Raw genomic sequence first — 70,415 nt, forward strand, 5'->3', positions numbered from 1 at the left:
TAACTCAGGGAAGATGAAGTTTAGTTTACAGCACTTGACATGCTTGAAGCAACCAGTAATGTTAAGCATGTTGGCAAATAGCTCCACACCATATTATGTCATTAGGCCTACCCCATACACAGCACACTTCAGCCAAACATTTTGATTCACAACTAAGAGGTTTGGTCGTGCTTACGCATTCAGCAAGAACATAGGCGGTGTCCAAATCGATGTCCAGGGCAGAATCAAACTGGACAAGTTATTGTAGTACTCAGGATTCCAAGTGAGGCGATCATCTCTCCACGACTTTGACAATGACAAAGAACGTAAGGATATTGTTAGCGAGGTATATACATACATATATCAGATGTCTAGTTTAGGAACAAGGGTGAACTAAACAAAAAACTATCACAAGTTTGAAGTCAAACGGAAAAAAATGTTCTTTATCAAGGCATATGTTTCAAACTGCTCCTTTTCTCGCCTGTTTTTTTTTTTTCATCAAACCTCATGATTAGTGAACCACCACCACAAAACGGCCAATAAGTCGCAAAGGGACTTTTCACGTAAACAGCTGATATAACCGGGTTGGGGTGGAAAAGTCCATTTTTTGTTTTAGGTATTTTCTGAAAGGCCATTTATCGATCTACCACCTGACAAAATTTTAGGGTCTAATGTTTACTAGAAATACTCAAAATAGTTCTTGTCATTGATACACTCCAGCTCATACTTCAAAGTGAACCATTCGAAAAAGGCTTGATTTGATCACACTGAAGCTTTGAAACAACTAAGCATAACTCAAAAAGTATACAATATTAGGTCTTGAGATTTTAGATTATTTGAGAGGTATGTCTTTTTAAAAGCTGTACCAAGTTTAATTCTAATCCGATTAGTTCTTCCTAGTGGTTGCTATTCCATAGGGAGATTTGATCCAATCTTTTGTCCCCCGGACAACAGGACACGGTTCTTCGCTTGTGAATGGTCACAGTTCTCTAGAGCCCGTTTTCCCCACTATTCTGGTAATTATGCTGTCTTACATTCCCACTTTTTCATTGTATTTTCAAAGGGTTCGCTTTGTCCATACAAGGTGTGTTATATATCTTTTGAAAGCTTAGAATCTCAGCTTTTCGATTGTGTTGGAATCTAAGAAACAAAAATTTCCAACTTACTGGTTGTTTTGTCGTGGAGGGTCTATGGTAATGGGCTAAGAATTGTCAGCTCATAATAAGATTTTGGTTGGACATTGCAAATTGATACTACGTGCAGAAGCCATGGCCTAATCATTTAAAAACACCCCATTTCAGGTTTGAAATTGTCATTTGGTATGCAATTCCAAAGTTGAATGACTATTTTATCTTTATGCAACTTCAGAGGTCTATAATAGTTCCGTGAAAAGATGTATGCGCATTCGGCATTTTCAATACATCATTCGCTGTACAAACATACAACTTTGCTTTACATGCATTCATGTGATCCACTTATTCTGTTTGGATGATGCGCCATAATGAACTGTAAAACATTATTTCATTCATCTGTTCAAGCCGAGAGACCGAGGATCTGTGAAAAATTTACCATGAAAAAACCTACAGGTATTAACTATGATCATGATAATTATACTTACAAGACCGACACTGGATAAACCTCGCAAGTTTTGTAGACGTTCACTCTGTAAGAGCACACAAAGTTATGGATAATGCATCAGATATCATGTAGGACATTATGAGCTTGTTTCATTTGACAGATATTTTATAATACAAGAATATCAATGAGATATAATAGCCCCTGAAACCAAGAACACGTCTAACAAATAGAAATACAATGTATTACTAGTCCTTACAGTACAGGGTTTAGTATAAGTAGTGAGTTCGAATGGATTGAGACAACATAATGTGTTACTGTTCCGTATGTTCCGATTATGTCTTTGATGCGGCATTCTTACTTTTATTTATCCTTAATCACCTTGCCAAATACAAAATCTGTTTCATATACCAATAACATTTTTTTGACCTTTATAATGTGTGTGATGGACGAGTTGCATTTATCAAGCATGTGTAAGTATTTGATTGTATCGGAATTCCACCGTTGTATACGGGTCCATCTTACTTGTCCTCAGTCAACGCTGTATGCCTACTATGGGTTAAACAGAGTGTCTACTCAATATTTGCAAGGGGCAGGGAACATATTTGCGTCAAGTCAAACAAGTCAAGTTATACAAGTTTTCATTGATTCTGTTCGACATTGTGCATTGAATCTTTTTGATTATACTATTTGCAAACTACTTTTCGAGCATTAAAATTATGAGATGAAATTAAAAGGTTACAAATCGTTATCCAGAAGATTTCTTCATCTGAAAAGTGATAGGGTTCGTTATTCGAAAGGATTGTCATTCTAGAGTGGGGCTATACAGCCACTCAAGGTGGTGCAAACTTCTTGCCTATGATATAGAGCTACGCCATCGTTTCTCGAGACGAATGGATGCCAAAAACAACGACGAAAACGTTTCTGAGGGTTCGTTAATCCAAAAGAGCGAAATAAGGCTCGTAATTCACTGGTTATTCCTATAATATTCGTGTGTATTATGCATCTTCATTTTGGATTAACAAATCTTTGGGAATTTGTGTGTTGCGGAATATCGAACCTACGGAAAAATGAATGTTCGGAATTTCTAACGTCACGCTCAAAAATAGGTAAGATAATAAAGATGAGTCAAAATCAAAATCTGCGTTTTAAAGCATATTGAAATGGTTATTGAATAGTGTCTTATAGTGTAAGGACCATACAAAGCCCATCTATAGCCGTTGTCTAGTTGGGTGCATCAGATGGTAATAGTCGGACGAAAACGTATAGGCACTTACATGAAAATAAGATGGATTATATAAGTACGAAAGCCACAAAATGTGTATAGGATTACTGAAAAATTAAGGATTTTTTTTTTTGGATACTTTATGACGATAAAGACACCATCATGTTAATTGTAAAGTGCTGAATATGATGGCCATTTGATAACATCATAATACGGTATCAATCGTCTTTCACTTATTATAGCATCAAATTAGCACTCTCATGAATATTGACACACACACACACACACACAATATATATATATATATATATATATATATATATATATATATATGATATATACATTTATGTACAAATTAATCAAGTATACCATCCAAGTAGATACCCTAAAGTTTTGTTGCTATTCTGACATAACACTGTTCTTTCGACATCCCTGTTACAATGTTCTCTTTGGACAGTTTTACCTATGCAGAACCGCGCACCCATCTCTTCATGGCTTACCATTTCCACCACTGCCGAGACGGTAAAGTGAACTGTAACAAGCAGTGGATCTTGGTTAGCTGTGTTCGGTGGTTCGATAGTGTCATATCCGTCATCCAGTAAATCCCTCTTTAGACGACTCCACCAAGTTGGTGTCTGCCGTGCATGTGTCTGGGCTGTTCAGGGTCAAGATCGACGGAATAACAGTTGATTATAGGTAGCCCTATTTGCTTTCGCAAACACCCCCACACATGTACAAAACCACGTCTCCTATACGTCAACTCCACTGGCTGCCTGTCAAGGCAGTTAAGAATATTCTTCAAGCTTCTACTGGTCTACTGATCTACAAATGAAAAAAAAAATGTGTGAACACAAAACAATGCAGAAGCATTAAACAATAGATGCATATAAGCCAGGGTTGTGGATACCTCTATGTTTGTTTTATAAGAAACTTTGGCCCCTCTCTGCCCCAATATCGTCATCCTGTCACCCTATTAAAAAAAAATATCCATTCTATTTCCTTCATTAAATTGATTGCACGAAGTAGGAAATTGATCATCTGAAAATGAAATTGAATGTCCCAAACAATTAAGCTCATCGGGACTATAACGTGAATTTCAACGCAAGAGTAGGAAATGCAGCGCTCGCATTTGGAAATTAACCGCACCTGCGTGAATTTGACTTGACGGAAACGAAATAAAGCTCCCAAACATGAAATTGATCGCTCGGATTCTGAATTTCAATGCCCGAATGTTTTTGCGTGACTGCGATGTGTGAATTTTTATGCACAGTCACAAACAGAAATTAGACACTGTAAGAAATGTATGAAATGGACCGGGAAAAGCTATAATAACGATTCTCTAGGGTAATTTTGGGCCATCCCCCGTCTAGTCAAAGATCAAAGATCAAGAGAAAATGCAAAAATTTCACTTTTTCTCAATATCTCGGAACTGGCTCAAGACATCTTCATGAAGCTTAGTACATAGGTATGAATGTATCGCTTGATATTAATTCTCATGGGGGTCAAGGGTAAGCATTAGAGAGCAGGTTAAATTGCTCAAATTCTACTATTTAATGCTGAGATTGAACTTATTCTCCATACCTTGGAGATTACTCAACACTAAAACAAACATTACTTCACAATGCTTCCGTAGGGAAAGATTTTGGCCATGGGTCAAAGGTCAAGAGAAATGTTCAAATGTCACAATTTTCCCATAATTAGACCTGCTTTTTTAAACAATTTAGTCGTCCATCCAAATGAAACCTATAGTTCAAAGAAAATAAACACTCAACACATTGTGACAAACATGTCATTCTAATTTTTGACCACTTATGTGAAACTATGGTCCCACATTGTCAAGATGTACTGTAGATGTATTGGGAGATTAGCATGTCGGTTGCATGCACGTACCTTGTACCAGTCGCCACAGCGATATTTCTACTTATACATCTTTACAATTTTCTCTCATTTGACTTCCCTTCATCCGTTCCCTTTACATTTTGAAGTAAAGTCGTCTTTTCAATCGCTGAATTGAGTCTGTTAAATTGTTGTATATACAATGTATCTGCAGTTCTCCTGTTTTGCTGCAGTATCTACCAGGAAGTTTTGCTATTTCGCATTGCGCTATTAACGTGTGCGTCAAGACTAGTAACCACTGGAGTGTTGGACTTTTTGATTTGTGTGCCGACTTGTTTAGCTCGAACGATGACCGTGGTGATGAATGCTTGGTAAATAACGCAATGATTATTTTGATTAGGGATAGCATTGATAATTATTAAAATACTTTCAAAGACGTTTCGCTCAACATGCGTTTTCCCCTTTCCTTTTCTCCTTCTGCCTGTCACTCTTTTTAGGGTAAACATGAGGACCTAACATCGTGATGTCACACCTTTCTGGGCAAGCCTTGCGTGCGACTTGCGAAGAACAATTTCTACAACCCGGAGATCCTCGCAGATGACCCGCACATGACAGTACCTAGCACGTAAATAACCCGTAGTCGCCCGGTAGTGCGCAGGCGAAGCATTTTACCCGCAACCATATTTAGGCCCTGTCACACCAATTTCCAGGCAAGCTACGCGGGCTTGTTGGCTGTGAGGATTTTCCAGCACACCGGACAATTTCTGAGGGCGGACAGTATACTGTGTGACCTGTGTGCCAGGTGCGTGGGGGCTGACAACTCAGTGAAGGAATTCCTCTGAAGGAATGGCAGAAGTCCCGAAGAATGTCATCTTGGTCGCATACGGGGACTGCGAAGTAACCGCGTGGGAGTTGCCTGCGATGTGCTGCCGCTAAGGGCCTCCTACTGGCGTTCTGCGTGGACCTCTGCGGGCAATATCCCCCCGAATCACCCGTAAAAAGTTTTGGTCAAGCTCAAAACTTGGCTGCTGGTAAATCGGACTTGCGTGCGCACCTCCGGGCAACTACGGGCGAGATATGCGCTAGGTACTGTCAGGTGCGGAACAACTGTGGAGAGCTCCAAGTTGCAAATTTGTTTCCCAGCAAGTCAACCCGCAAAACTTCCCGAGACACGGTATGACAAGGCCTTGATCATGCTCAAAACTTGTTCCGAGTGAGTCGTTGGGGTTCGCTCGCAGAGGTACACGCAGAACACCAGTAGGAGACCCTTACCGGCAGCACCTCGCAGGCAACTCCAACGCAGGTACTTCGCAGTACCCGTAAGTCGCTCGTAACGGAGAACGGATCGGTTTCAAAGCTCTGACACAGGTCACATTGAATACACGCAAGTAGAAGGTAAGTAGCAGGTCTAGCAGGTAAGACACAAGTGCGAAACTCGCAGTTAACATTCTTGTCCGCCCGCGGAAAATTCTCCTGCGTGCTGGAAAATCCCTACTCACTCTAAGCCCGCGTAGCTTGCCCGGAAAGGTGTGACGTGGCATTTAGCCAGTGTAAAGAGGTCTACCAATTATATTCAGTGTAGGCCTACTTGAGAGTTGAATCGTCAGGAGAGTCGGCGCACTTGGCGGCAGAGCTTAATTAATATGTAGCGTCTCCGAAGGAAATGTCGCGGAGCAAAATTTGGAGGAGCAAACAAGCAATTGCCGATAAATGTCGCGGAGCATTTGTCGTGGAGTATAATAGTCGCGGAGTATTTGTTGCAGTTTTCGAAGTGATTGTTGGCGGAGCATAATACTTTATGTCGTGTCGCCATGTAAACTAATAATACATGTATCATAGAGGTACCCGCACCTTGCCAGGGGATATGAAACCTTAAGCCCCGGTCACACAGCACTCCACGTCAAAATCACGTACAAAAAGTTATGAAAATCTGGTGGACGCGGTCGTAAGTGGTAATTTTTTGGCCAATTTTGGTTTGGCCGTGCTTTGTACGGGGTATGACCGTTGGCGGCTGTTCCACTGCTGAAGCACTGCCCAAGCACGGCTAACCACGTCCAGCCACGTGTATGTACGCGGAAAAATCAATTTATTTTGTCAGTGATAAGCCGCTAAACACACGCTATTTCCCGTGATACCAACGCGTATATGCGTCAGATGACCATGCTCTGCCCGTGGCAGACCGCTAAACTTTCGCGTCTTACCCACGTCTTACCGCGTCTCCCGAAGTTTGAATCACTGCCGGAACACGGATTATCACGTGTGTTTCATGTGTGTTGCACGTCTTTACCACCTGCGTCGCCCGTGATGGTTGTCCGCGGAATAAAATTTTGAGCAGTTCAAAACTTTTTACCGCGTCCGACGCCGTTCCGATTTTTCCCCGCGTCCTGCCACGTCTATAAATCAACATCGTCTGCTTCACGGGAGACCACTTTTTGACGTGTTTTGGCCGTGATTAAGCCGTAAAGCGCTGTGCTTAAAGACAGCCACCCTGACAAGCGCACTGAACAATCATGCAAGTGGGACTGTGTGCAGTATACCAAGGGAGGTGGGACCTCCCTGGTGCAGTATACGCCTGGAACTTGCACATGGTTACCATACACAGCCAAGGAAATTGAGGCGAAAAGAGGCCAGTTTTTCTTGAACATCTTTGATTTATAGACTCTATGAGAAATGTGTTATTGCCTATAGGTGTCATCACGGTCCCAAGCACACATTGTTTACGTTCTGCACACAACTACATGACATCGGTCGCGTTCAAAACGATACCTATACGGAATTAGACTTGTGATTCCGTTGAAATCTTGAGCATTTCCCTCGGCTTGTTCCTTGATGTGAGAAGAATTTCATAGAATTTCAGTGATGTATATCGTGTAGTGTACAAAATATTCAAAAAACATTAACTATGACGATGTGAGGGTCACCTAGATATTATACCTATACACGTACTATGTGCCATTAAAAAAGCAGAATACATTACCTTCAATCTGTTGAGCGCAGGATAAGATTTGACAAGCGAACAGGAGTAAACACAGTCTGGAAGAGAACATGTCGCAATTTTCACTGTTCTATTCGTAATTTCTGATACTACTACGATAGGCTCACGCAAGACTCCACACAAGCGTTGATTGACTGGAATGATGTCCCACGCCAGGACAACACCGCTGCCATAAAACCGTGAAAGTAATTGACTGTAACTGCATTCAAATCGTAGGTTCTCCTAATTGATTTCCGCAGGTAAAGCTGTGGAATCGATAATCCAAACGACAAATGAATAATTCCATTACCGGTACCGCAAAAAGCATCACAACTATATCGAGCCTAATTCATGCAAAGATAATTTAGGCAGAAATCCACTATATCACGTCGGCAGCAGTGGCGTATAACTATGATATTATACGTGCTACCACCCCACCGACCCCCAAATTGGAATCGAAAAAAAACCCGCAATAATAATAATAATAATAAAACAAAACCAAAAGTTTCAACTCGCGATTATTTGGAGTATCTTAAAATTAAGTTCTCTTATTTTTCTTATTATGGACCAGCTTAAAATAACAGAAAAAGACTTTTAAAATTTCAATTTGTATGCATTACAATATCCCCAAACTGAACAATGGGAAATACTACGTCGTTATTATGTTCTATTTGTTTCTCGTTTTTGCTTGTTTGTTTATTTGTTGTTTTTTAATATTTTCTCAAAATCATCGGATCTCTAATGTAGTTTGGTCTTACATTCACATATTCATTATTTTGTGAATTAAATATAAGAAGATAATTTCGAGGATCTTTATGGTGTCTTTTTTAATAATAACAATGATAATGATGATAATAATAATAATAATAATAATAATAATAATAATAATAATAATAATGATACTACTACTACTACTACTACTAATGATAATAATAATAATAGGGCCTTATTCACCCTGGGTAGCCTCTTCAGTGTTACCAGTGCTCTACCAGAGGTCCCTGCCATTGTTATTACCCCCTATCGTTGGAAGGCACCCATTTATACACCTTGGTGGAGTCGAGAGACATTGTGGGTGAAATCGTCTTGTCCAAGGACGTAAACACTGGGCGGGAATCGAACTCATGTCCTCCGTGTCCTCAGTATTAAAGTTTAATTCAAGTATCATGGATGAATTGGAACGAATTGCACAGTGACATAGAAATTAATAATGCATAATAAAAAACATCATGCACTGTAGTTCTCTCGTGCCCGTCTCTCTCCCTCTATGTCCTTCTGTCCCCCAGAATCACAATTTGAAACGGGATGGGAAGATTTAATCATTTTAAGACAAATCTAAAATATAATGTATGACAGGGGCATGGATAACTAAAAAATGGCGAATCCCTGAGTGACAAAATGAAAAAAAAAAATCCGGTAGGATTATCGAATTCAATCAAGTTGCTGCTGTATAATTTTGCTCAGTGTGTATTGCTTCTGTACATACTTTGTAACATGTTCGAAGGAATTAAAGAAATTGAATTTGATTTAGTTGAATTGAACTTAATAATTCAAGCGGTTAAATATTTTCGCTGATAACCAGTATGAGGTAGAGAATATGGTTTTTACCCCAGAAATATTTTCATCTTCAATGTACGTAAACCTACAGGATGACGATTACGGAATAACCATTATTATTATTATTGGCAAACTGAATGAGCCGATTATCATGGCATCACAAGCCTTCTGTTCGATCGCACACAAACCAAGCCAAGACTAAATATTCGTCTCATTTCCATTATCAAATACCTACACATTGCATAGTAATGCATAATGATATTGCATAATAATTATGTTATACTGATACAGCCGATTACAGTGGGGTGCATGTGCTTGGATTGAGAAAAGTGTATTATTATATCGTTGATGTCTATTGATGTAGCTGTCGTATATCGTTCTGCTTTGAGGTTTTCACGTATTCTTGTATACAAACTTTGCACAATTTCATTGTTGCTGTTGCTTGTGATTTGTCATGATATACAGGTAGAAAAATAAAAGATAACAATCTGTCCATTTACGCGACAAACCGACACCAGGGGGCATAAGTGATTTGTCGGATATTTTTTTCTCCTCTGATACTTAAGCTGATTCTGCCACATAATGTAACATATGGCAGAGTCATGTGTGTGTTTGTACAAACTGTTGCTGGTGATGACTTGTGAGCTTGTATTGGCTGGTCTGTGTATGTGTATGTTCTGCTAATGTGTGTGGCTGGATTGTCAACATGTAGGCAATTAGTTCAATTATTATAATGACATGCTTTTGCTGTGGAGTGGCATCAATAATATGTATGTACTCTCAGCTGCATACTTTATGGTTAAATGGATAATAATTCACGGCCGGCGCCACGTTTTAAAAAAAAAAGGGGGGGGGGGGAGTTTATATTTGTTTTCTTGTGCCACTTCAGGATTTCATCAGCTGACAAGGAAAAAAAAGTTAGTGGATGCGCTTAATTGATTGTGATTTTTTTTTCAAGGTAATTTATTATAGATTATAATTTTGATATTTTATATGTAAATGCTGGAAGCTTAAATAAAAAATCATGACGAGCTTGTTTCTGTATTGTCCTACTTCAAACAAACTTTTCAGTAATTGGTAACTCTGAAACCTTGTTAAAACCCACACCTGACGTTACTTCATCCCAAATATGGGATATCAGGATACTCTTTTGTTCATGCACGTCGGTCTGACAAGGCTCTCGGGGAGGTTGCCTTGTATGTCAAGTAAGAATCGGACTGTATAATTTGGGATTTGTCTGGTACAAAACTTTATCTAGATAGGTTTCGAATCTTTTCTTTTCTTTTTTTTTAATAGCTGGTCATCATCATCTCGTGGCATCACACAACCATTTCCCAATGTCTAGCGCATGCAAGAGCCACGTCATTCGCCACTGCCAGGTCCCTCTCGGTACAAGGTTGTAACATTGCATTGCAGCTCAGAAGATGAGGCATAGTCTGGCTGCCCTGCCCACACTCACACTCTGCAGAGCTATCAGTGTACCCCCACTTCAGCATGTTTGCCTTGCACTTCCCCATGCGCGATCTTAATCTGTTCAAACTACGCCAGGTGATCCATGACTGTTTGGAACCTGCAGGGAGTGACTCGGTTGGATTGATTTGCATGTGATTGTCGTATCCAGATTCCCTTAATCTGTCATCCCACAGTTTCATACGTTCTGTTGATACATTGCTTTCTAAGGGGGAGACAGTGGCCAGGAAGCTTCTGCGTGATTTCAAGCGTTGTGGTATCACAGCATGGCCAAAAAGGGGATGTCTTTCGTCTTCCATCTGCCTGAGGCGTTCCTTTTTGCTTGCAACCGCCCTTCTTACATCAGGGGGGGCGATTCCGGAGAGAATGTAGATGTCGTCAGTCTTGGTAGGCTTCATGCAGCCAGTGATACAGCGGCAGCTTGTGTTCAGCACTGGGTCGATCTTCTTCGCATGAGCTGAACGCTCCCACACTGCGCAAGCATACTCAGCAGCAGAGAAGCAGAGAGCCAAAGCTGTTGACCTGATGGTTGTTGGATTTGCTCCCCACAATGATGTGCTCAGCTTGCGAAGTAGGGTATTCCTGGCGCTCACCTTCCCTTTCAACTTCATGACATGCGATTTGAAGGTTAGGGAACGATCAAGGGTGACGCCAAGATACACTGGGTTGTCACAGTGTTCTAGGACTGTACCATTCCATGAGATCTTTAGTTTCCGGTTTGAGTGCATGTTCTTCAGATGGAAGGCGCACACCTGTGTCTTAGATGGATTTGCTCTCAGGTGATTTGCGTTATAATAGGAGGACAGGTTGTCAAGTGCCTCAGTCAAAGTAGTTTCCGCTTCAGGAAAGTCCACAGTCTGGGTGGTGATGCACAAATCGTCTGCGTAGATAAAGCTCCTGGTGTTGTTGTGAATAGGCTGGTCATTCACGTAGATGTTGAACAAGATGGGTGCCAAGACACTCCCTTGAGGTAGCCCATTCTTCTGCTTACGCCAGCGACTTCTCTTTCCTGACAGCTCAACATGAAAGCGTCGGTTTTGGATCAAACACTCCACCATTCTGGTTAGGTGTGAGTTCCGAGTCATGGCAAGTACTTTATGTAGGAGTCGACGGTGGTTTACAGTGTCGTAAGCTGCTGACAGATCAACAAATACAGCTCCTGTAATGATGCCTTTTTGGAAGCCATCCTCGATGTGTTGGGTAAGATTCAGGAGTTGTCCCACACACGACTTTCCAGGTCTAAACCCTGCCTGCTCCTTGATGAGAGATGGTTCTACTACATCTACGAGGCGGGTCAAGATGAGGCGCTCAAATAGCTTGTACGTATGGCAAAGAAGTGATATCGGCCTGTAGCTCTTTGCTGCAGCGGCATCTTTCCCAGGCTTCAGAAGGGCGATGACACGGGCACGGCGCCAAATCTTTGGTATATAGCACCTCTCCATGCAGTTGTTATACATAGACAGCAACCAATGTTTTGAGGCTGGACCCAGGTTCTTGATCTGCTCGGTCATGATGTCATCCAGGCCAGCAGCTTTCCCAGCTTTGGCTGTGCAGATAGCGGCATCAAGTTCTCCCATCGTAAATGGTCTACAGAGCTCCTCATTGGCTTCAGGATATTCAGCAGGTTTGTGTCGCTTTTCTCTTGTTCCTGTCTTGCCATTGAGAAGGAGTTGGTGGGCTACTTGATCAGCCGTCGGTTGCGTTGTATGAAGTGTTGCGGCTCTCTTTGGATCCTTGTTGATACGTTTGAGAGTGGACCAGGCCTTCTTGCTGTTGTGCGTCATGTCAACAGATTCAATCAGGTCTTGCCATGACTTTCGCCGGTCCGCTGAGATGGCAGCAGAAAGCCCTTCCCCCGCAGCGATGGTTTCAGCTGAGAAAGGGTCCGTTTCGAACTTCTCCCTGTATGACGCATAGAGGGCAGCAGAATCTTGGGAAAGACCAGGGACGTATTCTGTGCGGCATCCACGAGGAATGTGTCTTCTCGACGACGCCTTTACCTTGTCAACAAACTGTTCGTACATCTCAGGTATGGGCTCCAAATCCCCGATGGACTTGTCGAGGTCCTCAGCAAAGCCTTTCCAATCAGCTTTCTTGAAGTTGAAGCGCCTTCTCATGGGTGTTATCTCGGGTTGAACTACTGCTTGGAGTAGCAGCCCTACAGGGCGGTGCTGAGACTTGGGAATTGGGTCTAGGACTAGTTTGGTGCTCATAGGTGCAAGGTTGGAGCTGACAAGGATGAGATCTGGGTTGTATCCTCTTCTCCATCGGCCGCTGTTAAAGGAAGGAGGGAGCTTGGAATCATGGATGAGATGGAGGTTGTTCAGGTCCATCCAGTCTTCTAAGAGTTCACCATTCTCATCTGTGTCTTGGTAGCCCCAACGTGAGCTGTGGCAGTTAAAGTCTCCGATTAAGATTTCATTTCTGTGTTGGCCAACCAACCCAGGGGGAAGCTGGAACACCTGCATGGGTGGTTTATACACTGAAGTGACAGAAACATCATCAAGGATGAGTGTAATGACTTCGATATTGTTCTCTGCATATACAGCAGTAGAGCGGATATGGGTGCCTGTCTTAACGAAGATAGCACTCCCATATTTATCATGGGGCCTTTCGGCAACCAGTTTCATCCCAGGAACTCGAGGCCGGTTGTCATCTTGGCCGCGGTGGGTCTCTTGTAAACAGAGTACTTGGCACTGCTTCTGGACACATATATCACCAAGAAGTTCCTGCTTGACTGTTGAAGTTCCCTCAACGTTGAAGGACAGGACTGACATCACGGGTCCTGAAAAGGACCTCCTGTCTTGCATTTCTATAGAGTCTTCGTTTAATGACATGACTTCTAATTGAAAGTTCAAGTAGCAATTGTTAATGAAATGGTGAAATGGTGTGCAATGTGGTAGCAGGATTCGCAGGGACTTAGAAGAACCTGACAGGGACCGCGACGTGAACGCTCCTACTATGGCCCCCAATAGCTGGTTGCATAATAAGAAAGCAGTGATGCAAATGATTAACAAATTGCCCTACATCGACGTAAATAGGCGCTGAGAGAATTGATCTGTGTTTTAGTAGTATTCTTGACAAAAGAAATCATGGGCATACTCAGCATACGTACATACATTGATACTCAGCATACGTACATGAATTGAATTGAATTGAATTGAATTGAATACATACATAATATGTATGTGCGTATGCACGATTCATGCGATTGTGTCATTCAGGTTTTCACTGAGCTATATAATCAATTATTTTCCCCTGTTTTTCCAAGTGACAAGTATAAGGAATAGTCCAAGATACCTCGGATTACTTTTGGTATATTGAAGTCAATAAATCGTAAACACAAGCTTTATAGCAATTTGTCAAAACGCATATTGATACTTAAAAAAAAAGAAGTATGCAGTCTAGAAAAATATTTATTACCATGGGTTGTAAAGAGTTCTATATTAAAACAACATGGTTACACATCAGTGATCTCTTATATGGGGAGGGGTAAGAAGTGTTCAATCCCTTCTTAGGTGTTTCATGGGAGATCATTTTTGGTGTCAAGCAAACAGGCTGAAGCTTTCAACAAGTATTTTATAGGCTATATACCCGGTAAAATAAGTAGTGAAATTCCGCCATTTCCACAATCTTTTCATGAATACTTAAAGCAAAGTGATACGTCGTCTTCGTTTTTTTTAGTTCATCTGTACTCTGTAATTGAAATCACAAAATGTGTACCTTAAATCGCTTCAGTTGTCACAATCAATTGGTTAAGAAAATATTACCCCTCGGGTTGTCAAGGAATGTATTCATTTTTTTTTTTTTGATGAGCCCTGAATATGTCTTAATTTCAATAATTCGTTGTCAAAAGGAATTGTGCCTGACAAGTTCAAAGAAGTCAAGGTAGTTCCTGTGTATGATAAAAGAGATGATAATAAAAATCTTATTAATTACAGAACCGATAGCTTTTTGGATTTCATCAGTCTTTCCTGAAGATCAATAGGAAAACTAGTCTACAAACGTTACAAGATTTTATGGAGGTTTTCTGATCTCGCAGCAGTTTGGTTTCCCGAATAATTGTTCTACTAGCATGGGTGTTTTTAACTGGTTAAATTCTATAACAAAATAATTTCATGATGAAAAGTTTTGCTTTGGAATTTTCCTAATTTACTGTGTCTGCTTCAAAGCACTGGAACAATTTACCACTTACCGTTAGACAGTCTCCATCAGTCAGTGTGTTCAAAAAAGCCTTGAAAACACATCTTTTCAGTAGCAACTAGTTCGTAGCTGTATATATAACATTTATCCAATTATACATACTGTCGTATATGTTTTGAATTGATTGTAAGCGCTTTGGGCCTTGTGGGAAAAGCGCACTATAAATAATAGTAATAGTAATAATAATAATAATAATAATAATAATAATAATAATAATAATAATTGTAGATATGAAAAAGACATTTGAGAGCATAAACTCTACTATTAACGTTATTATGGTTTAAAAGCTATACTTAATATAAAACGTTCACAACATTACTGAACATAATTTTGCTGTAATAAACTATTGTTAAATGTTCCAAAGACGAATTTATGTACTTTTTTAAAAACCTATAGAGGTAAAATTACTCAGAACGATATTGTTATCATGTTCGTAGCGATAAGTTATATTCAATTTCCTTGGATTTATTGTTAATGAGCTATTGACTTAATTGGAAACCTCCTTCAGAATCTGTTCGCACCATCAAATTCTCGAAGCATGAATAATGGATAAAGATGTATTTTGCTTGTGAGAATTTCAAAAACTCTGTGAACCAGCATTGTTTTTCCGTACCTGACTTATTGTAATGTTGCCTGGGACAATACGTACTTTGAGACTCATATTGATGAATTGAAGGTATTCAAAAGAAAATGATTAAGTTTATCACTAAGTCAGACTTCAGACAGCCGAGTAAACCACAATTTCTTCAGTTAGGGTTGCTACAGTACCATGCATGCGGGGAATTAGTACCATTTGGCAGTTCGATTTTAATGTTTAAACTCCAATCCTCTCCACAATCTTGCCAATTAAATTTCACTTTCTCTCATAGATTCATACCATGATATTATTATACGTCAAAGAAAGCTCCTCCATCGAGTAATCAATTGATATGTTAGCAAATATATTAGGGGCCTCAGGACACCACTCACATGCCTGGCTTCTTAAGAGGCCCCATATGGAACGCCATTCATTATTTGGGCCTAACTTGTGTAGGCCTATCTTTAAGTACTGTATTCATGATTTATGTAATTGCAGATGCATAGGTTTTTGGTGTTAAGTAAACTTCACTTCACAAACTGTTATACGGAACTGGAATTCTTGCATCTGATTGGCTGAGAGTGAATTTGTCAGACAAAACGCGTCATGAAATGCCCTCCTGCTGGACTCCAAAGTCCAGTAAGAGTGGTATAGCATTTCTGGTCGATTACTTCAGTCAACACGACCCGGCTCGTAGGCCGCTAAAAAAGGTCGACTAACTTCAACTTAGTCTAGTCACACACAACACAAGCAGGCGAAATGGCTTCCCCAGCGAAAACTGCTGCTACTCTGAAGAAAGATAAGAAGGAGGAGTCCTTTCTCGACAAAGTGACTACATTAGGAAGAAAGAAGAAGGGTAAAGAGGGTAAGTTGCCTGGCAGCCATATTTGTGGTGTATTTAAGATTTTGTGGCGTAAAAGGGATGGAAGTATTGAGATTTTACTGACTAATACTCGGTGTGTCCCACACACATTCTTCGCATATATTTAGCATGCCTCAGCAACAGTCAGTGCAGTGATCGGGCACCGACGAGTGCACACCGTCCCGCTCTACCAGCCCAATCGTGTCAATACGTGCATTACGTGTGAGTAGCCATTGGCACTGGCATTGCCATGATAGGTAGGTCCTAGAAATCTATTACCAAGTACAACGAGTTATAACTTATATGCTTGGCATTCCGTACTCGAGACACAGTGATACAAACTGACCCTTATTACCATCAAATTAGAATTCTGGTTGTTCGGTATACAATTGTACCAACACTTTGGTTCGGGGGAATAAATCTAGACTAATGATCTGTGACCTGTGTCAGAACATAGATCTAGATAGAACTGCCCATAGAACTTTAGAGCCAAAGTATTTAAAACCTGTTTTGTTGTTAGTTGGTCATGGAATTTGGGTCATTCCAGATCTCCCAACCATTTTGAGTTGGAAGAAAGAATCTGACTTTTGACCATTTCATTTCATTTCATTTCATTTCATTTCATTTCATTTATTTCCACAGCACAGGGTAGATAAAAAGACATACAAACATTACATGAGCGCAACTTACATCATGCAAGATGCAATGCAATAAATATATAACACGTGGGGGAATCAACAATAGGCCATAAAGGCCTTTCAAAGGCTGATCCCTGACAATTAAAAATGGTACAATTATTAATTACTATCAGTAGTATCACAGAACAAAACATTACAGAGTACATTGGACTATACAGATGACAAAACATTACAATAAACAAGTGATTAGACAAACAATATATTATCTAAGTCATTCATGCGTGTGTCAAACGAGATTACTGAATCAAAAGAAATTATTTTCTTGGGCTTGGCTCTTGTTTCAGTTCTAACTTAGGACCTGATCTATAGGTGTTTCCTAATCCCATTTTTCTTGATAAATTTTTTTATATACTCTTATGGGAACTGAGCGAAAGATCGATCTGTATCTGAGTAGCCAGACGTCAGAGTCAGACCATGGTCCATGTTCTAAACTTCTATTCTCACTCACCAAATGCATATTTTCCTTTCCAGACATGCCATTTGCATTTCCCATAACCATGCATCAGATAAGTAGGCCCACAGGACGCATAGTTTTTCCATGAATCTGGCAAAATACAGTCAGCACACAGTCACAGTTTTGCCATATTTTAAGGATTATGACCCTTTCCATACAAACAGATATTAGATAACTCACAGTAAAATCTACCTCCGAAGTATCCAAACTAGCACAACTAACCTTGTGCCAGTGGGTTCAAACAATTCAGAGGTACTTTAACCTTCTTACACACTGAAACCTATTAATAACTTGTATACAGTACTGTCTTGAGCTCTCTTTTTCAGGTAGCCCCCTTATAATACTTGGACTTACTAGATTTGCATTGACTTTTCTATGTTTTCTGAGGCAGAATATGGATACTACCAGTAAACTGTGTATTAGACCACTATTACGTAGAAGTTTTTATTGATTCGTATTCTCTAAATATATGAATTAGCTGTCTGTATTATTATTTTCGTACCACTCTCAAAATTGAAGTTAACTTGTGCATATTAGAAGACTCCTCTCCTGTAATAAAGTGTGTAACACACTCTTACAGTATGTAGCATTATCACTCTGATATCCATGATTTGTTAATGTTGTGGTTGCATTTACGTACTTTAAGTATATAAGGCAACTTTGACAGAAGCTTTCCATTGTACATTATAATTAGCTTAAGATTGAAAAAAAAAAGAGCATGCAAATAAACCTCCCACTCGTTTGTTGATGCCCAAAATGTAATCCTTGTCCTGTACTGAACAAGGATGCATTGTTATAGGTTGTAATCCATTATTACCTACGCCAAGGGAGGAGGTTATGTTTTCATTACCGTTGGTTTGTTCGTTCGTTCGTTTGTCCATGTGCAAAATAACTCAAAAAGTAGTGAACGGATGGGATGAAACTTGCAGGAAAGGTTTAGAATGATACAAGTAACAAACGATTAACTTTTGGTAGTGATCCGAGAATTTTTTGGGAATTTATGAAGGATTTTTGATATTTTGGCAGGTAGGGTCAATAAACTTGGGAGTTCAGGCTGCGCGTATTTGAGGTTTGCATGTGCGCACTAAAGTGTGTGCTCTAGTTTCTGCTGGGGCTAGGCGCACTATGTGTGTAGCTGAGGGTTTATGACGTAACAAAGGCTTCTATATTGGGAAATTGGGAGACCTTCAGCATGAAGTGTAAGTACTGTACGTATGGGTGGAAATCACTGATATCTCTATGGAAGAACAAGATCAGTGATGGAAATGAGCTGCATGCTTGGCGGAGGTCTGCACTCTCAGAGTGCTTCTCTAGTTTTGAAAGAAATGCCCTTATTTAGAGGTTGTCCACATGATAGGGGAATGGAGGGCATTGTGTGATATTACAACTGTTTGACGTGTTGCCAATCACGATTAGGTACCAAGAATGGCCACTTTTGTCAATGCAGAGAAGTTGTAAGTATGAAGTATTGATTGTCTTATAGGCTATATTTGTAGTATTTGTAGTAAAGCACTTGGCTTACTTTGAATACTAGATGGAAATGGATTTGGAGTAAGTCTGAGCAAAACCACCAAAACAGAGACTGCTCTTTAGTTATGCTATTATGTTTATAGAGTACAAGTTTCACTGTTTGAAACTTTTGAAAAGTTATGAAAAGCCAGAGATCCATTGATATGTGCTTTCTGTCTAATACTGCTTCTTTTATGTCTTTCTTTCCTTATCTCTTCCCATTACATTGTATTGTATTTGAATGATTATCTGGTGGCTTGCTTTGATGTACAATATCATACTCATCATGTAAACAGATTTGTGGAAAACTTGAAGTTCTAATACCACTTGCCCCAAAATGATTTTAAAAATGAAGGGAACAAGGTGTTCTGATTCCCTGATGATTAGAATCTGGAAAAAACATGACAATATCCCCCCCCCCCCCTCTCTCTCTCTCTCTGTACATAGATGATATCAATGATGTTGGGAAGAATGCCCTGGAGTCTCCAGGCAGTCCTACTGAATTCAACCCAGAAAGCTTCATCATGGGTGAGTGTCCTCACGTAGACAGTACAGCACAAAAATTTTTCTGTCAGAATCAAATCTTATGCATTTTGAATTTGAATCCCTAAGAGTAATGAAGATTAATATCCATGTACACTCGTATTTTAATAGTGCTTTTAAGCTTTTATCACATATTGTAATTCCATCATGAGCATTATCATTGCTGTCAAAGTGGAAATTTTTGCCGTGTTGAAATTTTTGCACATTTTGCGCAACCAGAAGCTAGCGCAAAAGTAAAAGCCCACAAATATTTTTGTGTGCCATATGTTCCAGTAGTTGGTGTCTTGAATCTGCCGAATTAAAAACACGCGAAACTCTTCTCACCCGGCCAAGTTTGAAAAATTAGTTGAGCAAAAAAATCCACTTTTACAGTATTTGGATTTATGTTATTACTAGAGTTTGAAGTTGAATGGGACATAATTTTTTTTTTTTTGCTTTCTTGCAGTTGAATTAATGTTATATTGGAAGAGGTTTAAAAGCCCTTTCATTCCTTGTATGGATAGTAAATGACTGAAAGGAAGCTTGTCGTAGACCGATGCCAAACGCTACCTACAGTAGATATCTGTGAAAACTGGAAAATTTGTGCAGACTAAATCTGTTTGCTTCTATGCTAAAATCATAGATATTCAATAAAAAATAATAAGTATGTTACCAGCACAGTGACCTAAAAAAGATAATTGTTTTAATGAGCAGAAGTTATGTGTACATCTACTAAAGTATAGCATGAAACCTGAATTACTACATAGTTTGACCTTAGGATGGACCGTAGTGTGCATTGCCACAGAGCTCTTAGAATAATGATTTAGGATTTATACCATGGTACCACATGTAGGAAGTCAGTATCTGGTATCAACAATTTCCTGTTTTTGAGTGAAAGATGAACCCACCCACGAAGTTTCAATACAAAAAAGTTTGATAGTGACTTGAATTTTGACCTAGACCCAAGTTCTGTTTACTGTGTCCTTCTTTTCTTGAATTCTACCAGAGGAAGGAGAGGAGCGCTCTATGATTGAACCAGATTCCAGGGAGAGTATCAAGTTAAAGGAGCTGATTGAGGTAGGCTCTTATCTCAACACACTTTCCAAGTGTCACAACACACATATATATATATGGAGAATGGCATTGTTAGAAGTCATTATGTGGGGTTTATGGAATGATATTCCCTGTCCATCTCCTCGTCTAAATTCTGACAAAACAGCATGATTTCATACTACTAGAGAAGGTAGTATTGATAGTTTTCATTGAAACTCTAGCCGTGGAAAAGATGATGGCAAAGAACCAATTGACAGTGTCACTAAGCACTCTATGGTCAGCTTTTGTTAGATCTGTCGTGTATTGTTATGATTGAGAGCAAAGTCAAAGAAGAGCAAATAGGGCAAGAAATTATTTTTTTCATGTATGGTATTTTTCTTTCAGTACACACAGTGCTACTTCTACATAGTATTGGCAAAACATTACATTTAAAGTCTCTTCCTGTTTTTGCGTGCTTTTAACAATGGGGTATGTGTTCTGAAAATGACATTGAGGCCCACATTAAGTTGTAACTGCACAATGACTATGTCAATTTTGAGTAAGCTATCTAAAAAATCATCAAGTATGCTTTGCATTTTGTTTATTTTGTCCTTCAAAAGAGCACAGAGCTAGCCATTATGTTAACTTCAGCCACTGTTACTGTCAACAAGTGGTACCTTTACTGCAATTCAAATGAGTTTCTAGTTCTTATGAAAATACAGTCATCAGATAATGTTGATTAAAACAGTGTACCCTCTGCCTGCTTCTCATCATCTCAGGTGCTAAAGAAGTGGATCAACGAAGAGCTGAAGGACAAGCGAATAATTGTCAGAGACCTGGAAGAGGACCTCTATGATGGTCAGATTCTGGGCAACCTTGTCGGTCAGTATCCCCCAGCATCTCTGTCCCTTCCATGAAAATCTGATTACCTCCAACAAGGAAAGAAGTTATGTTTTCATCGGCATGGGTTTGTTTGTTTGTTTGCCTGTGTGCTAAATAACTCAAAAAGTTCTGGATGGATTTGGATGAAACTTTGCAAGAAAAGTTGATAATGACACAAGGAGCAGATTATCAAGTTGTGGTAGTGATCCAGGAATTTTTATGGATATTTGAAGGATATTTTATCTTTTTAAAAATAGGGTCAATGAGTCTAGGAGTTCAAGCAGCAAATATTTGAGGTTTGAATATGTGCTCTAAAGTACATGCTGTGCTTGGACGAGGTGCCATGCAGTTGGAAGTTGATGACATAAGCAAAAGTCTTCTGTATTGGGAAATTGGATGATTTTCAATAAGTGTGTGTGAGTGAAAAATAGCTGCTTGGCAGAGATCTGCACTTTCAGAGTGCATTTCTAGTTACAGCTATCTGTGTGACTGCTGTGCACAAAAGAAAACAAAGTAACCTCATTACTGTCTAGTATGAAAAACTCGGATCACTCTTCAATAAATCAGCACAATTATCTCCAACCGTTCTGTCATAGTCAGTTGCTGGCTTACAGATTGGTTCATAGTTCAGCAACTTAGATTAGTCACTGAAATTGATTGAGAGTTTGATACGCAGAATTAGATACCAAAGTATTTGAGAAGTGAGAGGAGGTGGGCTTCATCATGCTTGTATACCTTCCATGCCATTGAACAGAAAAACTGGCGGGAATCAAGTTTGAGGTGCGTGAGGTGATGCAGTCAGAAATCTTCCAGAAGCAGAAGCTGAAGTCCATCCTGGACTATGTCAACAAGCTCCTGAACCTCCCCCGATGGAACAAGGACAAGTGGAGCGTCGACGGTAAGGCAGAGCATTAGAGCCTCTACAATGATTTGTAGCTGCCAGTGACCAGTCAGCTGCTTTCATTCCCATTCAATAGCCACTTTTCCTCTGCTGTTCAAGAGATGGCATAGTTTTGGTTGAGATGAGGATTTAGGTTTTCACTTTTTGTGAGATAATCAGAAACCATTCATTATGAAATATTGAAGATTGTACAATTCTAAGAGGAATTAAATGTTTATTTTATGAAAACCAATTTTAAAATGACTGAGATATCCAAAAACAAAGACAGATAGAGAACATGTTAATGATTAAATTCATGAAATTCCTCATTGATGTAGGGCAATTTGATCAGCTGCATGGTAATGTTGTCTGAAATCAAATTAACTCTTTGCATCATTAAATGATGGCTTATGCTTGAAATCAAGGTCAGCCAAGAGAATGTGTTTGCAAAAATTGACTTTAGAGATGAGCTGCCTAGGTCCAAGGTGAAGATTAATACCTTGATTTTAGTGTTCATGCTTTAAGTTTAGAGGTTTGTGAATTTCAGTTAGACTTTGCATCTCGTTCATGTCTAAACGAAGCAATTCCATGGCACGACCATGGAAAAGCTCTGATGAAGATCAGGCATAAGAATTCATGGTCACATTCTGAAATTTCAATGTTTGATTCGCATGATTAATTGATGATTACTACGGGTACCCATCCTCCAGCCTTTCTAAGCCATCTTGAAAGCAATCATGAAGCAGTAGGATGGACGCATTGCCTTATTTGACTCTAGTCAGCAGAATCCACGAGTTCAGTCTCACTTTTCGTCTCTATTTTCTGATTTGCATAATACTCTGTCCTCCAGCGATTCACTCCCGTAATCTGGTTGCCATCCTTCACTTGCTGGTCGCCCTCGCCTTCCACTTCAAGGCACCAATCATGATCCCACAGTATGTGGTGATCAAGGTGGTTGTAGTACAGGTTAGTGGACTGGGGACGGCTGAAAGTTTTGTCACTGGACGGATTTTTATTGCTCCTCTACCATTGAGTCACTCCAAGTCTCATGCATCACTTTAATTGTTCTAATTGAGCCATTTTTTAAATTTATGTGTGACAGAACTGCATGAGAAAGTCAATGTATGTGTGACAGGACTGCATTAGAAAGTAAATGTACGCTTGCTTTGTTAGCTTGGTTACAGAAAAAAAAAATCCTCTAAGTTTGCAACCAACATGAATTTTCACTGATAATTCATGATGTTGACTCTTTATTGAAATATATTATTTATGTGTGTGTTATATGCAGGGCTTGACATTAGTGTTGGCCGAGTGGCCCAGGGCCACTAAAAATTGATGTTGGGCCACCTAGATTTTCTTATGGTGGCCCGATTGGGCAGCTAAAATTCAAAATGAATTTTTATATTTCCTATTATTTTGGGCCACTAAATTTCTTTTCAGACTACTGGCTTTAGTGGCCTGAACATGCCAGCATAGAAAAAAGTTAATTTTGAATCCTAGTGTATATATACAATTACATACATATATATGTGTATCTATTCATATGCATCAGAAGATGAATGAATTATCTTTGATATGTTTTAAGAAATACAGTGTAGAGGAGATGTTTTCAAAGATGGACTCTTTGTAATATGGTGTGACATTCCGTGTAATGGACAAACTACTGTAAAAGTGGAAATTTTCGTGGTGTTGAAATTTTCGCGTATTTCGCGTAATCAGAATCTAGCGCGAAAATAAAAGCATGCGAATATTTCTGCTTGCCATATGTTCCTGTAATTGATGTCTTGATACCGCGGAATTAAAAACACGCGAAACTCTTCTTATCCGGTCGAGCGCGAAAAATTAGTCGCGCGAAAATATCCACTTTTACAGTACATTTTTGTTTAAGCAATGAAAAGCAGCGTATTTATGTAGTCTTAAGTAACTGTACATCTGTTGTAGATGATGAGTAATTTTAGATTCTTGCTGCTATGTGTAGAAGTATTCTGAACCTCGATGTAACACCTGTGCCTGTACCATTTGCCTTTTTTTTTAAAGCCAAGTAAGGGGGACAAATTATGAGAACACTGCGTTTATTTCCATCTTCCATATGTAAAGAGTGACACACTTTGTTAGTTCTACCCTTTCGACAAGAATAACCTGGAAGCTTCCCAATTTAATGTTGAAGTAGATTAAAGGAACATGCATCTTGTACTAGGGAATTTAAAAAGGTATGATACAGCTTGTTTTTGGGTTGGGCAGTTCGACAAAGATAGTTGGATATGTTGACAGTACATACAGGTAGGAAGATACGAGTGTGTCCTTGTCTCCTCATGACTATGTTTGAATTTGTATGACTAATGTGGTAGCCAGTGAGATGTGCTCATAGTAACTCTCAACTCATTTTTTTCTTTTTTTCTTTTTTTTTTTGTCTCCAGAAAAAAGATGGTGTGCTCCAGACTACAAGAGTAGAAGAGGAAATTACTGCCACCAACGAGTGAGTATGAATGTGTTCAGGAGAATTTGCTTATACCCTTTTCTGTCAAGTTGGCAACAGCAGTTAAGTGTACATGTATACTTTTGTTGTCAGTAGTGTTTTGATATGCATTGTTTTTAATTTTAAGGGATATGAAGGATAGAGGTGTGCTTAATCAGAAGGGGGAGGGAGCAATTGAGTTGGTGCATTTTGAAATGACAGTGCTCTCCTGAGCTGCCCATCCAGGCAATTGCTACCATTCCAAACTGTGTTTGCTGCCATCTTGTGTCACAGTAGTGAGCATGAGCCACAGGCTGAGGAGCATGTCATTTGATAGGGGGTATGTACACCATGTCAAGTGAAGGCAAAATTTTGACTGACATTTGTTTGTGAGCCAGGAACCGAGGTGACGTTTGTAATTCCTGTCACACTTACGTGCACTGCTGCTACGCTTGACGCAGTGTACACATATTGATAATTGGGCTGGATTTCAGAGACACATAATTAAATAGTTCAATAAATGTTGTTGTTTTGTTATTTGGATTTACACATGTAAAGAGTAAATATGGCCTCCAATGTTGTGATCTAAATTTGCAGCATGAAAATATCATACCATAAATAGTGCCAAATTTTGACAGAATATTACGTCTACTGTAATAAGGGGAAAACAGATAGTATACGGAGTGGGTAGCCAATCACCATATTATGTTTTGAATGAGGCATATGTTGGAGTCACTTTGGTTTCTATCTTTTACGTCTAAACTCATGAATATGTTGTGCCTCACTACATGTAAGCATTTCATTTCATTCTTACCGCATTCTGCAATGTGATGTCAAGAACAATTCAAATTGCTTCAAAGAGATATATACCTACCAGGTCTTTCATTATGATGCGTCATGATCCTGTTTGCCAGTGATACGGCTGCAGTGCCGAATAAGCCTCATCCCAATTTCAGTGACTCAAAAGAAATTTAAAAAAAAAAAGTTGCTGTGTTGGAAATACCTAGATTTGGTCATGGTGACATAAAGACTGCACCCTAAATTTACATGTACTTCCTTTAATATATATCTGTTAAAAGTAGTGTTACCTTATCACTGGTGAATATGGTACATACATTGCCTGTTCTGCTTCCAGATATATGCATGTGAATGTCAAAAGAAGTAGTCGAGGGGAGAAAAGTAGATAGTTGTTTGCTGTTTGTGCTGACATTTTCAATGTACCCTCTGCCTGAAATACCATCATGCCAAGTTTGTCCTTGATGCTCATTGCCCAGAGTATGAAAAACGTGCCATTTGCATCATCAACATGTAGCTCATCAGAATTATCTATCATCAGGTTGCCAAGTGTTTCAGTACTTTGGATCGACCTGAAGGTATTTTTGCCCTTACAGTCTTTGCCTTCATTAGAGCAGCTTGCGTGATTGCAAAAAAATAAATAAATAAAATGAATAAAGAATAAAAAATAAATAAATAAAGATAGAAATGAAAAATTATGCACTGTCTGAAGGAGAATTTACTCTGGTGTGGAAGCTGTTTCCACTGTGGGCAATCATTTTCATGGGGCATACCCCACTGAATTCCAGCAGAGTCAGAAGAGTACTCCAAACAAGAAAGTTGCATCCAATTGTAATGCCCATATTTCATGTGACTTGATATTCCATGGACTGTCCAAAATGGTCATATAGCTGTGGCATACCCAGTGTAGTATGATGATAATTTTCTGCACGTAAATATAAAGGAAAATTTGCTGCATGGATTTCTCTCAGTAGCAGACTACTTTTGGCAACTTTTTAGAGGAAATGGTGATATAAAGAACTTTCCATCATCAGATTAATGAAAGTTACTACGGGAATGAATCACAGTGGTACAGCTATACTTTTGTACATATGTGGCGTTTTTGTAGATAATGTTCTATAGCCTGATAGAAATATCCCTTTTAAACTGGACTGCATAGGGCATTTGGTAATTATGACTCTTGATAACAGAAGTGAAAGTAGCTTCACATCATTCTTTTGATATCTGTGGAAAAGGTTCAAGCAACTTTGTTCATTTCTCTTTCAGGTTCCAGACATCGTCTTCATGTCATTCATTTCTTTGTTTTTTCTCACTGAAATGTTATCAATTATATCATAGCAGAATAGCATTTAGTGCTGACATAGAGCATTGATAGAAAAACCTATTTTAGTCCATGTACATGTAGACTGTGAATGTATGTATTCTTTCTGTTTTTTCTTGTCTTTTTGTGTTTTTGGCATGCCTCTTGGAGGAAGCTCTTTAAATAACCAATAGAGACTGCATTGTTTGTGCACAGGTCCATGGAATGGTTTCATGTTGAGCAGGCCAGGTACCGACGAAAAGCTTTGCTGAATGACAGCAACGATTCGCTTCTGTCTCTTGCCACATATATAGCCAGATTAACATCCAGCTCGCATCAATTGTACAACTAATAAGCCATCACATATGATTTCTTATGGGGCACATGTAAAACACAGCGAGGCAATGCATTGTTTTTGTTTTGTTTTCTGGAAATAGGTTTTTCTGTTCGTTTGTTTCTTTCTTTGTTTTTCCATTTGCCATTATGTTGTACACTTTATTCTTTTCTTTAGTTTTGAAGAACAAACAGAAAAAATATCCATAAGATTCAAATTTATCATGTGAACAAAGGTTTACAGTGGGTGGAATCTGGCATTTGTCCATATAAAAATATGTCATACTTTTTTGTTTGTTTGGGTAAATGCACACATTTTTCGCAATGTTTCTTTTCAAATATTAACTGATTAGCATGTTTACGCTTATTATTTTTATCTGCATAATATTCAAAACACATGATATTGTGATGGGGCAACTTGTACTGGTGAAATCATGGTCTCAGAGAGTTCGTGATTGCAGAGACTCCAACCCCAAGCACCTTCTGATCTGGAGGTTCTCCCGCCCGAAACTCCTAGCAAACGGGAGACTCCAAGTTGATGTGTGCGATGCGCGAAGTTCCTATATCTAGATGTTCTCTGGTGCTATCTAAGGCTTATTTTTTCAGCATACGATAGAAATAAGTGAGAAATCCTTTCCACCGGGAGACACATAGCCAGGGCGGGAGAAATCAAATCTCAAACGGGAGAACGGGAGATTGTGCAAAAATGGGCTTTCGGCAGGAGATCTCCCATCAAAAACGGGAGAGTTGGAGTCTCTGTGATTGGTGTTGGAATGCAACAATTGATCCATATGGGTGTTAAACAAAGTTGATAATATTAAAGTGGGTACCTCATTGGTTTGTAAACTAGTTGGCAACCTTGTGGCGACTTGAGTCTCATTGGTTGTGGAGACGTCTCTGCGATGTCTCCGTGCCGTCTCCTGGAGACTAGCATGGTCTTCAGGGTGTTGTGAGAGAATCAAACATATTTTTTTTTTTTTTTTTTTTTTTTTTTTTTTTTTTGGGGGGGGGAGACTTTTCTGGTCTCCAGCTAGTCTTGGAGACATCTTCACAACATCTCCATTATGTTTTCTTAGTTAACGCTAAGTTACAGTATTTGGATGTTGTAAATGCCAATTCAGTAGATTTTAGGTTATTTAGTACTATAACAGTCACTGTATTACACTTGTATCATTTTTTTAATGTTGTTGTTGGAAATAAGTCAAAAGACATTCTTTTTTTTTCTTTTTCTCTTCCTTTTTCAATTATACATATCAAAGATTATTGGTCTGGTCGTGCAAAATCCAAGATTTACCCCACTGTCATATGTTTATGTGTAATATTTTTATGTTGTTTTAGGATTTTTTTCCATCAACAAGGTTACATTCAAATAAATGCGAACTTGTAAGGGAATGAAACCATAATGGGTAAATGTATGTGAATAAAGTGAATGCAGTTTGGAAGAACACATTGGTGAATTTTGAGAAAACGTAAAATCTTAAGCAGTCAAGCATATGAGAGTAGGGAAAAATTGGCATTACTTATGTTGAAGTTGGATTCAATTGCAAACAACAACACATTACACATGCGCGTTATGCACAAACAGTTTGTCCAAACCGTAGACAGAGCACCTCATAAAGAAAAAAAAAATCATAGTGCATTTCTGTTTCATCAAGTAGAACAATCTTTATAGGAAACACTTAAGGACATTGCTAGCACCAGGTAGAGCTGTTGTGCACAATTGTACAGTGGACTCCCATTATAACAAAGTCCTTGGGACTGGCAGGTTTCTTAGGTGATAACCAGATAGTAAAGGTTATAAAGATGTATGATAATTTTGAGACCTGAATTTTTAAATCATGGTAATGAGAATTTCATTATGACCATGTTTGTTATAAGGGGAGTACACTGCATTTGTGTGTGTGTGTGTGGAGGGGGGGGGATGCTGTTTCTTCAAGGGGTAATATTTCATGCAATATTAGTACATGTAGCAGGTGGTCATGATTGCCTGTGCTTATTCCACAAGAAAAACCACACTGAGTTTAACACTACAAGCCCTATGATTTCATTTTCTAGGTTGCATTCAAAGGTGGGAAATCTATTGTCGAGCAATTCATGACTGTTAATACGGATGCCCGCGTACCTATACTTTGCTCTTGTGGGATTTATATGAGTTTTGCACCATCTGATGCTAGCAAACACATTGATTTGTAAACACAATGCCACAATTGTATATATAGCCATCATTCCCACGTATGCATGCTGCCTAACAAGTGAACTGACATAACTTTGAGCCTTTTGCGTACATTCAGCTGCATATATGTTCGTCCACAACAGTATGGGTAATATCTGTTCATGTCATAATCTTCCTAGTTTTCTTCCTTTTTTTTTGGGGGGGGGGGGGATGAGAAGGGGAGTCATTTACTACTGATATATATTTACTTACAAAATAGTAAGAACTTGGCTGAAGTTTAAATAATGATAGTGAATGTTAATGTCAGTGAAATATGTGTTTAGTTGTTTATTTTCAGGAATATTTGTGTGATGCCAGTGGTAAGCAGCATCACTAGTAGTTACTCCCATGTTCTGTTCTTGTAATCAAGCCTCTGATGAGCATATGATTTGTATAGAGTTGGTTAACGGAGTATGCTGCTTGAATAAGTTTTCGATGATTTCTGATGAAACAATACAAAAACAAAAAATAGGAAATAATTGGAAAAAGTTGATGCAGAAGATGTGAAAGTTAAACTTGGTCAAATTTTGACATCCTCTTTGGAATGGTTAACAGCATGGAATTGATTTGTCGGTTTTGGTCTTCTTATTTTAAGGTCAAACAACTGTTTTGTTTCCAAATCAAAACAAGACAGTGCCCACAAACTTTCCTTAGACTGCTGCTAAGTTCACATACAACATTCATGAAGATAGTATCAGATTTAAAAATTACCATCCAAAGAAAATTAGGGTATTTTTGAATGAGAGATAGCATTAGCATCCATACATGTATTAAAGGAGACTCCTGTTATCAAGGAATCGTTTTAAATATTTATTGTTTTCCTTTTTCCCCATGTTCCCCACCCCTATCTCTCCTCCCTACCCTCGCATTTATATCTATCCATACCTTTCACATCCAGGGCCATTGGTGGACGTTTCGGTAAGTTCTTGAAAATATTGTTCCTTATTAAATTTTCTTGATATCAAGTAGAATTTTATATTCATGTTCTTTTTTTCTAGTCCAATGAAAGCTTCACCGATGTGCACATGGCCAACACTTAATTTGATAAACTATTCAAAATTACGCCATCATACATTTGAGAATTGCAGAAAAACTTATATGACGTGTATTTTTTGTCTATTCTGACATCATAACTTCATGTAGTTAGTTTGCATATGGATAGTGACCGATATTACTGCTTTGTGAGTACACGTGAAACTTGAACATTTCATCACTTTCAGTTTCACATCTGAAAGAAGTGAAACTATGGTCTTATTACATTTTATTTTATTCCATTTATTACAGTTCACATAAACATGAAATGGCTTTTCGTGTAAGTGTAAATCTGTGATGTTTTTGTCTAATATGCATGGTAGACACTCTCAAAGATTTCTGTCAAAGAAAGACAAGATTGATAACAGTAGTCTCTTTTCCACGCAGAGAGGGACGCCTTTGACACCCTGTTTGACCACGCCCCTGACAAGCTCAATGTGGTCAAGAAGGTAAGTGAAAGCTCCAAAGAGCTTCTGCACAGATCAGTAGCCAGTTTGATAGTGGGTATCAAAAATAGGAAAGGACATTGATTTCAGATTTATTACTCTTAAACCAGAAATTTTCATGTCCGTGAAACTTTTGTGAATTTCCTGAAGAGCCAAGATTCGCAAAAGTAGAATGCACACTAAAGTTTTGGGGTCACAATGCATTGAATGCCAGTGGCAATTTGCAAAAGTTCCATGCTGCAAAAACGGTCGTCGGCTCCAATTTGTGAAAGTTTCATGCCGAGAATGTTTCTGGTTAAACAGTAATTCCAGAACCAATAAATCATAGATTTCTTTCAACCTTTTCACTCTCTCGTTTGCTTGTCCTGATTCCTCATTTTCTTGCCAAAGAAAGTTAAAGGGACTGTACAGTACTGCTTGAGGTAGGGATTCATGTTTTGAACATTCCTAAGTGAGATAATGAAAAGCCTCTTATGAAATATGAAAGAGCATGTAATTTTAAGAAGGATTTAACATTTATTTGATGAAAATTGGTTTTCAAATGGCCGAGATGTCCAAAAAAGTGCTAATAATAAAAGGCGACATGCCACAACTTTATTAGGATCTCTTTGTTTCACCTTGTTATTGGATATCTCAGCCATTTCAAAACCGATTTTCATCGAATAAACTTTTGATACCCCTTAGAACTGCATGCTCTTTGACATCTCAGAGTGGTTTCTGAATATCTCGCAAAATGTTAAAAGCTAAATCTACACCTCGAACAAAACTGTACACACCCTTTAAGTGTGTTAAAGCATATCCATATTACAAATTGATAAAAGAATCCTAATATTTTGACAGATTAAAAGACTCGTGAAAGTTCGTAAACTCAGTGTGTATATTCAGAGCAAAAGAAAACAAGAGCTTGTTTTCTATTTAGGGAGAAGAGTGTGGAGAAGAAGGAATATATGATATAGAAAGTTAACAAATATTGTGCATCAATTTTGTTTGTTTGTTTATTTTTTTTGTGATAAACTTTGTAAATACTTGTCCAGTGAACAGCATTGTCTGTGGACAAAAGGTTATGCAATGTATATTTGCAGGTTTCATAGAATCTTGCCCTTTCCACATGCCAAGTGTATCTACTCTAGGTGATTCAGACATATGCTTTTAACATTGGAATTGTTGTGACAAGAATATGTCACATTTTTGATCCAGTAAGGCTTAAAATATCAATACATCCTGGGTCTTGGGAATAAGCAGATGGGGGGGGGGGGGGATGTTGTTACATGTTCATTCACTTGACATTTTACTTGAACAAGCATGCTACAGTGCACTCCTGTTTTAATAAATGCATTTATGATGTAAATTTGTTCCAACAAATTAAACATTCGTCTCCCAATGTTATTTTCCATATACCTTTATATAAAATATTTGTTCAGTGATGACAAAATTTTGATATAATGAAAGAAAATTGCCAGTTGTGAGGACTTCATTATATTGGAAGTTGCCCGAACGTGTATTTCCATCACTGCTGGATGGAAGTTCAAATACAGCAATAACAAATGTACATGCTTCTTTTTTTTTTTCATTTCTGGTTGTCATTTTCCTCTTTCAGTCACTGATATCCTTTGCCAACAAACATCTCAACAAACTGAACCTTGAAGTCATGGATTTGGACACTCAGGTATGCATTTAATGCGAGCCAAAAGAAAGTGCATCAAGTAATTTGCCATCAGGGCACGTGCTAAAAGAGTAGATTCCTGTTACATGCTCTCAGGTTTTGTTCTGATCATCCCGGTTTACTGTGGCCTACAGTTCGACCTCGATTATCCGGCCATGTCGGGACCGGCGCTCATCCGGATAAGCAAATTTGCCTGATATGGGAGACACAATGTTAATGTATATAGCTGCCCTCTAAGCTGCCGTCCCAGTGCACTGGCAGCTAGGCAGATGGCGTACCCCGCAATGGTGGTGTAATCTATGCTAGCCTGCGCAAAATTGTAGTCCCTTCTTCACAAAAATAAAGTATATCTTTATGTGAAAATCATACATGTTTTACCTCATTAGATATTGAGAAACCTATCATGCATATCTTATGAAATTAGTGAAATAGATCCATGAAAAGATTTTAAAATCATTGTTTTTTCTCAATATTTGGATTAAAAGAAAAAAAGTCCTTCACTGCGTGAACGCGTCCGGATAACAGAGATTTCCAGATAAAAGGAGGCCGGATAATCGAGGTCGAACTGTATTAGGTTTCTCATTGGCACCATGACTGCCATGGCAAATTATTGACAGTTTTAAAAAATCTGAAATGGCATCCATGGCAATTAAGCCTGCCATATTTGCCCATTCCGTCCCTCGGGTTGTCTCATGTCCATCCCTTTTCGTCCACAGTGGCCTGAAACGTGAATGCCGTGACCACCAGAAATATAGTGTAAACGTAGGCATAGGTCCCAGTTTTAGTGCTCTGCAATGACTTTCTTTCTGTCTTTGTTAGCTTCAAGGCACACTTTAGTGTCAAAAATGTCACAGCATGCCTCAACGCTTACTATAGCTTTTCAGTAATTAAACTTGACCTTTCCCGGTTTACACAGAATATATGCATGAAACTATGCTGAATATGCAAGAACAGATTCCTTCTCTTTTCATGATATCCATTATGATCAAAGGCCACCTGAAAAAAAAAGGCTGTGTAGTCCTCATTTTGTCACATTTCATTCCTTGAGATAATGAGATTTAATTCTTGACAAATAAACAAAAATTGAAAAGAAATCTATTTATTTGTGGTGCAGTCATCTGAAAGATAGTCTGATCTGCATTTTGTTTATTGTAGTAGGTATATGACTTTGGTGCCAAGAGTGTGTACTTGGTGGTGGATTAAACATCCGTTTAGCAGCTTTAAAAGTAGCAGGAAATCGATGTGCTCTTGATAGCTGGCAAGCAACGACACATGTCCAAGTCACGAATAGCTTGAAATAGAGAAAGACAGGCGGACGCATCCATCATTTATGTGCGATGCCAAAGTTTTTTTGGTTTCCTGTGATTTCTTGCTCATCCTGTTTAAACCGGTTTCTTCAGCTCCAAAACCTCTTTACAACCAGGCCTTTAGGTCTGTCATTTCTCAAGGTAATGTTTGTTCTTGGATATCACTTTGAGGCAGTGAAGATGTCAAATGTCACGCATTGCTCACAAGGTAGCTCTGTGACCTGCATGTCACAATGAATGTGGTATCCGTGACCTCAACCTCTTGCGGTCCATCACTTTCAAGATGGGAAGGTGCAACTGCTATCGAAATAGCGCCATAGTTGAAAGCCCTGGTGTGGTTTTTGGGTAGTCACCAAGAAAATAGTGCCAGGAGGTACATCATATCCCAGTTGTTTCATAGCGGTGTGTATGCTATGACCCTTATTCAAGATAACAAAGTATAGTTATCGTGTAAACCTCTTTCACAACATGTCGACCTCATACTTGTAAACATGTCTAAATCTTTTATGATCATAATCTTTGGTAATTTGTATTCATTTTTGTCTTTCTCATACTTATAACTGGTCAAATGAATCCCCTACTATGTTGAAACCCAAGTGTAATGCATTAGTACTAATTTTGAAAAGGGTCTAGGTATTGATTTGAACACAAAATATATGAATTGCTTAGAAGATTGTGCTTGAGCCCTCAGGTAAGATTTAACCACAAACAATGGTGCTCTTTGAACAAATCTGGTTAAATCAAAGAAGCGGAGCAGTTAGGATCAGATAGATATTGGACAAATCTGGGGAAACAGCACAGCATTCCATTAAAGATGCATCTGAAACACAAGAGTGAATTATCAGTAGCGTTCCACGTGAGATGACCAACTGACATGCATGATAATATATTTAGCACTTCTCTATCAATTAAGAGATCTGTTTCACCTTTTTTTCCTGACATGATTATCTGACTTGTGTTTGTATTCAGCAAGTATTTTGTTAAAGCAAATTCTCCTGTAATGATACCACATTCTTTTGAGGAAATCAGTCCAGGGGGGTGTTTCATCAACATTTGTCAGCGCTGCCAAGTTGTCAGCGCTGACAGTCACCATAGTAATAGTCAGTGACCAGAGCATCTCATCCAATCAAAACCAAGGATTTTGCTGAAATTGTCAGCGCTGACAAACGTTGATGAAACACCCCCAGGTGGCCTACATCTAGTCCAATGTGCTTTGTTAAAAGGTGTTATGTTTGACACTGATGTTTTTCGATTTGCATCTTGTCTTCTATTTCTGCCCCATCATTCCCAGTTCCATGATGGTGTCTTCTTTATTCTCCTGATGGGCCTTCTTGAAGGGTACTACGTGCCGCTCCATTGTTATCACATGACACCGACCACCTTCGACGAAAAGGTGAGTTGAGGAGTGCCAGAAAAACACAGTCAAGAGGTCGGGATGCAGAGCTACCAAGTCTCACGCATTGTGAGTGAGACTCAAGCATTTATGGTCTGTCTCACGATCTCACGCTTGACACCCATTTTTCTCACGCATTGGGAGCGTAGCTTAAAGGATTAAAGTGAGAGTTGCAATTGAAGGCATATTTCCCTTTTGTCTTTCAAAATAAGTAAAAAATAGTCACTTAAGTATGCACCAGCTTGCACCATTAAGAGCTGAAAATTGAAAAAGCTCCCTACCGTGGGAGGGCGAACACCCCCCTCCCACATCCTCCCCTCGCACAGTCGCTTCGCTCCCTTGCTCATGCACATGCGGGCGCGCCGAGATGCCAAGTCATGAAAATCTCACTCATAAAAATTTTTTGAGCTTGGCATCTATGGGGATGTGCGGATTTCTTGTCTGGCTGTTGGCACACTGCCTAGATAAAATGCTGACTCTATCCTGCAATGTACGTGCAATGTTGTTTCCTTCGTTTTAGGTGTAGGCATTTTCAAGCAGAATTATGAGCAAGAACTTATGTGCCATAGTATTGACAACTGTGAAGGGAAACATTGATAGGACACCCAAACTGAAAATCGTTTCGTGTGTTGGAAACAAACAGGAGAAAATAATGAGCTATAAGTCCCAAGAAGTCGCTGAAATAATAGATATCTGCTTTTGTGTATGTAATTTGGTGGGAAGCATATTTGTAGGTCAAGTGGTCAATATTTCCATTGTTAACTCTTTATGTGCCACATTCGTATGCCCGACTCTGTCAACGTCGCGCCAAGTTTGTATATTTTTCTCAAATGCACAAACCTGACCAAACTGACTGATAAATCGGCAAATGCCACTGTGCAATAAATTGGCTGTTCACGATTCCATTCCTGTTGCATGTAGCTCACATTATGTCATGATTGAATATCAAGTGGTGTTGCCTGCGAGTGAATTATAAGTTTCTGTCACTGGTTGTGTGCAAAAGTCATGCCTAGACAATAATGTAGCTACTGGTCATTTCAAGGAAAAATAATCATAACTTTGTCATAAGGCTTACATCAAAGCAAAGCCTGGCATTTCCACTACAGCTTTGCTCATTACATGTCCAGTATAACAAGATGCACAAGATTTTGAAAACAGAATGCTTTCCCAAAGCATGCCTAAGTTGCCCTCTCAGAATAATGTGGCACACAGGGAGGTTTACACAGTGGCACATAAAGAGTTAAAAAGGAAGCTAATTCATCAGGGGACAGACCAATGAAGCTTATGAAGTATCACATCACACAAAACGTAATATGATAGATTAAAAAATTCCAAATAACATGATTAAGAGGATCATGCATTCATTAAGAGAGTCCATAGTTGATAGGTTAAACAAACAAATACCAACTTGCAAAGGAAATGATTTGAGTAAGATAGAGGATAATAAACATGTGGCATATGGTCTGAGAAGTTAGCTGTGGAAATGCATAGTGACTTTGCATTTGATATGGAGTACTCGGTAGATTATTAATCATGAGACTGTACAGCCGAGGGTAGCATTTTGAGAGTAGGTGGGAAATCTGAAATTTGCAACAAATAATAGTTATGAATCAGTAATACCTGTTTCTAGTGTTGTCGTAATGATTAATGATGTGATGTTTGTCTTTGTGAGTGACATAATTTTGTAGTGTTTTACAGTAATAGGGTATGATGCCCTCATGAATTGTTAAGATTGTGAGGAAGCAAAGCAAAATAAGTGAGAAGACACCTGGGGACAGTTTCATGAAACTTTTTGTCAGTGATTTACACTGACAACTGTTAAAAGCTACTGAAATCCTTGCGTCTGATTGGCTGATAGCAAATTTGTCGGTGAAAACCTCCGACGAACTCGTTGATGAAACGCCCCCCAGAGTTATGAGAAGCCGTGGTTTGTGGTTCATGTGCGGCTGATCGTGAGGTTCCTATGAACATATTTAGTTACAAAGTGCACACTAGCAAAATATGTATGAAGTTTCGCACAGAAATATGGCAATGTGCCACATATTTGCATTACAGAGAATGTTGTAGCTGCACCGGAAGATGCTGTGTTTATACAGCAAATATAAATAGTAGTTCAAGGAACAGTCATTTCATTTTTTTTGAAGCCATGAGAGAATTTAACATGAAAGTTAGGTCATGTTAATAGAGTGCTAATGTCTTTTTCCGATGAAATTTAATAAATAAGTTGGAGGAATTTTAGGATGGCGCTTCTATCTTTACAAATCACAGTTATGAAAGAAAGTTGGTTTAGAAAGAAAAAGTAAAAATAGGTTGAAGGTTGCGGTCTTGTGTAGGATAATATCATCTACAAGAATAGATAGCGTGATGCGAGTGGTTTTGCACTTGGCCAATGGTCTGTTTGTCTTTGTTTGGTACCAGGTCCACAATGTCAACTTAGCCCTGGATCTGATGGATGATGCGGGGCTGCCCAAGGCCAAGGCCAGGGCTGAGGGTGAGTGTGCTCATTCTTTTACCCTGAATTTATCGCTGTTTCACACTTTGCAGGAGCCAACGACATAAATATACACTTGTTGCAGGCATCTGTTTGGCAGCTCCCAGGGTAGAAGCTTACAGACACCGCTTACACGCACGTCCGTCTATTACATCTCCCACCGAGACCTTTTTTAAAGGGAACACTGAAGACTCACCTTGTGCTTCGATGATGAACGACATAAATATACACTTGTTGCAGGCATCTGTTTGGCAGCTCCCAGGGTAGAAGCTTACAGACACCGCTTACACGCACGTTCGTCTATTACATCTCCCACCGAGACCTTTTTTAAAGGGAACACTGAAGACTCACCTTGTGCTTCGATGATGAAGTTTCTTCCTGTAAAATAGGGCATCTGAAGAAGATAGCTCATTGCTTTAAATGCAGTTTAAGGGCAGAGAACAATGGGTCAAAATTCAGCAAAAACAGCAGAGCAAAACTTGTGGGTTTTTTTTTATAATCTCGTTATAAATCGGGTAACAAGAAGATGACATTTGACCTTGTGCTGGTCTACATGAGATGATTTAGCACAAAATAAGACACAGTAGACATGTAAATGAGTGACAGCAATAGCAGAAACCAAGCCCTGCACCTTTGACTGCTGAAAGATATTAATGAAAGTGAGACATGAACTTTCTTTTCAATTGTCAACAAATCAGAATACGAACCCATTTTTTTTTTTCAGAGCGATTAATATTTTCGAAGAATAACATTTTCTTTTTGAAATGGTGATAATCACTTCTCACACAATGGTGATGTGATGATCTCTAGCTTTCCAACTACCCATCATGATTCAAGTTATTGATCAGAATGTTTGTGAATTATAACCATTTGATATATACACACATCTGCAGGAGCACAACAAGGCGAGGAGAAAAAAAAACTGTCCATCTCCAGGAGTAAGAAAGATAAGAGGACTAAGCGGATGAGCATTTCTGAATGACTAACTGTTTTGTTTTCTTCGTGAGGCTCACCGACTTGTTAAATGCACCATGGAGAAATTCATATGAAATGTGAAAAGGATTAAACTACAATGTGAGCATACTTCTTGCATTTAAAGACAATAAACACATTTGCACAATTATAGCACAGGTTAAAAATGAGCACAAGTAGACCAACTGGATATTGAAATCTGAGATCATCTTAAGGAATGTATGATCATGTGGAGATGTGTCGGAAGCGTCTAGAGTATCATGCAGACTCACTCACATTGGATATCATTAAGACAAGTTTTTGAATACTTTTCCTCACTTAAAAAGGGAACTGTAAAGGTACACAATAAAATGAATTTCCTTTCCAACATCATCTTAATATGTGATATATTTTCACTATTCACATCCCCTTTTTTTTATCACATAGACAAGTAGTCACAGATGTGAGGTTGCTTGGAACTACACTGCAGTACAGATGGGATAGACATATGTCTACCACATTTGATAATGATCCACAAGTAAAGCAAGGAATATTCTTGCATTTAAGTCCCAAAGACACTGAAGAGAAATGTTCTAGTAGTACGAATTGAATAATGTTCTGATGAATCTTCGCTGCACTGTTCTGCCAACTTGCACTTTTTGCAGGTCTCTGTACAGTTCTAAAAAACAAGAGGATGGGGGAGGGGGGTTGGGGATTAGAAAACGCTGTATGAATGATGATCAAGTCCCAACATTTGTTATACATTCCCGTGAATCATGTTTGCATCTGCCAGTTTACAAGGCTTAGAGTTATTGCAACAGCCTTCACATGCAGTGTGAAAATTTCAGTGTTTGGTTTGGCCCTGTGCCCTCATGGGAAAACGATGTTACACTCCATGGTGCGGTAGCTGCAGAACCGCCCACCCTTTAAAACGAAAGCAGAATGACTAGCAGATGTGGAGGGTTGTGCAGTGAAAATCACTTTCTCAATCTCATCAGGTGGTGCGTGATAGCCACGATATTTCATTTTATGTGTAGCATATAAGCTTGAAGAGAAAGCATTTACAGGTAGGAGTAGTAGTTTTGGAATTTCTGAATGCCTCCACCAGGAAGGACCGCATTGTTTTCCCCCAGTTCTCCACTTACCACTCTCATTTTATCTTCAGAAAATGCAATTTTTTTTATTTCATGCAGAATTTTAGACTTTAGAAAAAAATTTGGATGCATGCATCTCAAACATATTACAGACAATATTTTCCTTTTCATGGAATATAGGGATTTTATTAAGCTTTTTTGTACTGTATTTACTTGTATTCAAGTGGAAAGTGAGTTTTGCTGGTATGGTTTGTCCAACCTTTTATCAGTCCATCACTGAATCTTTCTGATTTTTCTTCACAGACGTGGCACAGCTTCATCTTAAGTCTGTCCTGCGCCTCATCTACAATCTCTTTCTGAAATATAAGCAGAACGATCTCCACATATAATTACCTCGTCGCTCACTCCCACAACTACAATCTCTTTTTTTCTGTCGTCTTCACTGGGTACTGGCTCACAAAGCTTTCAATCATCTTGATGTGTTGTCTTCATCTGTTGACTATACTAACACCACTAAAACTTATCTGCCCTGAGTGCCTCAGACTTTTAAGCCTCATAACACTATACCAGACCCAGCATCTCTAACCTACGGATACATTTCAGACATTTCTGTTCAGTAACTAACCCTAATTTGCAATGTGTTTTCAAGAGAGTGCGTTCTTTGACATTTGCCACCACAGGTGTTCAGTCACGCATGCTGATTACCTATTTGTGGAGTAAGCCAGAAGACGTCTCGACATAACCATTTGTAAAACTTGACTTCGGAAATTGGTCTGAGCTTTTACTTCATTCTGTGAAGCATACCGGTACCAACCTAGTCCGGTCTTTTCCACCTTCAAATACTATTACGTCTCTGCATCTACAGCTTACGTGTGGGATATTCTGGCAATAATATCTATAGGCATATTTGCAGATCATGTGGGCTGCATCAGAATGCCCTCAGGCTGTACAGGCACAGGAGGCCAGATGTCTGGTCTAAAAATCCCACTGTTACCAGGATGAGCCAAGTGTTCAGCTCATCTGATGGCAATTACTGGGGGCAGATTGTGATGTGGCAGAAGTCGATATATTGCAGAATTCCCGCTATCTGTTTAAAGTGTCAGTTGTTAGAGAATGTCCCACGTGGAATGAAGAAAGTGCACAGCCTTGTGTAGTACTGGGTTTAGCTAATAATGAAGCATGTTTGTAATTGATGGACGTTGGCGATTTGCTCTCCATACCGACCATAGTAAACTACTTTCATAATCATCTACTAACATTGCGTACACTGTCATCTTTGGGAGCAAACAGGAATATGTTATGCTCACTGTTCCTTCCTACAATAAGGACAAAACCAAGAGGATCTTGTCAATATTGAAGATCTGCACGGCCCACTCATATTGCCTGTCCTCCCTGATCCTCTAGCCAGAGAGCTTATGTTTCTTTCATCAAGGGATGAATTTTTTGCCAGTATCATTGTTTGTCCCTTCCCGGATGATATGTTATCTCATTTGATAGGAATTCATTACCAGTAGCTCTGTGCTACCCAAAACAAGACTTTTGTTCGTCCTTAAAACAGATAAGTGCCAATGAGTGACGATAGCATAACTCCTGTACTTCTACATGATGAATATTGGAAGGGCATTGCACGCAATATATGTCAGTGCCGTTAACCCGTTGAGGACGGTTTGATTTTGCTACAACACGCATTTCCCGTAGACACTTGCCCGAGTATACTCGGGACTCGTCCTCAACGGGTTAAATGTAGGTCTGTACTAACATGATACAGAATGACCTTGTGATACTGTAAACTTTCCCTTGAAATTTTTGTGTCATCATCATAATGATATGTCAGGGCTCGACACTAACTTTTTCGTCTGGTGGCCTGTTCGGGGCACTAAAATCTTTAAATTTGAAATTTTGTTAGCCTGAAAGAGAAATAAAAGCTAAGGTAACAATCCATTTGGAATTTTAGTTGCCCCATCAAGCTGGCCACCAAAAAATAAAGTCGATGGCCCGACACCAGTTCTTAGTGGCCCTGGGCCCCTGGGCCAGTGCTATTGTCGAGCCCTTGATATGTGCTGTATTGTGATTGCTAAGTTCATCAGCACCGTAGGATTCTGCCAAGGAGATGAAGCATGTACTGTAGTCCCGTCCATCGTCTTGAGTCTGATGTCATTTGTGTGTCGTCGTTTGCAGACAGAGCCTCAATTGTTGTGTCCAAGAAAGTCTATAACTCTTTTTACCTCCTCCCCCCCCCCCCCCCCCACATGCATGATGTGTTAGCAGTGCAAGGCTTCTTGTGGAGCAATATGGCAGCCAAGGAGAAGTGTTGGAGACGTATTCATGTGTGTGTGCATGTGTGTTGTGTGTGTATGTGTTATTGACTGATATAAAGCTCCTGACAAGTTGTAGATATCGGAACTTATTTGCACCATGCATGTTGTGTTGTTGAGGCACCAATGAACTCTTTTTTTTTCAGCAGTCGTAATCTTAGAAAATATGTCTAGTCTCCTCTTAGATGAATGAATGAATATACAGGTAGTAGAAATCTCTGTGTGTTCGAGTGCAATTCCACCTCATAGTCAAGTTGGCTTGCATAGAATCAAATCAAACAATCACAGAGGTGGATATTTTATCAAAGTGGCCGTAAATGATAAGCATTGAAGTTAAAAAGCAAAAATCATGTTTGTACCAAACCGTGATACTGTTCGTGGGCACATATGCAAATTAGATGAGCTAAAGATGTCACCTCACAACTCCCATGCTTGTTTGTACACAACAATATATCATGTCCTTGGTTAGTTGTCTACCAACTAAAATATCTTTACCCCTGAAAGTAATTCCATTGTTATCATGATGTAAATTGTAATCTAATCTAACAGATACAACTATTTTTACTTTTTGATACTAGTTCAATAATGGAAAGAATTTGAAGATTATTATGACTTTCGAAGGCAAGGTCGTCATCACTTTGTCTGTATTTCATATGGGCATTGCTGCTAGCTTCACTGTTTCATGAATGCATTTGAAAATTTGAATTGCCATTAAGTTCTTATTTTGTGGTTGATTTTGACAAAACTTCTACCATTCTGATTGTCTGAGTGAAATCACACTTTTGGAAGAAATGCTGGGCCAACTAAAAATGAGCAAACTGCTAACACAAAACTACTAGTTGCTGCCATTTGCTGTGATCTCAGTGACAAGACAAGATAGTTTCAGTACACTTCATAATATAGTTCAAAATGTAAGTACTAAAGCAGTAAATGGTGGTCTTGAATCAAAGTTTTCATACTGTCTAAAAATTATATCTTCAAGATGATTTGTAAAGTAAAAGGAGGAATTACAAAAATATCGTATTTCAGGGTTTCTGAAATTTCTTATTTTTCTTCTGTGAAGTCTTTAGCAACATAACATTATTTCTATATGTGTTGCTTGCTCTTTCTAGGGTCTTTTTTTTTGGGGGGGGGGTCGACCAACAGTCCCTTCAAGGACTACATGCACATGGTGTCCATGCAAACCCCTCTTGAACATTATTTCTTCACATCCATATGATATTATATTAGCATGTCATTATAGCAAGAGGTACTTTTGTTCATTTCTTCCTCAGAGGCATACACTTCAAATTGCCCCAATTGTCTCCCGTGCCCATGATTTCATTTTGGAACAAGTGAAAACCATTTGCTTTTCCAGTTAATGTCCAACCTTGGCCCTGATAGTGATATGGTGATCTAGTTACCCAATGTGACATCATCTCTTTAACAAGTATGATTAATGTACCCTTCTCCATGAACTTCCCACAATTACTGTAATATTGCCTACTCACCCACATGCAATGCACTTTGTCGAGTGTACGATTGCTAGTCCAGAAGGACAGTTGCGGACAAGATAGCTAGAAAGAATGATCACTAATTATTCCTCTGCATTTATCTCACATGGTTCTACCTCTTAAGAACCTTCAGCTGCCATTGTTCAACGACTTCAACAGAAGTGATATTTGTCAGACCAATTGTTCATGTTTCCAAGCTACTTTGTGATTGACGATCCAATCTGCTACCAACATCAAATGGAATGCTTGCATCCACAGTTCACATTTATGTGAAAACATTAGTTTTAGATGAATGATTGATTATTGAGACTGCAGTGAGATTTACATTTTCAGACGTTTTTGGAGCTTGTGTTGTTTTGACTTGCCTAATGTCTATGTTTCTGCGCATGTTGCACAGATATTGCAAAAATAAATTTCGTAATGTCGTGGTTTTAAAAAAACTGCATCGCACTTCAAAACATTGCACATAATTATTAAGCAAGTTTTTTTTTTTTTTTTTTTTTTTTTTGTATATGCATGATTTCCAAGTTCCCAAATGATTGCAAGACATTTTACAGAGATGAAAATATTTGAAGAAATTCAAAAGTTCTTGATATAAGGCATGCAGTGAAAAACAAAAACAAATCATAGATTTTTCTGGATGTAAATGAAAGAATTTGATGCTCTTTTTGCTTCCATAAGCAAGACATCGTAATATAGATTGCTAGAGATATTAGTAGCCTATCATGATTACAAATATTGACTTTATATTTTGGTGTGTTTGTGTGTCCTCCCCCTTTCAGATGTGGTCAACTTGGATCTGAAATCAACACTGCGAGTATTGTACAACATCTTCACCAAGTACAAGAATGTGACATAGAGTCATCAATGACATCAGTGGCCTGCCATTTCTGACTTTGGACACTTTTTATCTCAGTGACAAGCCCGAAGGAATAATTGGCCATGAAATTTGTGGAAAGCCCAGCACCTAAAACCTGTGGAAGTCAGCGACATTGCTGTCTTCCCATCGTCGTAAGAAGTCATGCACTCATCCTCACCAGAGATACACCTCATTTTTCGTGGTATAACAAAAAAAAAATTGGTCTGTAAATGCAATTCATTATGTAACATTACCAATTTTTTTGTCTATTGAAAACAAAGTTTCCAGAATGCCAGCGTGTATACTGAAGTTTCCAGATCACTCGATTTTGTGAGTTATTCCACAATAACAGGAAAGGTTAACAGAGCCCCCAATATGTTTTGAGCTGGAGGTTGATGACACATTCTAGACACCTTATTTCATAGGTTCTTCTTGACGAGAAAACAACAAAACTTGCCCTTGTCTTTCTGCAATGCCTTCTATTTCAAGCTGCATGTCGTATCTCATTCTGCCAGGCTAGAAAATATCATCACCACTGAGTGGGGACTGGTCAGATGGCTCAATTACCATCAAAACATGCCAACACAAGGTAGCAAATGTCACCATTTCCGGTCTGCTGTTGTTGGCATGCAATAATTTGTAAATCCACAAAATTTGCGCGTTGTTCGCACTCAAGAAATGATGCATGTCCTGAAATGTTGGTCATCACTTCAGATCCTAGACCATGGCCCAAATTCCCAACAGAGATTAAGCTTAAAGAAGTGTCATGTTTGAAATCATTGCTTTGATCTGAACTACCTTTGAAACTCAGTTATTACATGAGAAATCATTTGTTGTGTTGCCGGAGTGCAAGTACTTTAAACGTCTTGACCCAAGAAGGTACAGGATTTGAAGGAAGAAGGCGAAACATTCAACTGGCTGCAATGCTATTAAGTTTATACTCAATTTCTGTGTGATGTATTTACTCTTATGTTTGAAATTCTGTTGATTTTATTCTATTCTTTGATTCTATACATCAATTCATATTAGTTTAATGGATTTATTTGCCCTATGAACAGAGCAAGCTGCTTCTGTGGGCACCATTACCTTGTTTGTTCACGGAAGCATTATAGAATCCATGGCACTGTGTGCCATTGGGGTTTATAGAGGATTTATCTCATAATTGCACTGAACTTTTCAATCTGTGAAAGAGAGATGACTTTCCATGATGTATCCTGCAAGATGAGGCTCTGCTTCCAGATTCCTGCTCTGGGGGGCTAACCCATCTGAGATGAGGAGTATTGATTTATTCTTGCCATTACTTGTCTCTTTCTACAAATCAACATTTGCCAATCAGTTACTGAACCCAAAGCAGGTTACTATAGTGCTTCGCAATCTTTGCACTCATTGTACTTCCTGATGGATGTATTTTACCTCCTCTTCCACCTTTTCTCTTTCCCAGTCTCTACTTTGTCCTTCTGTATTTTGGTATATTTATTTTCTGGTTAACTTATTTCCATGAGGATTATTCTTTTTTTTAACACAATAACTGAAAAATATACATCATGATTGAAATGTAGCAAAACTTTGATTAATTCGTGTGTTTGGAGTGGAGAAATATTGTATGCATTTTGTGTAGTTATGTGTAACCATGACACAGCTGCCAGCTTCAATAAACTTGTGCTTCCTTTGAATTCAAGTACAAAGCTATTTATATACCAATGATAAGATTTGATGTGTTTTGCTTTATTCCTCACTGAGGTCCTGGTCCCAGAATAGTGATCTCACAAAAGCGACAGCAGGCAAACATCAAGAATTGCAAAATGGAAGTCGCACGACTAGACTGTCTGTACCAGGTATATTGATGTCTGTTCATCAAGAGGTATCGCAGAGATCATTGTTTATTTTGTTGTCATGAAATTTGGGCAAATACCCAGCACTATCTCTAACTTTCAACTTTCAGCCTGAACAGGTGCTCCATTTCTCCACTGCAAACACAAGCACTTATCCGTGAGGTCCCAGATATGACTGAGTATATGTATATTAAATGTTGTATATGACTTGGTTTCCCCACATTATTTTTTTAGTCAATAATTATAGGAAGTCACTACCTAGCTAGCTTTGAAATTGATTGATTGCATGAAAGCATATTCTATGTTGTCTACTTGAATTAAGGTGGTAGATCTATCAAATGGTAGACAGTAAATAGGTTCTACTATAGACTATGTGTTTTCATACATTGTTAACATCCTCTTATTTGTCGTTTTCAGTATGGTGCTACAGTTGACTTCTCAATGGTTTAATGTCTCAGATCATTAGTTAAGTTTATTTCATACTTTGTTTTGTAATTTTATTTTTGTTTGGTTTGTTTTCACTGCTAGAGAGCCGTGGCAACATCACATGTCAAGAAACTTTCTAGTTGACTCTGAAATGTATTTAACTTTGACATGAAATTGTCAAAGTACCAGCCTTCTGTTAATATGCTTTATTTAATGGTATGCAGAATTAATTGATTAACAGCAAGTGTGCTGGAAAGATCACTAAAACCTAGATAATCGTTTTGAGGTTTTGTTGAAGTATGCATGATTGAAACAAAGAAATACAAACAAGAGATTGATGTATATGAAATAAACTTTCCTATGTTATCGGTTTTAAAAAAAGGAAGATTTAGAGTAACAATATTACACCAAGTGCTGATACGATGTTGAGTAAAAGCATTTTTAGAAAAACGAGGAGCTATATACAATGCTGTAGGATACACAATGAGAGAATGAGACAATGTGTTCACACATATGAGTTCAAAATTGTAGGAAAAATGCAGTTTCTGTCCTCATTCCACAGAATGGATCTGGATGGGGTAAGAGTTTAGTATTGATTAATCATTTTGCATTGTTTGACTTTTTTTTTATTTGTTTGTTTGCTGTCTTCTTTTAATGTTGGGATGCTTAGTATGCCACTTTTCCCTCAGTTAACCGATTATTTTTTTTTAATGATATAGGGTAAGGAGAAGAATAATTACTCAACAGGTATACTTTTTTTTAATGGCAATATCAAAGATTGAGGGGAGTGGTTACACATGTTCATATACGTGTGCCATCTATGTTCAATCAGGGAGGTGTTAGAAAAGGAGAGACAACTCCTGCTCTCCTTTGAAGTCATGCGCGGCACCGCCGAGAATTTATGCGCTTAACTACAGGTGGAAATCAGGTGCTTTGACAAAAGAGAGCATTAATAATCGGGACTAGCGTTCTCACATATAGAAATGCTTGCCCCTACTGCATTTCGCTCTCTCTCTTTCAATGTGATGGCAACAATGAATTTGTGTACCTGAATTGGAGCAGCAAATCAAAATGCAGTGTAAAACTGACAATTTTAACAGCAAATAGTTTAAAAGCACGCTGGTGCACGCTTTAGCGGAGTACTTTATTTGAAAGATCAAAATATCCCAGATTAAAGGATAGAAAACTAACATGCTGAAATGTGCGCATTATAGAAAAATATTAGGTTTTTAAGATGGCCCAATTTTCATTTCATTTCAATTTGCGCATTACGAAGAAACTAGAAATACATGTTTATGATATAGAATTCTTTCCTAAACTTCTCTTAATCAATTCGAGTATTTCATTTCAAATTTTACGGGGAAATAAAGTTGTAATTCAACGAAAGGTGAAATGCGTTCTTCGTCTCCGAACTTCGCCTTGCGACTAAAGCGGTGCAGCGCATGACTTCAAAGCGTATAGTGGAATGCTAGACATCCCATTGTAACGCTTTGAACCAAAACATGTGTTTGCATGAATTACGAAGAGTTGTCTCTCCTTTTCTAACACCTCCCTCGTTCAATGAAGCTTTTTGAATGAATGCCCACAAAACTGTCACATAATTATGTGCAAACCGCTTTTCATGTTTGCAACAGGACAGTTTGGCATATCAGGTTGACCTTGCATACACAGTGCAGTCTTGTCAAGCTCACTTTAAAACATGTACACATACATGTAAGTGCTTCCAGTTACAGTGGGATTTTTTAGTGTACTGAAGTACTGTTAGAATGACCTGAAAATGATTAAGTTTCTAGTCATCCACATGCTGAAATGGTTTGCGTGGGTTATGGCTTATGGCAAGGATGCTTGGTTAAGGGCAGGGACAGAAAAATAGTAAGTTGTTATGTTCTTCATGTGTGTGTTGACATTCATTGTTGAGAATCCCATGGTTTCATGTAATGTAATGGCAACCAGGGATTCCGTTTAATCTCCTTTCTCCCGACCTCCCCCTCCTGTACCTTGAAATGCGGATGACAAACATTACGTGGTACACCCACGTCACTTCACCTCCTTGATCAGGCTGATCCCCCCCCCCCCCCACCACCACCACCACCACCATACTTGCATAATGCAAATTTTTGTTTTTTATGTATGACTAAGTGTATAGCATATGCTAACATGGATTTAGTGGAATGTGTCCTAGGAGCCATCTTTTGTTTCTTGTTAGATCAGCTCAGCTGGAGACAGCCCAAGATATCATGACTAGCAGCACACCTGAGCACACCCATCCTCGGTGGCGCAGTTCACTCCCAGAGGCACGTACAGGTGCATCCAAGGGGACATTGTATACTTCAGTGTGATTATGTTCTTGAATAGGAGTGACCAAAGTTCTGTGGGATGGATACCTAATTTAAACCTCGCCAAGTTTTATGGTTCAAGATTAGAAAGTATCATATACCAGATGAAGAGAAGGAACTGTGAGCTGTGGTAAATTCGTGGGTATAGTATCTACACTTGCAAGCTTTAGATAAAAACCAACCCCCTCTAGAATTCTCTGTCACACTGGTTGACAAAAATATGTATTCTACCTGGATAGTTTTCTCCTAAGCTGCATATTTTGTTTTGAACACTCGTAATTTGCTGTACTTCAACGAAACTTGTTTGAAAGCCATAACCCTAAAATTATCCCTGCAGAGACTAATGAACATGTTACATGTAGAGAGTAATATGAAATTAGCATTGTGTTGGAACTTCACTGAAATTGTTTTTACTGTACAGACACTTCGTTCTCCATCAGGTCACAAATAGATTCAACAACTTTATGCAATCACATTAAATTAGAAGATTAAGCCACTATTCATAGTAACTTAAAGTTGAATGTTTTTGATGTGTATGGAGGAGATACATGCATGAAGAGCTTGGAAGCTGCAGTATCCTAGTGTGGCCCAAATTGTTTTAACATTTCAACTCTGTGCTCACTGTGGAATATTATAAAGGACAAACATAGCAGAAAATGAGCAGCTTCACGTCAATGTTCATAATCTTATATTTCTTGTAAAATTTTGCTGCTTTGCAATAGCAATCTCTCATGACTTAGTCCTGCAGATATATTGAATTTGTACACAAAAATACAGTAGCTTCTTGTATTGTAGCTGGTTCATAAGGAAGGTTCCGTGGACTATCTCCTAACGCCAAATTAGCAAATAGTGCTGGGAACAGAACAATGATTCTAGAATATATATTTGTGATATTATTACATTTGTTTTGAAATGTTTCTCTGGAACTACTTTCTCCATCAATTTTACAGTTATGCATATGTAGAGAGATTTTATACTCAATTTTGTAATGGTTCATTTATGTTTTTCATCTTTGTCATAATTTGACAAGTAAATGTGACATGTATAACCTTGAATGATAGGAAGGATCTCGATATAGAATTCTGTGTAAGCTAGAATTACGTCAATTTATAAAGCATGGGTAAATCTATCATGTTGTTTGAACTTTAATTTATTTATTTCATAGCCCTTCTTTTTGTATCATGCATGTACAGTGCCCCATAGACCTGTGGATGATGGTTTCTTCTTTTTTTTGCCAAAGAAGAGGAATCATATATTATAGATTTTATAGAAACTCCATGAAGAAGTGCAGTTGATGTTCTTATTTAATGTCATGCAGGTGACAGTGTGTGGATAGTGAAAGAGAGGGCCAGACTTGTAGTCCCATCAACACTTGGGCATATATGAAGGGAAAACAATGAAGTGAGGCAGTGAAAATTGACTGTCCATAATGCAACGCTGCACACTGGCACTGGTCCGACGGTCCAAGACCAGTAAAAATCATTGGTGGACCAGTAACTTTATTTAGGAATGGACCATTAAAAAATGGAAAAACTGGATACCTACTGGTCCGACAGACAGGTCGGACCAGTAGAGAAAATGGGTTATTGTGCAGCCCTGCATAATGGTAGCAGCTGGCCATGTGGTAGGCATCATACAAAATGCACAGCAAGTGGATCCACAGCCCATTTTTTGTCCGTATCAGGGCAATTACACCCCTCCCCCCGTAAATACTGGTCAGTGATAAGGTCAGAGTAAAGATTAGGGTTAGGTTTAGGGTTAGAGTATTTGAGTTAGGGTTAGAATTTGGTTCAGGATTCTGATTTGGGTTAGGGTCGGGGGGTAATTGCCCTAGAACCGTTATTGCACCTCCATGGAGATGGCCAGAAGCATTATTATGCCTTTCCATTGTCCCTCGCAGAATGATGTGGTTATCACAACGTGTGAAGTTTATACAGGAGATTGTTCGTGCTTATGTTTGTACCTGGCCTTGATGTGCTGTGTGAGATGTAAGTGCAATGATTAGTGTGGTCACTGAATTTTGGCTTAAAAAAAAAAAAAAAAAAAAGCTAGAAATTGTAGGGAAAGCAGAGCTACCAAGTCCAGAGATGCCAAGTTCAAAAAACTTTTATGAGTGAGATTTTCATGACTCGGTGTTTCGGCGCTCGCGCGCATGCACACGCGAACGAGGAGGGTGTCGCCCCTCCCATGGTAGGGAGCTTTTTTGAATTATTAGCTCTTAATGATGCGATCTGGTGCATACTTAAGTGACTATTTTTTACTCATTTTGAAAGACAAAAGGGCAATATACCTTCAAATGCAACTATCACTTGAATCCTTTGAGCTATGCTCCTTATTTTTGGCGCAAATTGCAGACTTCACCCGATGCGTGAGAAAAATGGGTGCCTCGCGTGAGATCGTGAGACAGGCCCCAAATGCTTGAGTCTCACGCAGAATGCGTGAGACTTGGTAGCTCTGCAAGTCTCACGCATTCTGCGTGAGACTTAAGCATTTAGGGTCCGTCTCACGATCTCACGCATGGCACCCATTTTTCTCAAGCATCGGGAGCATAGCTTAAAGGATTAAAGTGAGAGTTGCAATTGAAGGCATATTTCCCTTTTGTATTTCAAAATAAGTAAAAAATAGTCACTTAAGTATGCACCAGCTTGCACCATTAAGAGCTAAAAATTGAAAAAGCTCCCTACCGTGGGAGGGTGGGAGGGCGAACACCTCCCTCCAACACATTCCCTTCCCTGAGTCGCTTTGCTCCCTCGCTCACGGACATGCGTGCGCGCCAAGACGCCTAGACATGAAAATCTCACTCATAAACATTTTTTGAACTTGACATCTATGGGAAAGTAAATATGAATGAACAATTATTTACCTGGAAAATAGTGCTGACAGTAAAGGTCAAAGGTTGCATATAACTTCAGCTATTGGACTGTCCAGTGGTAATCTCAGTTTGTTGACAAATATGAGCATAAACATGACAGAGGTGAGAAGTTATATTGTAAGGTCAAAGGTTAATGCATTTCTATTAAAAATTTCATTTTCCAGCCATTGCTTTAGCTGGGGAATGTTCAAAATATTGTAGTGATACATGTATTGACTGGTTCAATGGATAGAATTGAATGTGAAATGTATGACTGAATGGTGAGGGTGAAAGGTCAAAGATGAAGCCAGAGGTCATCATTTAAATTTAGCTACAAATGCTACTATACTCCCGCTATAGTTTCCATACACAAGAGAAAAGTCCAAGAGTAAAATGTGTTTCTGTGATACTGGCCGGAAATCGAATTGGAAATAATTTCCTTTGTGTAGAGAGCATGGGTCAAAGGTCAATACTCAAATCAGTCACATGACCAACTACGTATGCGTATTAAACACGAAACAATGAAAAAGGACAAAAGCAGTGGCGACATCAACCAACGACTTGAATATCACGCACGGGTGCTGACAACTGAAAGCTCTTCTAGAGCATGCATTGATAAATTTGCGCGAGGTTTAGAACAATGTTCACGAACGCAGACCGAGTGGCATAGCGGGAAGCATGCCTCAATTACACTTTTAGGTCCTATGGGAACGTAGAAATCTATGTTTTCCCTCTAAGACATCGGCCTTGAAATGACATCATAATCAAGTGATGGCTGCAAAAAGTTCCTTTGTATCGGTGTAGGTCTATACAATCAACAATTCCAGAGCAACCGTTTCACTTGATGATGATGATGATGGCAATTAATAATATTAATAATAATGATAATAATAATAATAATAATAGTAATACTAATAACAATAACAATAATAATGACGACAATGTGGTCTTCTTATCCAGGGTAGCCTCTTCAGTGTTGCCATTGTTTCACTAGAAGACCCTGTCATTATCGTTACCCTAGCTTTCCCAGGTATCCTACCAATAGTACCTGGGTTGAGAGGGACATGAGGGGTAAAAACACAGGGCTTGTCGAAGGACGTAGGCGCCTCATGTGGTTCGAACTCGGGACCTCCTCAAAGTCCGGAGTCTTATATACAAAGTCACAGTGCCCCCACATGTCAATACAGCCAACAAATATTGTGCTACTTCTTTCTGATGGTTTTAAAAGAAAGCACGATACGACTTGAGCCAAAATCGTCAAAACAAGATCGGATTGTACTGGATATCTGCAGATATGCGAAGAATGAATAAGGAAGTCTTTGTAATCGCAACCAAATATGCATTCAAAATGTGCTAACTCGTCTTACCCAGATCATGCCGAGATGATGATGATGACGATGATGATGATAATGAAGGTAATTAAAATGACAGTAGTGGCAATCTTGCCGGCAATAGCAAGAAAAACGGAACGTACTTAACTGTCCGTATGCGGCGCTTCCAAACGGGCCAGAAAGTTGGAACACCGCTAGTCAGGACGCTATGTGCTAATGTTTCGCGAGGGTCCTTGATATGTTCGTACGCAGTTTTTATACATTTCGTGTGGCGCAGAGGTTTTGTCTGAATGTACTTTATGTCGCGGGGAGTATATTGGGGCCCAGGGAACGGTTTTTCATCTGTTCACAATAGAGACTTCTGCTGCTCTCATTCAAATGTGCAGAAAATACGGGAAAGACTTCAAGGACAGAGGAAAATGTGGACATTTCTCTCGCAGAATAGACCTCATCGGGATAGTTTTGTCGGCTGCTGTAGATTGTGGGGTAGATGAGGGTGTAGTATTGTGTAAAATGCTGATTTGACATCGAGTAATGATAATTGTAATGTAGACACACACACACACACACACACACACACACACACACACACACACACGAGCATCGCGTACCCTGGATAATTGATTTCGAATATGCGACTTGATGACCCCTCTGCATACAGTTTGCCGAAAATATAGGTTTTCCCGGTCAATTTCATACTTTTTTTTCATTTCACTTCATGAATGTGCATTCAAATTCACACAGCGCTCGCACACGAAAATATTCGGGCATTTAAATTCAGAATCCGAGCGATCAATTTCATTTATGGGAGTTCTATGTCATTTTCGTTAAATCAAATTCACTACTCGTGCATTTAAATTAACGCGATATAGTCATGTGATAGTCCCGATGAAATTGTTTGGCTCGTTCAATTTCATTTTCAGGCGATCAAGTTCCTACTTCGTGCAATCAATCTAACGAGGGAAATGGAGTACTCAGTAGTCTTTTCAAGAAAGGAGAAAGGGCATACACAACCCATGAAGGTTTGCATATGGGTGTAATTATGATTGTTTAAAGGTTCTTCATTGTTAGTCCAAGAGCATTAGGTCAAAAAAGGCTTAAACCTGGACATTTTTGGTATCCAGCTGATTTTTTCAGGATAGGTCCAGAAAAATGTCTAGAATAACATACTAAAAGTCCTCATAAATCCTCTTTGAGAGTTTTCCGCAATCCAAGAAGGCGTCCAAAATGGCCGCCATATCCAGACATTCTTATAACTTTTCAACCAGAGAACCAAAATACAAAATTTAGATGTCTAAATATATGTTTTTAAGCATGAAGAACTCAATAAAACACATATTAAGAGATGTTGATGCACGCAAGTACGGTAATCCAAGATGGCGTCCAAAATGGCCGCCATTTTATGAAATTCTTATAACTAAGAGGATTTATGAGGACTTTTAGTATGTTATTCTAGACATTTTTCTGGACCTATCCTGAAAAAAAATCAGCTTGTTACCAAAAATATCCAGGTTAAAACTAATGCTCTTGGACTATGTTTTATGGTCATGTATTCTTTGTTTTTCATTTCAATACATTTTGAATTGTAAGGTCCAATCAGCAGTGCATCCAAACAACACAACGACAAACTAATCATATTCCTTGATGATACTGCACGCTGACACCGCCTCAACACTAACCACACAGTGACAATGCATCAATTTAAAGACAAACGGGCACACAGTGATTTCACATAGTCCCATGAAAGTAAACCAATAAGATAGCAATAAACAACAAACGAGACGTATACAATGTTCATGTTATCAGTTTCAATGTACTAGTAGTCGATTTTTTTTTCCCGAAGATGTCATTCAACCTTCTCTGCTTATGCTCGTCTGTAGGCCTATACAGTGCCTAATGTTCCTGTATATTCCTTCTCGTGAAACCCGAGTTCAAATTTTAGAATGAACAGGTTGACCTATACTGCAAAAGAAATAATCTTCATCATAAATCCCAATATGTTCAAAGGTAAATGGAAAAGACACACATACGCGGCCCCAAACTAAGTAAATTCAGGACTTTTGAATTGAATGCAGTTATTTGTAACATGCTTTCCTATTCACGAATTTGAATGACCGACGAGATTCCTTCGCCAGCTTGAGATGAAAATTTTCCGGGCAGCTGGCAAGCTACGCGGGCTTGCTGCGAGTAGGGATTTTCCAGCACGCAGGAGAATTTTCTGCGGGCGGACAAGAATGTTCGCGAGTTTCGCACTTGTGTCTTACCTGCTAGACGCGTGCTACTTACCTTCTACTTGCGTGTATTCCGTGTGACCTGCGTGAGAGCTTTGAAACCGATCCGTTTTCTGTTACGAGAAGAAGTCCCAACGAATATCATTATCTTGGCCGCATACGGGGACTGCGAAGTACATGCGTGGGAGTTGCCTGCGAGATGTTGCCGCTAAGGGTCTCCTACTGGTGTTCTCTACGGGCGAACCCCCACGACTCGCTCGGAACAAGTTTTGAGCATGCTCAAGGCCTTGTCATACCGTATCTGGGGAAGTTTTGCGTTTTGACTTGTGAGGAAATACATTTGCTTTCACGGAGCTCTCCGCAGTTGGTCTGCACCTGACAATACCTAGCGCGTATCTTGCCCGTAGTTGCCCGCCGGAGGTGCGCACGCAAGTCCGATTTACCCGCAGCCAAATTTTGAGCATGACCAAAACTTTTTGTGAGTGAGTCGCTGGGATTGCCCGCAGAGGTCCACGCAGAACGTCAGTAGGAGGCCCTTAGCAGCAGCATCTCGCAGGCAACTCTCACGCAGGTACTTCGCAGTCCACGTATGCGGCCAAGATAGTGATATTCTGTGGGACTTCTGCCATTCCTTTAGAGGAATTCCTTCTCTGAAGTTGTCAGCCCCCATGCGCCTGGCACGCAGGTCACACAGATTACCCGCAAGTAGAATTTAAGTAGAATGCGTCCAGCAAGTAAGACACATACAAAACTCGCCCAAATCCCGTGCTATATAGGTACTGTCATGTGCGGGTCATCTGCGGGGACCTCCGGGGAGTAAAAATTGTTCTTCGCAAGTCGCACGCAAGGCTTGCCCGGAAAGGTGTGACACGGCCTTTAAATGTGAATGCTCCGATAGTGAATTCGAATGACCGGATTTTGAATTTCATTGCTGATTTAGTGCTGCGAGCGTGGAATGAGTGAAACTGAATGCTCGTAATAGGAACTTGGATGAGAAAAGTATATTGACTGGGGAAACCTATAATTATGATCTAAAAAAATGAGCCCCATTTCCATGAAAAACCGCTATGGATGCATGGGTCTGCGAAAGAACCATTTCTTTTTTTTCTTTTTTTTTTCTAGTAGGTCCTATTGATAGCTTCCTACTTCGAACAACATTATGCGGACATCGGTCCGCGAGCAAGTGACCCGTATTTCTTTACTTATCTTTATTTTGTAATTCACATAGGTACCCTAAGTAGGGGCGGATCCAGGAATTCTTTAAAGGGGGGGGGGGGGCGCAACTAATATTTCTGGTGCCACTTCCGGATTTCATTTCATTTTTTCTCTTTATTTCTTTTGTTTTAAACGAAAAATAAGGGGGGCGTGCGCCGATTGCGCCCCCCTCTGGATCCGCCACTGCTACGGATTTCTATTTTGAATTTGACAGTTTCTTGCTGTAAGTCCTTTGGTGAAATTCGGCTTTATAGTGGTTGCCATCAACTGACACTCGCATATTTTTTTTCCTTGCAAATGAACACATACATTTTACATCAAAGTACCAGTATTTACTCTTTGTCGTTTTTGCACTTATACAACGACACAAATATTTATTGCCATAGGCCCGTCCATGTTGAAATCGACTGTAGAGTCTGGCATTTTTATGTATGGCGGTCTTTAAAGTCGAGTATAAAAGAACATTTTGAATCTGAGCTTTCCATGTTTTCACAAAATATTGATGATATTGTCCTCACCACATATTGATAGGACAAGTAGGCAGGGGCGGATCCAGGGAGGACCGCAACCGGCGCACGCCCCCCCCCCCCCTTATTTTTTGTTGAAACAAAAGAAGAAAAAAATGGGGGAGGGGTGCGTGCGCCCCCCATTTAATTTTGTAAACGCGCCCCCTCTTTACGGAATTCCTGGATCCGCCCCTGAGTAGGTGAGGATGAAATATCATCACAGTTTTCCATTGACGTACACACAAATTTTCACCAGTTTCCTTTGAAATCGCGAAATCATTTGCTTCGCGGCAGGTGATTCAAGTGACGCAGTTTTATGGAACCTTACGTTGCTAGAGTACTGCTGATGGTTATACAAATTATGTCGTATGTAGCAGCTTTTTTATCTGTATGGATCTAAACAACCTCGAACAGTCATGATTTTGGATTTATGAAATGGCTGAAGTGAGTGAATGTTTATGATATGTCCGGCTTTCACTGCATTGTGCAGTAAATTTCCGTGTTCTCGTGAAAAACTGATATCAAATAGCTATCATTCCATCGTGTATGAATAATTAGCTAATGAATGGCAGTTTTCAAAATGTTGTAATAATTATGAACAATGCATTATCTCACGAAGACTATTATATTTTAGAAGATTTTGATAACATATTAATCTATGAAAAGGTGTATAATATTCGAAATGCAGGATTACTGTTCTTTCCCTTATGGACTTCGCACTCTGACGATTATATACCGCGGTAATATTATTATACGTTGCCCCGTCACGCACATGAAGAGCCTAAATCACATTTTACAGTTTAAGTCAGAAAGATAACAATTATGAATATCAATTCGTTCAGGCGTGAAAAAAAGGTTTCTCCTCAAGTGCAAGAAAAAAAAAAGATATTTGGACAAAAAAAAAAGTTTATACCAGCATCACCTGACATGTAATATACAGAATATGCAAATACCAATAAAGAGTTGATTTATTTTTGTGTGTGTGTTTTTTTTTTTTTTTTTTTTTTTTTTTTGCGGTTAGGCCTATCTCTATCCAAACTGGGTCATGTGCAATATGACATTGGTATCTGATGCTACAAAACTGTCTTTTCATAATCCGTGTATTAGGAGGATGTGTATGTTGAAAATAAACAAGTGATGGAAGAATCCAAAAGAAATACACGTAATAAATTACATTATTATATCAATGGAGAGCCACAAGTTTCCAGAACGCTTAGTCTGTTGTCTCACTTTTATGTTACAGGAACTGACAAGACAGTGTTGGGGTGTTCCTATGTTTTCGTTCACGCTGTGTAGACCTGTACATCATTCGGTACATTATGACACATTGCACCTGAAATAAACCTAACATGGTGAGGCCAACTCCACCCATATTCGGGGTAACATTGCCCGCGGTGTATGGCCGACATGGCCTCTTTGCTGACATTGCCAGGGGTTGTCACGCAGCAGGCTTTCGGGGGAGTTTATGTTGAAAGAAAATGGTTACAACACTGTAGGATATTGATACAGCCCAACAGAGTGAACTAGGGTAGAATAAAGGGAATAGAAAACCAGTCTAAAGTTGTCTTATTGTCATTTTACGTTTCATTTATATCCAGGCTCCACAGTAACTTTTTTTTTTAAGATCTTTTTTTTTTTTTAATGTGAGTGTGTGACCGAGTTCGGCCGGGGAGACAAGCGACGACCCTGGCAATTACCCTGGGAAGCAGCTTACCTGAAATGCATGCAGTTATCAAGCACCAACCCACAAATCACTCTCCCCTTCCCTAGATGAAAATACATAATAAATAAATGAAAAATAGACGGAAAAAACAACAAAACAAAACAATATACAGAAACAAATAATTTACACACACATTTGATTATTTTGTTTTGTTTGTTTGTTGGTTGGTTGGTTGGCTGGTTGGCTGGCTTGTTTGGGTTGTTGTTTTTTTATGTCCCAATTTATTTGATTTTGTAAAAAAGCTTTTTATTTCAAAGTATTAAAAAAGAACCAAATTTAAAAAAAGAAACGAAAGTCAAATGAGGGTATATGTTACGTTTGATGAACTCTCTTGTTCCCGTTGATATACAGTCCTTTGCACTCCTGCTATAACGAACACGGTTATAACGAAATTCCGGTTACAACGAAGTAAAAATTCAGGCCCCAACTTTATCCACTCTATGTATTTATATTGTTCACTTGTTCGGTTATAACGAAATTTCGATATAACGAAAGAAAACTACCGGTCCCGAGGACTTCGTTATATTGGGAGCCTATAATAGTGTATTCCCAGGCAGCGCGATGATGTGCTAAAGTGCGGATGTTCTATATTATTTGATGCTTATATCAATATCTTCGAGACAGTCGATTGTTTTATTTTTGCAGTATTTGACCATGTGATGCAGAGATAACCAAGACCTGTTGTTTGACCATTTCCCCCGCCTGTACTTGTCCTGAAGCACACCTGCCGTGAACCCTAATGTGTCCTCATGCTAGTTTAGAATAGATAAACTTCCTACCCCTTCCAGCCCTACATCTGCCATCTCATACATCTAGCCATCCCCCACCCCAAAATTCAATGAAATTTTCTTTGCAAAGATAAACAAAAGAGAAAGAGAGGAACAAAAAGAGAACGAGAGGAACAGAGTTGATTGCTTTGGGAGTCGTGACGCCGTAAAGCAGCAGCGTGACAATATAGTCCCTTAAAGGACCTGTGCAATGCAAATAAGTGTTGACTTATGCCGGATTATGATACCCCGATCGCTATTTATGTCGTCACAAAAATATCTGAATAGTGCCATATATATTTCTCGATAATTTTTCTACTTTTCTTTTCCTTCAGATTACTTCGATTCGTCCATTAAAAAAAAAAAGATCAAACTTTCAAACCACGATTCTGTCGATGACATCATCTGTCAATCACTGCGAAAGTGCTAATATGGTTAACAATGGACACTTGAATGCACCTTCTCCTGGACTGAGTTTTTATATAGGCCTATCTACATGTTTCCATGCACTTTTGTTAATGAAATTAGTAAAATGGAAACAAGTTATGTTCAGTATAGGGGAAGGTGCATTCAATCAATGTCTTTTGGTTAATCATATTAGTACGTAGATCCTTTAAAAGTCATCCACGAGCACTAAAAACGCACCGTGACCTTGTATTCACACCTGCCAAATCGTGCTTCCGGTTTACGTTAATTATGATATGAAGTCCAGAAAATGTTAGACATAATGAAATGCGGCGATTGTACTCCAGGTTAAGGGGTAGCCGCGTACACATACCACGAAACACAACGAAAATAATATCAGTGAAGGTATTTTGAGTGTAACAGGGCAGGTACCAAGAAAGGGTCTCTCTTGTTTCACACGCGATCTGACGGAAGACCATGGATATTGCATACTCGGCGCCATTGTCACGATTTATTGTATCAATAACTTTTGTTTCAAGACTGTAAACTGGACAAAGCGCTTTGCTTTCACCACGAGAAGATAAGACCCTCTTCAGTCTGATGAGTGTCATCTAACGATTGACCACAAGACAGTAACAAGAACCTGGAATTTCATCAAAAATTTCCAAGTATGTATGTTACAATTTACAGATCATTACCGCTTGTACATGCATTCCGTTATATTATTCTTCATTTCCCTTTTCACTAATTGTTTCATTTCATCTTGTCAATGAAATACATGTATATCATCGGACGATTATCCCATTTGTTTTTTGTTTTCTGCTCATGTTTGTTATTGTTGGTATGATCTCATTCACATTTTTTCGTATAGGCAACTTCTTATACGAATGAAAAAGATTTTTTTCTATGATCATTCAAAATGCATTCTTGCTTAAAGTTTCACTGAATTCATTTCCCACCAACATGAAAGAGACAACGATTGGTGCATATTATCAAACAGTGTGATAAAATCAAAAGGGGGTGTCATGGCACAATGTAATGGTTGCAAGAAGCGCTTAAATATAATCTTCAATGAGTGATTTGAAAATAACCGTCTTCCCGTGGTCACAACGCCACTGACAAATAAAAACAAAAAAAAAACAAAACAAACCAAACCAAAAAACAAAAACAAAAACAAACAATAACAAGCACCAATATCTCTGCAAGTGACCATGCCATGATATTGCCATAATTACGTCGATAACATTGATTGTCATATGAGAAAGAAGACATTGGCCTCTTTATACCGTTTAAAATACTAAATTACAATTGATCACTTTGATTGTAAAACAATTTAGAAATAAAGCTTAAGCAACATCCCTAGTCATAATAACGAACCTTATCCTTTCGGAATGACGATACTTCTGAATAACGCCACAAATGTTCGGATTAATTTAATGAACCCTATTGTAATATCAGAATAACCAACACCTCTTTGGATTTTATGTGTTTCGCAATAACGCACCTTGGAACATTTACTAAGGAACTCTACTTCATTATCGGATTAAAGAATCATAGGAAGGACGAACATCGCCCAAAAGCTCGTATCAAAGTTCAAAAGGCAGACGTAGAGAATTTTTTTTCCATTGTGCATCAATTTTAGTGTCATCTCATATTCTATCGTTCATTGCCAGCTTTTTTTTTTGTTATCTTTGCAAAACTTATAACTGAATATTCAAATTTTTCCTCATCTTGTATTGCAGCAAGACTCATTCCATCCACATGAGGGGTTATATAGAGTTTATCTTCGTTTGTGTGTGTGTTGTTGTTGTTGTCGTCGTCGTCGTCGTCGTGTTGTTGTTGTTGTTGTGGTTTTAGAGAAAAACGTTCACTCCAGAGGAATCGTAGACGTATAGCCTCACGAGAACACTCTGTCTTTTTTTTTTCTTTTGTACACATTCTCAACACATGGCTGTCGTATTCTCTTATTTACAAGAGGACAGTTTCTGTTTTGGTTCTTTATACAGCAAAAGGCTAAAAAAAGAAAAGAAAAAAAAAGCATGCTATAAGGTTTGAAGACCATTATAACTACCCAAACGTCTGACTGAAACTGGCTACCAGGTTTGTGGAGTTCGGAGCCAACCTGAAGACAACGAATTGTATAGTGAGTCACCGCTGAGATCACAGTGAATCGTGCTCTGTTTTTTTTTTTCTTTGTATAACTTTTCTATAACCTTGCTTCAGTTGTGTCCTTTTCCCGTTTTCTTCTGATTCTTTGCCCATTCCTTATAGGGCCTCACAATCATAATCAAAGCGGCGGTGCTGTGATTTACTTTATTAAACTGTTTTAACTGTACTATACCGTAAACGTTTTTCCCTTTCCGCAATATCCATAACTCAAGCGAATGTTGTTTGCACAAGAATTCTAATTTTGTTTTCACATGGTTGCATTAATTTTCTGGATTTTTTAAATAAAAATCTTATCTGTAATTGAAATGTTCTTGATTCTGCATAAGGTATTTCTCTACCTGGAAAGGGAGAGAATGAAAAAAGTGCATAAAATTTACTCTGTCTGTCATGCGATGTGCTCAACAATCCTGACATATTATTATGGCCATATTCTAACCCCTAACAAAAGCTGCAAACAACAACAACAACAACATCGAGGGAAAATACCCGCGCTTTCAGAATGTCTAGAAAGCGTACATTAGGAAACATTTTATTAGCGATATAACACTGAAAACCACATTCTTTTAAAGTTTTAGCAATATAGAAATAAGTTATTGAGAATGAATTAGATTCCGTCGCTAAATATAGGCTAGCTTTTCTTTATTCCACGGAAAGGCTGACGACAGCTGATCAAAAAGAATAATTCGCAGTAATGAAAAGATTAGCTATATAGACTACTGGCTTAACGATTATATTATTTGTTGAATCGCGTGATACTTATCAAAATTCAAATTTTTACTTATTCATCCTGCGTACAAGCTAGGCTGATTAATCAAAGCTGCTTTGTTGATTAATCACAATTTTTCCATTCGTTCTATGAATTTCAATTTTAATATATATATATATATATATATATATATATATATATACTTATTTATCTATTTATTGTTGTATCCACCAATTGATTTTCATGTTTATGTCAAAAGTTCCTTTTACACCTGAATATTTACCCATAGCACATGTGTAAAACAACACCACATTTCCACATGATTTTCAGATAAATCACACATTGTACTTATTTTTATATGGGGCAAATTTTCGAGATTAATATTCCAAATAGGTGCAAAAATGCATGCAAATGCCACTCATCTAATAAGTTGAGAAATGTTGGTAACAGTGTGCGATATAATACGTAAAAAAAAAACCAACTTGAAATAAAATGATACGGTCAATTGCGCAATTATCATTTGTATGGCATGTTTACACATATAATTATTTTGGTTTTTTGTTATAGTAGAATATACGTATATGTAAATGTATATTATATGTATATCATATACATATATACATATATATATATATATATATATATATATATATATATATGTGTGTGTGTGTGTGTGTGTGTGTGTGTGTGTGTGTGTGTGTGTGTGTGAGTGTGTGTAATCTAATTAATGTCCACATTATGTATTCACCAAAACATGATATTGAATTATGCTCAACGTTTGGTATTCCCACAAATTTGTACAGACCAAATGGAATATAATAAGCCATGCAATTCCTATTGCTTAAGCACACAGTCAACTTTTCGTCGCTTGGAAGCAGCTTATCGTATAGAGGTGGCAGTTTGAGTGTTCTTACATCATCAAACATCACAGTATAAATGACGTATATTTCGTCATATTCATTTCATTTATTTACAAAATTGAGAAATTTGACTAATTCTCTGCAATCCCAGTGAAGGGTAGAGACTTGTTCTACATGGCAAGCTTTTATAAGAGCGATGCGTGGTCGACAGTAGTGACCCTCTCATAGAGCGGTGTGAAGACTACAATGATGACAATCTTTTATATTATAAGACCATTATGTTAGCGATGAAATTACTTTTATCATAATTGGTGTTCTTATCATTCAGCGTGATTCTGATAATGTTTATGTCATAATTTCTGTTAGCATTGATATCGATATTTTTCAGTAAGTTCTTGAAGATTTTTTTTTTCGTTTTACCAAAACAAAACAAAAATGAAATGAAATGTCGCTATAAGAGTCATTTCATTGGGAAAACAGGTAAGCGGCGCCATGGTGGTTTAAGGAGATGCTCTTGGGGTACCGGATCAGTTTACTCACATTAATATTAAAGTTATCCATCCTAATGCCGTTTTATTTTTTATCGTTTCTGCTTCCCAGCTTCCTTTCAAAGTCTTTTTTTTTTTTTGTGGAGGGCAAATTCTCCTTTAATGCATAAAACCGGGGAGGCCATTCGGAAATTTTCTCGGCGTAGGGCCATGCTTGTATTATCGCACCTGCCCCGTCTTTCCCCGCAAGGTAGCACACACTCGGCACAGGTGGTATGAATCAGAACACTCATTCAGGAAGTCCCGGAATGTCCGGTAATTAAAGCCAAATTCCACGCCTCTTAAAATCGTATACTATAGGACGAGCAAGCAGTAGTGCCACCACTGGCTTTGTATATGTGATAATATGGTGACCATCCTTGTTAGTTTGAGTGACATCTCACTCTAATTAGGTAACAAGGCAGCTATATACTCATCAACATTCATAGTAAGTCATTTTTGTTTTTTTATTTCATCGACAGGCAGTATTTGGCATGAATATGCAACAGTATAATAAAGCTAAAGGAAAAAAACCTCCCAAGCCAACCGCAGTTTATAGATACACAAGATAAGCATGAATTGTATAATGATAAATGTTCTAACTTAACTGTTTAAGATTACATCTAATGCATAACCAGGCTGTTTACGGTGTCCCCTTCCCGCCCGGAACGCCGTTGGAATATTAATAGCAGCTACCTTTAAAGGGAAGGTAAACCCAAAGAGCAATGTGGATTGAGTGAAAGCAGCAACATTAGTAGAAAATATCAGTGAAAGTTTGAAGAAAATCGGACAATCGATGCAAAAGTTACGAATTTTTAAAGTTTTGGTGTTGGAACCGCTGGATGAGGAGACTACTTGAGGTTATGACGTATGAGAGGACAACAATATAAAGGAAATATAAAGAAATTTTCACAAAAATTCATTTTTCATGAAAACCACAAATTCCATCAACTTGATACTGACATATGTCAAGAGTAGCAATTATTCCCCCTGCTTTCTGAAAGCGGTTAGGCAAGTGCCCTTTCATAATGCTAGAAAAGTGAATCTTTGTTGATTTTCCTTTATATTTTCTTTACATTGCTGTCCACTCATACGTCATAGCCTCTAGTAGTCTCCTCATCCAGCGGTTCCAACACCAAAATTTTAAAAATTCATAACTTTTGCATCGATTGTCCGATTTTTCTCAAACTTTCACTGATGTGTTCTGCTAATGTCGTTGCTTTCACTCAATCCACATTGCTCTTTGGGTTTACCTTCCCTTTAAATGGAACTCTTTTCCAACGCCTGTCCTTAAATTCATATCCGCAACCCACACGCGAGCGTGCTTCTAGTCGCTTCTCACCGCACTGGCTATTGAGAGAACAGGCGAAATGCAAATGTATCGATGTATAATGTCACAAACACGATTGCAATGAGTGTGACGTACTAGAAAGTGAAGACGTGACTCGAACGCCAACGCCAACGCCCTGAAAAACAAAACAAAACAAAAACTTATTATTACAACAACAAAAAAGTCAACAGAAGTAACGACATGTCAAAGCAGATGAAGTGATGTCACTGTTGTTGTTTCGACCTCCTGATGCAGAGAGAAAGAGGGAGAGAGAGTGTGTGAATGTGTGTGTGTGTGTGTGTGTGTGTGTGTGTGTGTGCGAGTGTGTGTGAGTTTAAGAGAAAGAAAGGGGGGGGGGGAGAAACGTGTACAACGTGCATGCAAGTGCCAATCAACATCAAGTTCCAAGCTATCGCATATTTTGCATAATGATAAACAATAGACAGAAGAGGGTCAGGAATTAAAAATACTGCTGCAAATAGAGCGCGATAGCGTGAAGAGCCAAGAAGAAGAGAAAGATGGGGTAAGAAAAATAACTGGGTTTGACGAAGAGTGAAGAAGACGAAGAAGTTACAATTAAGAGAACATAAACAGAAATGATTAAGAAATAAGAATGTGGGTTATGGAGGAGAACGAAAATGAGAAGCAGTAGTAACGTTGTAAAAAGAAGGATAGGAACGAAGACCAGGGCAAGGACAAAACAAAGATAAATCATTAATGCCATCAGCAGCGGCAGCAGCTCTGCGACTGGAAAGGAATTGAGCCTGGAGGTGAGAAAAAGGAGGAAACATTATAAAGAAAAACAAAAGGAAAGGGGTGACAGGCACGGTATATAGTCCAATCTACGGAGCTTGTTTCAGCTCTGACATGACACGGCGATGACAGATCCAGATGACGAAATAAGTATTTGGACTCTGAGATAATGTCGAATGACAGAGATGATAAACTCTGACTGGTCTCTGACGGATCGAAAACCGCAAGCACGCGAAACTTTGAACGAAGTGTAGAGAAAGAGAGGGGGAGAGAGTCGGGAGGGAGGGGGCGGGGAGGGGAGAATCCGACAGAGACACAGAGACACAAGAAGACCCGGATGTCAGAGGAAACACAAGTTTAACATGGTCCTATAAAAGGTTAGAATGATGACAATGGGCACATCATCGACAGAAGATTATATGAGAGACAGGGAAAGAGAGAGAGAGAAAAAAAAAGAGAGAATACTTAAAGAACTTATTGTAGTTATTATCAGAAGTGCGTATATGATACATAAATGTTGATATAAACGTATGTATATAATTTTATATTAGATGATAATGTAGGGATATACACGTATTTGTGTGTATGTTATAAGTATTAATGTATAACTGGTTTGATGAATGTCAAATATATAATAGATAAATAATAGATAGATAGATAGATAGATAGATAGATAGATAGATATATAGATAGATAGATAGATAGATAGATGGATAGATAGATAGATAGGCCTAGATATAGGTAGATGGATATGAAGATATCATGTAAGAGTGATTCTTTACATTTCGCCTTTGATTGGTTCATTGCTGAGCCAGCGTTGATATTACAAACAAGACTTGCTGCATTGGCTATAGGTATAAAACGCTTAATCTCCCCCCCCCCCCCCCCCCCCCTCTCTCTCTCTTATAATCTTTCACTACATGGCGGTACAATGAGTCACCAGCAGTACTCCGCAGGGTCACGTACCAGTCACAGCGATCAAGTTCGGGGCCAAGTTCAATTTCTACATTATTTTTATACATGATGTTATTTTGAGGGGCTTGAAAGAAGTAAACCCGCTTCCCCTGCCCCGCCCCCTCCCCCTCACCAATATATGGCCTACCTTCGAAATTTTCATTATTGGAAGTAAATATTGAATTGAATTCTCAGTGAAAAGTATCGGTGTATAAGTTCGTAATGTCTTCTGTCCACCGTATAGGCGCTTAGGCACTGATGGCCCTGACTTTGCCATCATATACAAAGCCCAAGAAGTACACTAACGAATAAATACCGTGGTATTTCACGTGGTATTTCTTAGTGTGAACTCAAAAACACAGCAAGATACCTAGTGAAATGCCGTGGTATTTTCGGTGGTATTTCAAACTTCGCGCGAAATAAGCATGTGAGCTTTTGAGTGTGAATCGTGTCACGAAAATACATCCACCGCGCTGCTGTGCATTTTGCACATGACCTGACACTTTTCCTGTCTTCTCCTCGTATAATAGGAGATAATAAGTATGCGCATGCGCAGTGCTTACCTCGGAAAGTGTACTGTCGGACCAGAAATACACTACGGTATACAGTGGTTATATTCTCATGAATAACAACGCTTTATTACCAAATGAAGTAAAGCGGTATCCTGAAAAGAAAATATGGTTCGTTTATCTGAAAAAAAAAAGAATACGGAATTACAAACCTTATTTTGTTTTTCCGGATGAACAGACCGCCGGAAAAACAAGCCTTTTTTTTTCATTTCGGATCAACGAACCTTCGCAATAAAGAACAGTGTTTCATTTTCGGATTAACAAACCTTTGGAATAACGACCTGTAACAGCGTTGCTATAGCTACCCCTTGGTATATACCTGGTTGGAGAGGAGCATCACAACGCCCGTGTCAAACACCGGGTCAAAGGATGTAAGCACAAGACGGGGTTCTAACTCATGACCTGCTGTTTGAAAGTATACAGCCTTATCCACTGCACCACCACAGTGCTGGAAATACATGTATACTAAAATAATGTTGGTCATTATCAAATCTAGCACTGAGTTTCAGCCTGATACTTCAACAACAGTAATAACCCACGATTGTGTTTTGAAAAGGCTGTACAAAGACTACAGATAATTAGAATTCAAGTGTCAATGGACCGAGTAGTAAAATCACATTTTACTGGACAATTAGTAACGCGAAGATCAGCAGCGAAGGGATAAGAAAGGGAAATTAGAGAGAAGTATAATGAGAGGATGAGAGAAAAAGAGTTCAGAAAGGTCAACATAGTTGCACTGATCTCAGAAGAACTGATGAGGACATCTCTGGCATCGTGCCTTCAACATTTATAGCCTCCATCTTCTTTATTTTCTATTTTCATCTCTGATCCTACAGACACGATGTTGAGGGGAAGAGAACGTGAGCGAGTTACGTCACTGATTATCAGTCATCCATAATTAGACCATTGTTAAGTGGGGTATCACAAACCCACCTTGAAAGGGGGACAGATGCCCCATATTCGCTTCTTGATGATCCCTCCCTAAATCCGGTAGGATTCAGTGAGAAGATCATGCGTTTATTAGGCATAATATTCACAGACTGCCGGACAGGGAACTTCTTCTCTTCGGAAGCTTATATGGCTGTGATAATATCATAAACAGGATCATTATAATGTCAATGACAGGCTCAATCGTGTAGACTCGTCAATTGGTTTTGTTACTGGTTTTGTTCCATGGAATGCCCTGCCCATGTCGAAACCTTGTTGAATTATTCATCCACCCGCAACCAGCCAGCCGTGATTTCTCGTGCCGCCCTCCTAATCCGAATGCTTTGGGAGCTGAACGCCGATTGGTAGCGTATTCTTTTTGCCTCGAGGGCGATTAACCTTGAACCAAAGTGAATATCAGGGTGAACCAGGAGAGTCCGGGTAAAGGCCAGGGTTAGAGATGGAAACTAATAAGATTGACAGCAAGACTCAAGAATGGCTTTGATGATGAGCTTATTCACTTTATATATATATAGCATCTTGCATACTGCATTGTGAACTTGTTTCACTTCTTTGACTTCTACATTTTAATTCTGTTTTGATAATATCAGATGTAAGTAGATTGATCAGGAAAGTCGGTATTAGTCAGGAAAGCTGTAAGAAAACTTTGGGCAAGTATTTGAGTAGGCCTAAGTTAGGTTTAAGCAGCGACGAGGAAGTCATTGTATACAATAGTCAGTACTGGTCATATTAAGTGTTTATTTTTCTGAAGTTATATACAATGTAGATTTATTTGCCTCCTCTGAATCTTTTCGTTATTTTACTCTACTTAATTTTATTTTACAATATCATATCGTCCTATTACTTTTCTCCTAAGTGTTACTTCGGCTACTTTATGTGTGTCATCTGTGGAAATCAAACATTTATTTTGAATAATGTGTGGTCTATTTACATGACAGTGTCAAAGGACAATCCTATTTCATGCCCACGTTGGCTTTGCTTACAATAGTAAATCAAACAGACAGAATAATAACAGTTTCATCAGTTTCCGGATATGAAATCAGAAAATTAGGAACTTTTCTTTATTTCAAATTATCTGACGTTGTTATGTTGTATATAGCCCTTTTTCATGTCTTTTCCCCCCTAAAATGCACATAAGATTATGTTCACATGTTGAACAATAGATTTTCTGACGATCTACACATACCAATAAATTTTGCTCTTTGTAGGCTTTTTTTTTTCATTCTCAAGCAGACACGACATAAATATTAGAAGCAACTTACATTCGTGTATATAAACGCTTGGAATAGATACGTATATTTCGCAAAGTTTATAACCTTGGCGATCCCAAGAGTCTTGCCCCTTCTATCCGTTACAATGGTATTGATTTAAATAGACGAAATAGATAATAACATGGCATCAATACCAGAGGAGCAAACATGTACTCATCAGACTTTCAGAACAAATCTTATCATTTTAAGTTGATGATAGACGACGTTCACATCTTGTCAATGAATAATTAACGCACATTCTCAGAGACTGCGCATGAAAATGTTAAGTTCGGCATTTCAAAAGCAAACATTGCATTCTTACATCAGAAAAAAAAAAACAAGCAAGAAAAAAAAA

The 70,415-nt window shown here is 38.8% G+C and overlaps 1 protein-coding gene across 2 annotated transcripts; it reads left to right on the plus strand.

Moving 5' to 3' along the window:
- The first annotated feature begins 16,144 nt into the window (after positions 1-16,144).
- On the plus strand, positions 16,145-45,109 carry LOC139736955 (beta-parvin-like). 2 transcript variants are annotated; one of them, XM_071647630.1, is made up of 14 exons: positions 16,145-16,258; positions 19,364-19,444; positions 20,445-20,515; positions 21,250-21,352; positions 22,107-22,250; positions 23,083-23,198; positions 24,650-24,708; positions 26,999-27,031; positions 30,226-30,245; positions 30,747-30,808; positions 32,403-32,471; positions 35,067-35,168; positions 37,587-37,659; positions 44,295-45,109. In XM_071647630.1, exons 1-14 carry the CDS (start codon positions 16,153-16,155, stop codon positions 44,369-44,371), a joined length of 1,116 nt encoding a protein of 371 aa, XP_071503731.1. In that variant the 5' UTR covers positions 16,145-16,152; the 3' UTR covers positions 44,372-45,109. The 2 variants fall into 2 exon arrangements, with proteins under 2 accessions (XP_071503731.1, XP_071503730.1); XM_071647629.1 differs by lacking the exons at positions 26,999-27,031; positions 37,587-37,659; positions 44,295-45,109 and having other exon boundaries at positions 35,067-35,218.
- Positions 45,110-70,415: the final 25,306 nt, after the last annotated feature.

This window comes from Diadema antillarum, unplaced genomic scaffold (genome assembly GCF_040938485.1).
Source record: "Diadema antillarum isolate AM-2024a unplaced genomic scaffold, OU_Dant_1.0 seq00000674_RagTag, whole genome shotgun sequence".
In the NCBI taxonomy this organism is placed as follows: Eukaryota; Metazoa; Echinodermata; class Echinoidea; order Diadematoida; family Diadematidae; genus Diadema; species Diadema antillarum.

Coding starts and splice junctions, on each gene's coding strand:
- LOC139736955 (XM_071647630.1), top strand. CDS start 16,153: ATGGCTTCCCCAGCGAAAACTGCTGCTACTCTGAAGAAAGATAAGAAG. Junction 19,445..20,444: donor CCCAGAAAGCTTCATCATGG/GTGAGTGTCCTC, acceptor GAATTCTACCAG/AGGAAGGAGAGGAGCGCTCT. Junction 23,199..24,649: donor TCAAGGTGGTTGTAGTACAG/GTTAGTGGACTG, acceptor TTTTGTCTCCAG/AAAAAAGATGGTGTGCTCCA.